The sequence below is a fragment of the Poecile atricapillus genome, chromosome 7 (genome assembly GCF_030490865.1).
Source record: "Poecile atricapillus isolate bPoeAtr1 chromosome 7, bPoeAtr1.hap1, whole genome shotgun sequence".
Classification (NCBI taxonomy): domain Eukaryota; kingdom Metazoa; phylum Chordata; class Aves; order Passeriformes; family Paridae; genus Poecile; species Poecile atricapillus.
Window position 1 is genome coordinate 11483510 of NC_081255.1, and position 62218 is coordinate 11545727.

Sequence of the window (62218 nt, forward strand, 5' to 3'; positions counted from 1 at the left end):
CTTCAATCTGATGATTATTCATAGATTCTTCAAAGGGAAAAGTATACCATGCAGAGTAAAACCCAGGGCATACACTTTTAAATCCTTGTGGTGTGCCATATGTCCCGAGCAATTAATATTAGTCTTCAGGGATAGACTTATGTTGAGTCTCAAAAAATGCTAAATCATAGAAAACAAGCAGATTATGTGGAAGTATAAAACCTAGAATGAAAGTTTAAAATAAGTCCCAAATAGAAAAGACTGTTTTGTTTTTGAATTTTACTTTTTCTCGTGTTGTTATGTTAACTGTGTTACCATGTTTGTTAAGTTGTGTGTTCAAAGTTTTTAAGAATTCTTTATGTTCATTGTTTCTGGTCCAGAAGAGGGATGATGAGTAGATGAGTTTGGTTGGGACCGCCTCACTGCCTTATGAGGATAATTTTAATCTTGGGCCATGGGAGACAGAGATTTGGATCATGTTAGTGTTGTTTGTTCTGTTCAGGTTCATGTTGATGATTGTGCTGTTTTTGAGGGGACAAGAGAGGGGGGGCTAGAGACCTTGTCCACTGCAGAGAGGCTCAATGGGGTTGCATGTATTTTTAAGTTTTTGAACAGTTCATTTATGGAGCCTAACCCTCCAATTGTTGGCTATTAATTCCCTGGGGGAGGAGATATGCTTGTGTTTTCAGACGTAGAGGACCCCAGTGGATCACAGCCAAAACGTAAAGCCCGACCTGTAACCACTCTGCAAACAACCACAGGAAGAATCCCCAAACTAACACAAGATCACAGTGGTTAAAAAACTATCTACAAACAACATATCTTAACTGTTTTACCTTTTATTGTGCAGCTTTGCTTTATAGATCATTTTCCAAGAGATAACATTTAAAGGACTCCTTCTTACAGTACTTGGAATATTCAAGATCCTGCTCCTTACTGAAGGAGGATAGTCCCACAACTGAAGCAGCACATTTGGGAGACGATTGCAAACATCACAGATTTCCTGCTGCTAGTGCCTGGACATAGCTGCAAGGACTTTGAGGGCATTTGTTGCATGAACCTTCCAGCCACAGTGGGTCAATACACAGGAGCATCCAAGTACTGAAGGAAGGGAGTAAAGAAGTTACAAGTTGAAGATGGAAATGACTGGTTGAGTGGACTTTTCAAAAACTGGGGTTTGCAGCTAGGTTGCTGTCATTGGTTAAAACAGTTTGGTTTGCTTGTTCTTACAGTTATTTTTGTTGTATTGTTAATGTTACCTTGCTTAATAACTTCTTTTTTAAGGGTTGTCAGGAAGTCTATTCAAGAAATTTTAATTGTTCAAAAGGAAGGGGGATATGTAGAGATGGAATTGGTTTGGCATCATCTTAAGACTGTGAGATGTTAGCAAGCCTGTTCATATAAGGTTATGCTTCCAGAATGTTCTTAGTTCTCATCCCTGATTGATTGTCGTTTGGCACATTATTTTTAATACTCATAATCTCAGTCTGTGATTGGAACCCTGCCTTCAGATCTACCTCAGATCTTCCTTATAAATCCTGTTGTACCCATGTTTTTTGCATCTTTTGTGGTTGACCCTATACTCTGTGTTCGCCTCCTGCTGTTTGTTATTTCACCATTAAAGCAGTTTTACTTTTTCAGTCACCCAACCGTGCCCATTCTGTTTATTTGCCACACCACCCCTGGCTGGCCTGGATCCGAGGTTGTGAAGCCAAAACTTGACACAAAATCTTAAGAGTATCAATATTTAGGTGTCATAGGAAGTCATACAAAGTAGATTTGTATAATTTGGATGGATCTTAATATTTTTAAATAGTTTTAAAAATAATAACTTCTCAGTAAATTTGTATACTTTTAGGTTTTAGTAGTTTTACAGATCCCTTAAAAACTTTTTTCTATACTTGCTGTTTTATATCGTTCCTCAAGTTCAGTCCTTTAGAGGCTCCTTAATTGTGAAGGGAGACATAAGTGCTCTTAAGATGTACAACTCCTTCCTTCATCTTTTCCCATGTGTATGCCAATATTGCATCCCTGTGCTGCACTGCTCATCCTCATCCCACAAGGGCCTTTCTCTTCCATCCCCCTCCAGCTCAGACTCAGCACTCATTTCCCAAAGCTGAATGGAGTGACCTGGAGAACATGAGGACACCCTAATTCACCTGTTAATAAGAGATAAAGAACATGTACATACCCTTCCTATAGGTTTTCCTCAAGTCCATACTTGCTTTCTTTCAACACACCTTGGATATGCCAGCTGTCCTCTCTTACACTGTACTTGAAATAAAGTTGTGCCAGATTCTGCTCCAAAATGGTTCTGTTTGCAGTAAAATCCAACATAATCCCCATGGTAAAAGTAAACTTGGTCTGCATAGAATGCTTGCAGGAGCACATTATTTTTCTCCATTTCAGTTTTTGACAAAATACATGGCTCTAAAAGAAAAGACTTGATCAGTGCTAATAAACTGATTATTTTTGGAACAGGATATTTTGATCAGGCTACACTAAATCTGTAAAGTATTTCCTATTGTCTTATTATACTGCAGGCATATCGTAGTTTAAGGAAATAAAAAATCCACCAGATGAGCTTAACTTGCTTCTATTAAAACTTCCATATGTCACTTAAGACACTGAAATTGAGATTTAAAAGTTCTAGCTGATAATACTATATTTATAAATTATAAGTATCTGATTTTAGAGAGAACTGGGGTTGTTCAGCCTGGCAAAAAGAAGTATCTAGGAAGACCTCATTGCACCCTTCCAGAACCGAAAAGGGGCTTGTAAGAAAAATGAAGACACACTTTTCAGTAGTGACTGGAGCAGTAGGAAAGGAGGTTTCAAACTAAGAGAGGGTAGATTCAGCCTAGACATAAGGAAGACATTACCACCAGTGAGAGTGGTAAAACACTGGAACTGTTTTCCCTTTTCCCAGAAAGGCAGTGGCTGCCCCATTCCTGGGAACATCCAAGGTCAGGCTGGACAGGGCTCTAGCAACCCTGCCCGTTGCAGGGGATTGGACTAGATGGCCCTTACAGGTCACTACCAGGCTGTTCCTTGAGGCTATGAATTATATAGAGAAATAAGTGCTTCTTTATCTTATTTATCACACCTACCTATACAAACTGGTGGTGAAGTCCAATGTCCTTCAGAGCAGTAGATTTTCTCAGAGCCTTGCAGAAAATGATAGTCAGAGCAAATATAGTGAACTGAAGATCCACTGTCATACTGGGGCAGTGCTGGGAGAGTAAGAGCTCCATTTGCAATAGAGGGTGGAGAGCTGCATTTTTCTGTAGCAGCTGCAATAACAGTAAAAACATTTGAATAAGAAGAAACTAACAAACTGACAACTTTATCTAAATAAAGGTTTTCTTTGAACAGCTCTCTTTCTACAGAGCTTTCAGTTTCCTGAGCTCAGAGAAGAGCTTCCCCCTCCTTTCTACAGCTTTGCCCAGAAAAGGAAGGTGCATCACTTTTCCAAACTTGGCTATATTCAACAATATATTTGCCTTGTGCATATGTATTGTTGAAGACTAAACACTGACTATTTCAACAGACTCCAGGCCCACACTAAAAGCAAAGCAAATAATTTCTAAATAGGTCTAAGATTGATTAATTAAAAATGCAATTAAAAAAAATATTGCTTTACCTTGAATAACACATTTTGGATATTTCAGTCTGCCATGGTCACACTGTGTCCTCCCAGGAGATGGAAAGGCAGTCTGGAGGAAACCATATCCCTGTTTACATTCAAACTCTATGAGATCTCCATGTAGGAAAAGTAATTCTTCCCGTCTCCATTTCAATGTTAAATTGTTGCTGTCCATATCAGTTACATTAAGAGTACATGGTTCTAGGGATTAAAAGTGTATTTTAATAAAAAGCCACCTTAACTGACTTCTTAGCTCACTTTTGTAGGAATGAAGAAAGAGAACCCCAAGTCAATAATTCTAAAATGCTTCTGAATTTTGCAAGACAAAGAACTACAGATGCATGAAAATATGGAAAGAAGCGGTCTGAAGTGACAACAAAAACCAAACACATGCAAAAGGAATGGATGCTTTCTGACAGGTTCTTAAAATCCAGTGCCAGCATCACACTGGGGAGTGTAGCTTTCCATTAGAAGAGTAACCTTGTTAACTTCTGAAACCACTGTTCAATGTCAATAAAGCCTAACAGAGGGTCACCTACAAAAATAAATTTCTACAAGTTCCATGAGAATCACTGGCTGATAAAGACCCTTAATTGATGCTTTGCTGAGGGAAAGGCAAAGAGAACTCAGTTACTGGCAGTCTGGTGGCAGCAGTGTAACACCAAATTTGCATGGAATTTTCCTGAAGCTAACATCAGCATGTGTTCTTTCTCGTCTGATTAGGTAAGTGTTGAAAAGAAATCTCAGAAAACATGCAAAGGATGATGGGTTTATTTGGATACTCACAGGAAATGAGATTTCATTATTTCACAAGATTTGTTAAATTTGAGTATTGAGATAAAAAAGCTGACCCGGGCATTTCAGTCTAGATGAGATAACTTCTGTTCATTTACAAATATGCAATTAAAACTGAACTGATGGTGTATTTTCATTTTCATGGTACATCACAAACTAAAAGGTGAGCCAATTTACCAAAGGATGTTAAAAAAATTGAATTATTTCATTAGAGGAAGGAAGGAAGGAAGGAAGGAAAGATAAACAAACAACACTTGTTTGTATTTGTGCTAGCAATGGTAATTTTCTAGTGGGAGTTCTATACATTGTTTTGAGCAGCATACATAAAAGCAGCACAGAAAAATTTAAAAGTCCAGGTCAGGATGAAACAGGATATATAAGGACACATAATAATAATAATAAAAAAAAAGCCTGAAAGTTTAAAAACAAAAGTCCTAGAAGTCATTGCTAATTCTTTGTTAATTGGATCTAAAAGCCATTTTGGAACAGCCACACCATTCCTTCTAATCACCTACTGAAAGACAGGAAGAAATTAACTAAATGGACAATATGGAAGAAAGAAATTGGAGAATCCTCACAGGGAACAGGGATAGCTAAGTACTAGAATAGCTCACGAAGGAAACAGAGGAATCTATTTAATTGGGTGGTTTTAAGAACAGGCCAGAGGATACCCAGCAGGAGAGGCCTGCTAAAAATTAAATTTTGGTTCATCCTCATATTTCTGGAATCTTTATCAACTCAAAAGAGAAAAGATGGTAATTAAAAGATTATTTAGATGTTCCTTCCATTTTCCCCTTTTTATATTACATATGACAAACCTTGTTTTTCCTTCCAAGACTCACCTAAGCAGGTTGGTGGTTCTGTCCAGTTTCCATGGTTACAGTAAACAGTACTGGGCCCATCCAAAACGTGGTAATGCTGACAACCATATTCTACCCAGGAACCGTTTTTGTAACTTGCCAATAATGGGCCCAGGACACCACCATTTTTAATCACAGGTGGAGAGGCACAGTCTTGCTGCGCTTCTGATATGGGATAGAGAGAGAGGCAATTAAATCTTGATTAGATTACAACATTGTTAACACTCATTGAAGTATCAGACCAATACTAGACTGAGTGAAAAAAATTGCAAACAAATAGAATATAAACCAATATAATTATTTTTCCAAGTTTCATTTTCAGAAACTCTACACTTGCCTTTCTGAATTGCAGACATGGATTTTATTTCCCTCTATGCTTTACATATATGCCTACTTTTGGCCCTTGCTGGTTTACATTCAATACATATTAGTTCTTTTTATGTGACTTAGACCATCTTATTTATTACTTGAAATGTTTCATCCATGTGTGGTTCAAAAAAGCCAAAAGAACCCACATTGGAAGTAATAAACAAAGGAGCAACAAAATACTAATGAATTTGTATGTCCAAAAAATACTAAAGGGTACAAAATGACTGAAAAAAGTAAGTGCTCTGTATAAAATAAAATTATAAATACAGAGCAGACTTATTGGTGTAATTTAGAAATAAGCAGCAATGACCTTTTATTTATTGGCTACATTGACATCTGTAGCCCATGCAAGTATTTGCAAGAATATGGAACTGTCCCATAGCAAAAGAATAAAAGTAGTCATAAAATGCCTATAACTGGATTGGAGAGTCCCTATTAAATAGAAGAGCAATGTTCACCTACTCATACCTTCATTGTGATGTGTTTGGCTTGTCCTTATTTTTGCATCTGCCTCGAGTGGTGGTGGTGCCCCAGATTCTTGTTTATCCACAGTTCCTGTAATCATAGCAGAGACCCAGAACCAGTTTTCACAGAAACAGCTCATTTTAAAATACTAAAACAGACAGATATGATGTACTGTAAAATTTAATAATCCCAGTTTTCCATGGGAGATGTCACAGGTGGCAGCTGAATTCACCTAGCTCATCCTTTTTAATCTGGGAATCATGGATTGCCTGCAAAATAAGCACAGCTTTGCCTCTCAAGCCTTTTAACAGAGGAAGTATAGCAGTTTTGCAGATACAGAAACTGAGACTCTCCAGAATATTAAGGCATGGGTTGAATAATCATTTCAGTTCAGTTGTCAGCCTTCACAGAAGTACTCACTAATACAGATAGAAGGTGATGTCCACTTTCCTCCTTCACACTGGATTTCTTCAAATTCTTTCCTTCCCAAGGTACACTGTACATGAACTTTGTCCCCATTATGATATATTCTTCTGTTTGTGCTTATATGGCCATGATGGAATGGTAGTAGAGGACATTTATTTTTTACATCTGAAAATAAAAAATTGCATATTGTTTTCTCTCTTACCAAAACCAAGTACACAGTTAAGCTCACCATACACAATACAAGCCTTTCACTCAAAAGGCTTTTTTGGCTAGGCCAGAGTAATTCTTCATAAAATTTTCTCAATTTTCTTAGTACAATAGGAGGCCTGAACAAACAAGTGACTTTTCATTCCACAAATATAAAATATAAGTACTGTGTCATTGTACTTCTATAAACAAATTTGTAATTTCTCCACAGAGACTTAATAAAATGTTCTTTATAGGACACCAGGAAATAGAGATTTCCCATACCCTCCATTCATATACTATTTAAAGCAGAATATGTATTAATTCTAATGCTACAGAAGAAGCGATAATCATAGCCCATTTCTTATCTCTAAATAAAGTTTGTGACTACTGTATCCTCAAAAGTAAATTTGGGCCTTGTTTTCATCCTCCAGAGCATCTCCACCTTCTCTGCACTCTCTCAAGAAAAGTGCCTGCTGTGTCATGAGAATAAACACAGGGTTGGAGTGTAAGCTGTAGTAAAGTTTTGTGCTGCTTTCTGCTTTGTTCTATATCTCAGCTGGTTCACCTTTCATTATTTTGGAACTTTCTTTACTGAGACTCTCCATTATCCCCCAGTGACTGAGGAAGTGCTGGTAATCGCTAAAGGTGTGTTTCTGTCCTCAGGACAATCTTTTAATTAATTCTGTTCAAAACAAGTACAGGTTGGGGTGGCTGTACAACTCCGAAAAGTACTACATGCTTTGGAGAACCTTGTTACAAATTCTATTTTAATGCCTCTCAAGAGGTACATCCCCATCCCACAAGGCAGGATTAAGAAGGCGTGATTAAACCTTCAGGTATATTCTGAACACAGTTTATTGAGCTTCAGGGTCTTAAAAATTCCCTGTAACTGTTGATTCCTGCTTCTCCAAGACACAGTTTGAGAGAAGCAACAGTAAGAGGCAGTATCTGCTCTGCTGTTAGAGTTCACTGAAATGTAATTCCAATTACCATTGCCTCCCTTTCTGCTACCTTGGCTCCTTTTCCTTTGACTAATACTTGATTTACATTTGGGCTACAAGCTGATACAAACTCTGATTTTTCTGTTTTTGCATTCATAAAATGTTAATTTCTTCAAAGAAGGTTAAAGCTTTCCTCCAAGAATTTTACGCAGTTAAACTATAAAAACAGGATACCTTCACACACTGGAGGGTCTGGATACCACCCAAAATTATAGCATTGAATTAAGTCAAATCCAGTGACAGAATAATGTTTGTCACAGAAAAAGTGAACCACATCTCCTTCTTCATAGATTTTCTTCACAGGATAGAAACCTCCATGAGCTACTTCACTCAAAGTGGAGCAAGTTATTCCTGGGAAGAAAACACAGCAGTGAAAGTCAATTGAGGAACGCTCCTTCCACCAGCTGATGAAAGAAGCCTCTTTGCCAATTTTTATGTATAGAGTAAATCAGTTTTCAGAGAGGATGACATACTGGTGCAGCTGGGGGTGAGGGCCCATCCATGTGCAAGGCACAGCGCTGCCTCAGAGGCGTTCCCTGCCGCAGTGCGGTATCCCTGCTCACACCAGTACCACAGTGTCCCGTTCAGCTGCACCTCCTGCATGGCTTGAGAGTAGCTGCCGTGATGTAGCCTGGGCACCTGGCATGATTCTCAACAGAAAAAAGCACAGGCATGATGTTAACTGCTCTTTTTGTTGTGAGTATTCCAAAGTTTCCTTTAGATACACCTTATAAGTGCCCATATCCCAGGCAAAATCTTGGCAAATAACAAAACTACATATACAGTTGCTGGCACAAGCTTTCCACTTGTCATTTGGAACAGAAAGTTTGTATAGCAATGGATTTATTTGAAACAGTGTGATTTTATCTCTACTTTTATTCATTTTACATGTGTCATGTTTACATACCTTTACAAATGCACAAAACCAGCAGCATGTGAAACCTGACAAGTTTTCCCCCAGAGGTACAGCTGAGAATCTGCTTTAGGAGCACTCAAATGACAGCCTGTCATAGGCAGTTCGGCCCTACAGGTGCAGCAAGGACAGTGCAATTATATACATCTCCAATAGATTAGAAAAGAGAAAAATGCAGAATACTACCAAGTTTTTTAGTACAGCTTGGCTGGAAGGACCATCCTTGTGGTTGACACTGCACTGCATCTTCAGTAGCACCACTTGGGGTGTGGTAGCCCGGATTACATTTGTATTGCAATTTCTCATGGATTTTGAAGTCTATTTCAGTACTGTAAAAAGAGCCATTTTCCAAAAGAGGCCTGGTGCATTTTCCTGAAGGAAGGACAGCTTGTTTAGAAAGTAAGAATGGAATATTTTGTTTTCCTGTAAGCAAAATAAAGGGTTTGTAGCTGCACTGATCTAATTTGATTTTCTCACCCTATAGAAGAAACTCTGCTCCAATCATCAAACAATACATCAGACCACCAGTAACCACATGGAATACAGCCAAGGAATCTAGAGCTAGGGAGACTCAAGAAGTTATACATCTAAAGGAAAACTAATAGTTTTCCCAGACTAAGAAAACTGGAAATCTTTATATTCATGTAAAAAAAATAAATGCCCTTAAAATATGTATTATTGTAAAAATATTCCATATATAAACCTATGCAGTCTCGACATAAATGACTGCATGCTGTACATTTTATCTCTTCTGTTATGCAGCTCCTTTTCCTCTATGTCCCAGGAAAACCAGCCAGGAATGTTCCTGCTGGAAGCAATGAGATGAATAAAGCTAACTCACTGTAGCATCGTGGCACTGGACACCATCCTTTTGCTGTACAAGTTATTCTTCCATCTTGAGTCCCGCCTTCAGTTGTGTAACCAACCATACAAGAATAGGAGAGCTTTTTTCCTTTACGCATAGGGAAATAGTAACTTTTGAAACTATAATAGTACTGGGCAAGGTTTCCATTTTCTATCTGTGGCAAATCACAAGGTATATCTGCAAAAAGATCAATATATTTCCCACTAAAAATTTCAGCCCAGATATGAATGTTTTTGCATCAATTAATCTAGTATCAGTGTGACTGATTCAGGCTTTCAAACAAGAATAAAATTCTGAATACTTACAAGCATGAAGGGCCTTTTAAGACCTGCTGAAATGAAGACATACTACAATTTCATCAGCTTTTACTCATAGGGTTCACAAGAATATCAGCTGTAGAATAAAACCTCCTAATGTGAACAAGGCAAAACTGATGCAGGACACCTTTATTTTACTGTTTTGCCCAGAAGCATGAGAACACTTTGCTGCACAAACACACCAATGCCTACTGTAAAATTCAGTGATAAGTATGAGGATTAGTAGTGCCTCAGCTCCTCAATTCAGGAAATGTTACCAGAAAAGTAGGACAAGCTTCTAGGAGGCAATATAGGAGTTAGGCTTGCTTAAGAAAGGGAATTTAAGAACAGTCAACAGAAAAGGAACAAGAAATGGAGACTGAAGAAAAAACAAGTGAAATAGCAATTAAAAAAACACCAAACAATCCCCAGTACTAGGAGAAAACCTTTTTAAAGAGTAGTGCTGAATATGACATTAGGTTACTTAAAGAAACCCCAAAATAACAAAACCAAAACAAAAAACCCAAAAACAACAACCGAAAGAAGAAATCAGTGCTGAAAAAAGGGATAGAAAAGGCAAGACTACTCCAGATAACTTCTGCAGGTTCCACTTAACTTCCACAGTTTTGCTTTGTAACAAAGAGAAAATATTTCAATCCCCAAGACACTTCAATATATAAAATGTTTTAATAGTAAAAAATTCAATTTATGTAAGTGCCTCTACACAGCTAAGACATTTTTAAAGGAATTTCTTCTGAAGTCTGAACATTTCAATATTAGTTTTGAGGCTTTGACAGGAATCAGTGACAGCTGAATTGTGACCACCAGCCATGTCACAAAAGAATGTATTTAAAATTAAAAAAGTGTTTACTCAGTAAAGAGATGAAAGACATCACATTTAAGCTACCAATACTGCATATTCTAGATTCAATGTACAATAGAATTCAGTGTATTTACCTTCTGCAAAGAGTTTGCCTGAACACACCATAACTAGGAAGATAAAATAGCTTTTAAATCTCATCTTCATTACTGTCTCCAGCTACAGTTTCCACTACCTGTGAAAACTCCCTAAGTATTACTTTTGTAAATAATTAACTGAATTTTCAAAGGTATTCAACAAATGCCTTAATGTCTGTGGTATTTTGTAACAAGTTAATTCACCAGTAAAACTATTTTCATTTATATTAGTTCTCCAAATACCTTAGCACTAGACTGGCAGGATTCTACTTCCATTTGACACACTTTGCCATCTGTAATTTATCATTTTACAGTGAAATCAGGCAATGAGCTTATGGAACAATTTAAACTTGCTGATCACTGTGCCCCTCACAACCTCCAGAGTCCCAAGTTTAAAGGGCGTTCTGTTATCAGATTATTTACCTTGGCTGAAATCAGAGGAAAAGATAACTCCCCCATCCTCCAGCCTAGACCCTGAGTAAACCAGGCAGTTGCATGATTTTGGAGTTTCTTTCAGGAACAACATAGCCACTATTATTATCTGAGTTGTGTTGAATATAGCAAGCCACTTCCAAATATTTTTTTAAACAAAACAAAAAAAACTTAACCTTATTTACAGTCACCTCACTAATAGCTGTCAGTTGATTTAGCATCATTAGAGATATAATGCCTAAATTTGGGAATAGGCGGGTGTAATTTTACAGTTTGCATTATCTTAGCCTTTCTCTAAGAAAATGCAGTTCTGAGAACACAGAAGAGAACAGAATGAACAGGGATGCTGTGATGAACACAATCTATTCAGCCAGAGGAGATGCATGCTTGTATGTATGGCTCACTTGATGATAGTAAGAAAAAACTTAGACATCATCTCCCTTAAACTGTCAGGTCAGATTTTCTGAATTCACCCTTACAACGTCCTGTTGTTCCACCACTATCTTGCATTGTTTACAAAACAGAGAAATTATATTTTCTTTTCTTGCTGCCACACGTGATCCTTTAAGACATTAGTAAAGTAGATTCAAGCTCCCCCAAACCAGCAAGTTTCAAAATCCACAGTCCAAGCATCCCTTTCAAAGTCTTTAGATCAGGCATTACTGAAATTACAAATGGAATTTTAATAGAATTCTACAATATCTAATCAGAGTGAAGAATCCCATGCTATTTGTAATATTCACAGTTGTGTGACAACAACATATTGCCAGTGAAATTTCCAGTAAAATCCAGTGAATAGATTTTATTGTACAATTGCTTTTGACAGTAGTACAAAATAGGGTTTCAAAACTGTATGCAATATGAAAAGTTACCAAAAAATGTTAACGCCAACCTAAAAAAACATTTTCAAGGGTAGTTTAACACTTATTTGCTTTTTTCAAAATCATTTATCCATTTACTACATACATACTGTACAAATACATCTTCCTATACATCATTTACATTTCAGAAGCAGGCAATGCCAAGTGTGTCCATCACCATCACAATTGCTTGCAGAGGATCCACGACTTCTTGCATGTTATCTCTTCTCAAGACCCAGTCTGGTTTAATCCTGTGAAAAGATTAGTAGCTTGGATTAAAAGATTTCAATGTCACAGCAGAAATAAAAGACTAATTTTTAAGCACTTACCTTGAAACTGTTTTTATTCTTAGAGGAGTAACTGGAACAGAGCAGCTCCCACCTAAGGCAGTGCTTGTTTTCTGCTTCATAAGTATTCTCTCTGCATCCATCCTGTGTTTCCGAGCTGTGAGTTTAAACAGGCTCTGGATGCAAGAAACAGTTCTTGGCATGCCTCGGATTTCCTGAGGAAAGGTGAAAACAGCACACAGTCAATACTGCAAGTTCAAAAGCAGCTTAAATCAAGAAAATATGAGTGTGTTCACCATCTTGTAAATGTGTTTTTTTTAAACCAATGTTTAGTCAAAATTAATATTACAGTCATAACGGGTATGGGAGAGAAAAAAAAATTACAAACACCACTAAAACATGCGAGAAAAGTATGTTAAATTAAATTATTAAACCCAAAACATTGAGGTCTTACCAAAGCTCTTTTTGAGTCCTTTGAGAGGATGGCCAGCAAACAACAGGTCTTTGTGAAAATGCTTCCTCCCTTCTCTGAAACTTTGTCTCCAGCTTTGCCTCTGTACATTTGCAGTAGGTCTAGTAAAGTATCTATAGAATTTTCAGCTTCATAAACAGCTTGAGTAGTTCTTTCATACTGTTAAACAATAAAGAGGAAAGAAAGTTTCGTGATAGACGGATCTTTAAAATATCCTTAGTTTACAGGGTACTACTTAGAGGTTAGAGGAAAAAGCAAAGCTCATATTCTCCCCTAGAATAAATTTGTAACTGAACTGGTATCCAAGCAATACAAATTGCTCCTGTATTTACACAATCATAACAGACTATAAAAAGGTGCCTTTTGTGCTTCCTCCCTTGTTTAGAAACCCATAGAATCCGATTTTACATTTAAAATAAATTAATTAGAATAATTTCAGAGAAATTTAAAAATACTCATGGTACCTTGCAATGCCTTAAAAGCCATGAAATAATTTTTTCACCAAAAACCTCCATATAACTGTTACAAGGTAAATAAATAACTGGTTTCAAAATAACAGTGCAAAATCAGAACCTATTTTTATTCAAAACTACTACTTTTGTTGTTCCAGATTTATTCAGAAATGTTGTGGATAAACAAGTACTGCTTGTGGAGTAGTAGCAGTAGTAGCCTACTGCTTATAAACCTGCAAAAGAAAATATTCAAGTTACCTTTGAAACATTGAGTAGAACCTGAACTGAGTATCTGATCACATCCATGCATGGAACACTACGGTTGCAGTTTCGAATCAGAACAAAAATACTGAAGATTGCTCTGCTCTGGGCCATATTCTCACAACACAGTGGGGACAGCCTGGTAGCCACTTCTAAAACAATTAAAGAAAACAAATAGAGAAAAGTCTGAAGTTCAAGCAAAATAATTGTAAGCCAGGATTTTCTCAATTTTTAAGTAAAAGTGAAAGTAAAACTGCAATTATTAAGTGTTTCTAAAGCAATAATTTTAATATTCCAGACTAAAAATTAAGTAGATGATCCATAAAATGATCCATAGAGAACATATACTGATAGTAAAAATGGTAATAAACTTATGTTAGGTATAGCACTACTAGAGCTGATGGGAAATTAGAGCAATCATACAGGATTTCCTATCTCTACATAACCATTCAAATATTGTTCTTAAATCAATAATCTAATTTTAGTCTGGAAAACCCTCCATTATACCCTCCAACACTCACATTTTATGGTCATGCAGAAAGCCTAAATATTATGAACTCTCCTCAGCTGAAAAAATCCAGTTTTTATAATTCTGAAAAAACAGTTATAATAAAACAAAATACTGACCAAGATGCTTCAGTGCTGCAAGAATGTAGGAGAGATGTTTGTATTTTAGAAGGTGGTCAATTGCAATTGCAGTTCTGTTGCCCAGTTTGTTTTCTTCTCTGCTCTTTTCTTTGGCCTTTTCTAAACTGCGTCTTAAAGCTCTGGTTTTTGCTGTGTCAGTCATTTTTCTCCAAGAATATCCCCTCCACAATGCCTACAGGAAAGGAATTCCACAAAGAGAAAAAGTTGTAAAGAAGAGACAAGACAACAGAACTTTCATCACCATTCCAAATCAGTTTTACACAAGTCTGACAAAGTACTGAATGACCTTTGGTATTCAATTTTAAGTCATTAACACTCAGTGTTTATCTTTCAAATACTGGACTTTCAAGACAAAAGGCAAAAAAATTCCATGCATATTCAGTCCACACACACTCTCCCAGCCTAAGTCATCTCAACCATTATCTGCTTAGTTTTCCTTCATGGTCTGTTTGCCTTCAGCTTTTATGGCTAAACCAAAGCTGACTTGGCTTGCAATTTCACTGATAAAGTCATCAACCAAAGCAAAGATCTTTTCTCTCCCCAAAAACCCATGAGAAAAAAAAACCAGATAATAAAAATAAACCCAAACCTGTTATTTTCTTACATAAGGTGTTTACCTGAAATTTAATTATTCCCACTGCAAATTTCCTCCTGCGCCTGCAGGCAAGGAATCTCCTCACATTTCTCTGGATTACGGTTGCTGCCTCATTCCTGTGATTCAGCCAGCTTCGAACCACACGTTGTAACTGAAGGAGTCTTTGATAATTTCTTAAAAATCTCTTCCGTTGCATTTTTGCTCGGAACCATCTCTGTTTAAAATGAAAGCACCTTTCTGTTTATTTAAAACTTTTCCCCTTGATTCCCTTTTCCCACCCTAAATGAGCACTGATAAAAACTGAGTGTTTTAACACAAGCTGACAGATACAGGCACTATAAACATCACCAGTCACAAATAATCTCTATGACTTTGATTGGCCTTGGATAGCTGAAATGCAAGACCGCAGAATGAAATCTTAACTAGGAGCCACTATGGAAGCATTCTGAGGAGAGAAGGGCAGAGAAGGAAGGGCGGAGAAGGAAGGGCGGAGAAGGAAGGGCGGAGAAGGAAGGGCGGAGAAGGAAGGGCGGAGAAGGAAGGGCGGAGAAGGACGGGCGGAGAAGGACGGGCGGAGAAGGGGATAGATAGAGTGGTTTTCAGTTAGATGGGACCTACAATGATGATCTAGACCAACTGTATGACCACTTCAGGGCTGACCAAAAGATATAATATTTATATCTTATAATAGATATAAATGCACACAGCATTACTATGTCATAAGAGTTCTCTTTCTCTTGGCTAGCTTTTAAGGAGAACCACCACTCATTTTTCTCACTTCCCAGCTCTGTTTCTTCCCTTCTATAAACAAAGAAGGGAGATGGTACTGTGTACCAAATCAGAGAAAAAAAGCCCTTTTCCATCCATTCTCTCTTTCCCTAAAGGGAAAAATCTAACTTATGGGGAGAAATAACAGATTTTATACATGGAGAAGTAGTAGGGCAAAGTTTGCCATGATATCCCTGACCAAAGAACAGCTATTTCAAAGCTCCCATTTTAGCCTTTCCATTTATCCAGTGCTGGCCTCCCATACTGGAACTAAGCTAATGGTCAGTTTGGAGACCTGGAAATTATTTTTATAATTTAGCAGTACTGTAAAGAAGACCTGATTTTGATCTTGTTTTTAGATAAGTAAAACCTAGTTTTATTAAAATGCTGCAACCTAAGCAGGCTCTAATACCACTGGCAGATCAGAAGCATCCAGCCAAATAAATCAGTATCCCAAGGGACTGTTTATGTAAGGAGATATTCGACATTTCACAAACCTTACAGGTTGGTGTCTGATCTTTTCTACCTCCAGCAGGATATAAAGAAATAAGCTAAGACAGCACTTAGATTTATTTAGCAAGCTTAAGGGTCTGAAAAAAACAAATTGTCCTATCCATCCTAAACTTTAAAATACTTTATAGCCTCCAGAGCTTGCTTTGCCGTGCATAAGCAGTGTTATTTAGTAAATCATAGTCTCCATTATTTAGCCTTATTTTCACATGTGAAGGAACTACACTGTCTTAGTGCTACAGCTTAGCTCATTGAAAACAAGTTACTGTTATACAAATCATTCAGCCTTAATCAGAACAACCTGTATTATAAGAACAGATGAGATGTGTGTCTGTCCAAGTTTTAAGGTGAGGTGAATCCTGTAGGCCCTTTGAATTTTAATTGCAGAGATATGATGATATGCAGCTGCTGTAAAATAAAGAAGTCTCTTCTTTTGTTTCTGATCTGAAATCTGTAGAGAGAAAACAAAACAGGGAACATCATTAATTTTCATACTCTGAGGTAGCTGGATGTCCACACAAAGAACATAGTCCACAGCAACATACTATTAGATACTGAAAATCACCTCAGAACTACAGTAAGCTACCTCTCTGCAGCACCAGGTCTCTAATCTAAATGGTAACACAGAGAAGTGATTGTAAGTAACATCACCAATACATAGCAGAGAACAATTTCATTGCAAGCCTATGTGTGAAGAGTTATTAGTTATAGGTAAGCCACAAAGATCTCAGAAGCTAAAACAATACCCAACAGTGAAAACCTACTTTAGTTCTAAAGGATTGTAAGGAAAGGCTCAAACTGTGTTTGATCTATTTTGACCCGCCCAATACTCAAAGCAACCAACAAGAATTTGATTTTAACACCGAGAAATCAAGGTTTCCTCTCCTTGCCAGTCAGAATTAATGGAAAAACAGCTCTAGAGGTACATTACATCCAAAGCAGTTTTAATTTGAATTATACCAACCTTTCTCCTGACTAAATAACCCCGAATAAATGCTTGCAGTTTAATGACAGCTCTTCTAGTCTTCCTGTATTTCAGAAATTGAAGCCTGCCTTCCTGCCAAGCCCGCAGATGCTTTTGGATAATTACAGCAGCAGCTTTTTGTTGAACAAATTTCCTTCTTGCCTTGAAACCTCTATATGCATTTTGGATCAGACATGCAGCCTGATGCTTCTGGAAAAGATATTAAAGAATGCATTGATAATTAAACTTCTGTTCATTCGTGTCAGGATCAATATACATTTATTTTTATTTCTACAGGTTTTTTTTCCATCATAAGAACAAAAATAGAATGAGCAATACAAGTAAACTCATATAATAGCAGTTTATATAAAATTAACTTTTACCATTTGGAAGGTCTTTTCACTTACCTAAATGGGGTCAAAATATGGGCTTAAATTTGCAAGCAATAAAGCCAGCAGAAAATTTGGCATTTTATTTTGGTATCAGTATATAGAGGGGTAATTCAACAATGAGAACTGTTCAAAATCAATAATCAATCCTGTTGCTTAAAGCAAAATGATATTTCTTATTTTGAGGATTGAACAGTCTTTGCTCTGGTTCCACCTTTTCTATGTTTCTGCAGACATTTATGACAAAATCACACAAATATATTGAAAACGTTTGAAGTAACCATGACACATGAGAGTACAAGTGAAAACATACCTCTCTTAGAAGTCTCCTGGCCCTGTACTGCCTGTATGCCAACTGAATCCTAACTGCAGCACTCCTGGTTGCCAGAAACTGCTGCTGAAGCATTTGTGCAGTGCGGGTCGCTCTCCAGACCCTTTGGATGGTAAGGGCGCAGGACCTCATTTTCAAAAACCTAACACGGAAATGCATTTTTAAGTAAAAGAACAGTGATGGTTTATGAAATCATTAAGACAGATATTGGAAAAGCAGAGCTGTTCTCAACCAGATCTTGGAACACAAATTTGGGAATAGCCAGCAACACTGGCAGAAAGATTGATTTTAAACAGAAGATACTTTCTGGTTTCCCATAGGAGGTATTTCCCTAACTTCCTGCCAAAGGAGGCTGGGGAGGGACACAGCAGTTTGAAAGGTATTGGACAGATTGACATACAACAGGTTCATAAAAGGATAATAAAAGGAATAGGCAGGTATGTTTAAAAAGCCGGGATGCTGAGGAAGGATCTTGTATCACTGAACAGCATCCCCTACTGCTACTGGCATGGGACAGTTCAGAATGAGATGAGCTACCAGGCTGATCTCATAGCAAAATAAACATAAATCAGTTTAACTGTTGCATTGTGGATTAAGATGAAATAGTTTTTCAACCTACAACCGTATGCTGGAATTTTAACAATATCCTGAACATTTTTCTTGCAAAAAAGAGAAGAGAAAAAAAGATCAAGGCCTACTCTTTCTAGAGTAATAGAAAACATACATTTATATGCTATAAATATAACATATATTTAAACAATAAATAAACATAATTTAAACTTGTGAAGGAGCTTCCACTCTAGGAAAACAATTAAATGTAATGAAAATCCTGTGCAAAAGAATAACCCCACCTGCACCCATAGGGTTATGCTCACACATGTTACAAGGATGCTGCAGGAGCAGAGCCTGAGAACGTGCAGAGTTCTAAAGAGTGCAGTGCAGCACTAAATAATTACATAATAAAAGCTTTGAGAAGTGGAATGATGTATCTCAGATTCGGTATTACCGAGTCCGCAGCTGTTTGGCTCTGAAGTGACTCTGGATAACAAGGGTAGCTCTGAGCACAGACGTGTATTCCTTTCGTGCCTTGTGACCTCGGAACCATGCTTGGATGACTTGTGCTGCTCTCATTTTGCTAACCCACTGCCTGGCTTTATAACCTCTGTATGCTGCCTATTAGACAAATACAAATAAAAATAAATCAGAACTGTTAATGGAATGAACAAAATTAAAAAGAAAAATATCATATCAACAGGAACAATTCTTAGGATTCCTATCTCTAAAATACTACAAATATAAATTTCTCATAACTAGAGGTTTTCAAAAGCAAGTGAAACATATTCAGGGAAATACCACAGATGCCACTCTTTAATATTAGTCTGCAAAAATAACTATATTGTGCAGAAACAAATACAAGAGAGAAAAAAACCCAAACACTCAATTAAAAACACTTTTATGATTACCTGAATTGTAATGGCAGCTTTTTTCATTTGATGGAATCTGTGCTGATCAATATTTCGCATCCGATGGGCTCTGTAGTGCTGCTGTATTAACACAGCAGAAAACTTGCACAGAAGATATTTCTGTCTCTGAATAAATCCACGGAAAGAGGCCTTCAAAGAAAAAGACAAACTTGGAATATTTCACCACTTGCATCATATCAGCTGGGAATGTTTGCATATTTCTATGTACAGCTGTACTCACTGGCTTATTATAAAAACAGCAATAGAAATAAACATATTTCCTATGTCAAAATTTATTATTTTTTCTACCTTTTAAGGAAAGTAACCATCCTTATATTGTTCAGGATGTACAAGTTAAACACTCAGAAAATAACGAAGCAGCTACCAATCTCCCCAAAATATGGAGGTGAGGAAAGCACATCTGCTTTCAATCAGTTAAGTATAGCATGTGGTCTCCAACAAGAGAGTAAAACCAACCTAAGAAATTCTTACAGAATCCTTGAATGGTTTGGGTTGGAAGGGACTTTTAAAGATGGTCTAATTCCAACCCATCCAACATGGGCAGGGATACCCATTAGATCAGGCTTCTCAGTGAATCACAAATTTTTATGAGAGATGATTTATTTCCCTTTCTTCCTTGATTTGGGGGAATTTCCCTCCTTAAATTCCTCTTTAAGATGTTAGTTAGGCACTTCAATTAGTCTAGGGCCAATTAGTAAACCTAGGAGGACTAACATGATTGATTTACTCACACTTTTCTAAACATGAGTCCTTAAAAATGTAGCAATCATTTTTTTGGCCATTTATGTTCACTTTATACCCAGTATACCCACTTTATACCAGTGCCCTCTCATACAATACATCAAGACAGCTTTCATTCATTTTCCCATCAAAGAAAACATTCATCAAGCCACTAATATTCAGACGTGAAATTCAGTTGTCTTAAAGAACCTTATTTCTGTGTTCTGTGGTAGTGAGTTTTATACATCTGCCCTGTAATACACTTCAGAAACTGATTCTCCTTTAGCTTTAAACTGTGGTTTGCAAGAACAGTAAATCTTTAAAACACCAACAATATGAAAAACAAAACACTCAAATCCCCGTACTATTAATTCAGAAGTACCTGAATTTTAATTGTGCTTTCTTTCATTTTATGAAACCTCTTCCTTTCAATGTATCCTCTGACTGTGGCCTGCACAAGGATAATGTTCCTCCGGGTTTGTAAGTAAGTCATTCTCTGGTGCTTCACAGTCAGGTGGGATCGGTAGTGCCACTGCAGGACAACTGCTGCTTTTTTATAGTTCATATACTGTGATTTACATTTATGCATTAAGTAATAGGATTGCAATGTAACAGCTGCTGCTCTGAGTTGGATGTATTTTCTACGCTGCAGAGCCATCTGAAGAAAAGACTGAATCTTTCTTGCAGCTCGTAGTTGCCTTGCTGTTTTTCTTGCTTTCATAGCTCGGAAGGCAGACTGAATAATGACTATTGCTCGTCTTTGAGCCAAGTATTCTGCCCTCTGTGAACGAGCCCTGAGACACCGTCTGTACCACCTCTGAACAGCAACTGCTGAGCTCCGGATCAGTGTATAGCGAGTCCGTGCTCTTCGGCATCGGTACATGGACTGGATCATTACTGCTGCTGATTTCTGTGCAAGAAAGTATCTCCTCTCCACACACATTCGTAAGAATGATTGAATGCGCCGTGCAGCAGCATTGGCTTTATATAACTCCCTGGCTTTCCTAGCACGAAAAGCAGCTTGAAGGCAAATGACGGCCTTTCTTATATCCGCATAATTTCTCATGGCAGCTTCTCTTGCCATTTTGGCTCTGAACCTCTGCTGTGTAACTGTGGCAGCCCAGCACAGCTGTTTGTAACACCTACGCTGTACATACATGCGATAGCTGGACTGTATTACAACTGCTGAAACATGCAGGAGTTTCAGTTCCTGCCGTGCCTTCATTCCTCTGTATGCTGCTTGAATAACAAGAACAGAACTCTTCATTGTCAGATACTTCTTGCGTTGGTTCTTTCCTTTCAAATAGGATCGAGAATAGTTCTGTATAACCATAGCTGCAATTCTCATATTGTGATAGGCCCTTCTATCCCTGAGCATTCTGTAAGCTGCCTGTATTGTACTGGCAGCTGAATGCATGTGCTTGAGACTCCTCCTCACCCTGACACCTCTGTACACAGCCTGGATGCGAACAGCTGCTCTGCGGAGACACTGATATTCCAGAGCATGCTGCTTTGCCAGAGCCAAAGCTCGGTACCGTCTCTGAAAGACAAGAGTAGCTGCTTTAAGAGAGAGATATCTCTGACGTTCTCTGAAGGCTTTAAAGTTTTTCTGAACCACAGTTGCAGCACGGTGCATTTCTTGCCGTTGTTTTCTTGCTTGCATGTGTCGAAAAGCCCTCTGGATACAAGCTGCTGCTTTCTTTAATGAAGTGTAATGCTCTACAGCAATTTTTCTGAGCCTGTGGGCTCTGTACCTCCTCTGTATTAGCTGGACTGCCCACTGAACTCTTCTGTAATGACAGTACTGCCTGTACATTCGGTAGTTTCTCTGTATTGTAAGTGCTGCCTCATGTTGTCTCTTCAGGAAGCATCTTGTTTTCATTCCTCTGTAGACAGCTTGAAGAACTAAAACAGAATTGTACAGTTTTAAGTACTTTTCCCTCTCACGCTTCCCTTCTCTGTAAGCTCGATAACGTTGCTGTATGATTACTGAAGCAAGCCTGAGTGCTTGATAAGAAGTGTAAATTTTACGCATTCTTAACATTGCTTGAATAACTGTAGCAGCTTGATGCATTTGCTGCATTTTTTTCCTAACCACAAATCCTCTATAAGCAGACTGTATGATAACAGCGCCATTAAGGAGAGAGATATATTTTTGACGCTGAATATTTGCTAGTTTTGTTGCTCTGTATTTTCTCTGAATTACAACAGCAGCTGACTTAATGGAAAGAAAACGTTTTCTTTCAAGGAAAGTTCTAAACCTTCTTTGAATAATCATAGCTGATTCATTCATGGTTCTGATGAGTCTTCTTGTTTTCATACCACGGAACGCAGCCTGGAGGCGCAGTACAACATTTTTCATAATCATGTAGTTGTGAACTTGTGCGTCTCTCTCCTTACAAGCACGGAACCACTGCTGAATCTGCCTTGTTGCAAGCAAGAACTTTCTAAAATCCCTCTGTTGTCTGTACATCCGATAATAGGACTGGATTATTGCTGCTGACTGGTGCATAGTTTTTAAGTCTTGTCGGACTTTCATGCCTCTGCAAGCAGCCTGGAGGATAATAACAGACTTTTTTAGTTCCAAGTACTTTTTGCGTTGTACTTTACCTAAACAAAATGCTCTGTATTGCCTTTGAATTCGTATTGCTGCCACTCTCATTGACTGATATTTTATGCTCATGCAATACATCTTAAACATGGCTTGGATGCAAACAGCTGCTCGGTGCATACGCTGAACCTGTTGCCTCACTCTTACACCTCTGTAAATCGCCTGCACTTGGACTGTGACTCTTTTTAAAGACAAATACCTCTGCCTTTGACATTTAGCATGAACAACTGCACGATAACGCCTTTGAACAGCTATAGCTGCAGATCTAAGTCTTTTGTATTCCTTCTTGACCAGGTAAGATTTGAAGGCAGCTTGTATAGTTGTAGCAGCTTTGTTCAGTTTGTTCAGTTGTCTCCTCACAGTCATCCCACGGTAAGCAGACTGCAAGACTAACACAGCTGCCTTGGTTTTTAGATAAACTGCCCGTTCAGATTTTTTCATACAGTAGGCTCTGTAGTATTTCTGAATCATCAAAGTGGCTTGTCTTAGTTTCTTGTATTTTACTTGATTTATGTGCATTCTGTAATAGGATTGAATAATCATTGCAAGATGATGTTTCTTCTGATACCTTCTTCTCACAGCTTTTCCCCTCCATAGTGCCTGAAGACACACTGCAGCATTTTGCAGCTGAACATATTCTTGCCGCTGTCTCTGGCCTAGAACTTTGGCTCTGTAATGCCTTTGGATGGTTAGCACAGCGTGCTTCACAAGTCTGAACTTCTTCACAGCCCTGAATTTTCTGAAGGTAGACTGTATCCTAGTAGCAGCAACATGCTGCCTTTGAATCTGCTTTCGCACCTTCCAGCCACGAAAAGCTGCTTGTAAAGAAAGCACTGCTGCTCTTGTCATTAAGAAGTTCAGTCTTTGCCTCTTACCACCCTTACAATTTCTGTACCACCTCTGAATCACAATGGAGGCCTGAACCATTGCCTTGTCTTTCACTCGTGCAGCATGAGCTCTAAAAGCAGTCTGGATTTTAATAGCAGCTCTGCATTCAAGTTTGAGCTTTTTGCGTGTTTTGTAACCCCTGTAGGCTGCCTGTAAGCACACAGCAGCTTTTCTAACTTGCAAGAACTCCTGCCTGTGACACCGGGTCTTTTTGCAGGCACGATAACGTTGTTGAATGACAATGGCAGCACTATAGATGTTCAAGTACTCTTGCCGGCCCCTTTTCATTCTGTAGCAGGCCTGAAGTAATACTGCAGCCTCCCTCCACCTTTGTATTTGTTTCCTGACAAGATAGCCTCGAACTAGAGCCTGAATTCTTATGCAACCTTTCTTCAATTTCCTATAATCTTCTTTAAATTGAAGAGCCTGTCTCTGAGAGCGGTATCTTCGCTGGACGTAAACTGTTGCTTCTCTCAGTGCACAGTAATGCTTACGGACTCGCCTCATCTTTGCAAAAGCTTGAATCTTCACTGTGGCATCTCTCAAGTTTTTAAATCTCTTCCGGGCAACATAAGCACGGAAACTGGACTGAACTTTGATCACGGATCTCAGGATATGAGCCTGTCTCCTGGCTTGCATCCCTCTGTAGGCAGACTGGAGAACAATGGCAGCCAGGCGTACCTTTTGGAAAGCAGCAGTTGCCTTTTTAGCAGCCAGGTGTGTCTTATACTGGGTTTGAATTACAGAAGCAGCATTTTTAATCTTTTTGTATCTTTTTACTTGTTGGTATTTTCTCAGGTGTGATTGCAATGTAGTAACAGATTTTTTTAACTGCAGGAATTTTTGTCTCTCTTGTTTCATTCTCCATAGTGATTGAATAACACTCACTGCTTTTGCTTGTCTGTACAGCTCTCGTGCTTTCATGCCTCTAAAAGCAGCTTGGATAACTATCACCGCTGCACGCTTTTGCAAATAAGACTCTCTCTCAACTTTGCCCAGTTTATAAGCTCTGTAATACTGCTGAATTGTCACTATCTTTGCCCTGTGCTCCTGGTAAACACGTCTGGCCAGCTGACCCCTGTACCAAGCCTGAATCTTGATAATAATGTGCTTAACATGTAGATATTTCTTCAGGTCTCTGCGCATCCTGTACCAAGACTGTATGACAACGGCGGCCCTCCTTCTCTTAGCCAATTTTGAAGATTGCCATTTTTTGAAATAACTCTGAATCACCAAAGCTGCTTTAATTTTCTGTTGAATTTTGTATTTTCTCCATCTTCTGAATGCAGACTGAATAGTAATTGCTGAAGACTTTAGGATTCTGTATCTTTGCTGATGTATTTTTGCCAACTTGGTTGCTCGCAGATGTCTCTGAATTTTAACAGTAGCCCAAACAAGCTGTTTATATGCAGCAACAGACTTCACCATCCTTATCCTTGCTTGTACAAAAATAACAGAGTGTCTTAGCTGTAAGTATCTTTTCCTTGCAGAGTATCTCCTCCAATAAGCCTGCAGGTAGAAAAAAAAAAAATAGTATTTTCTTCATACTATGTTGAGTTAAGCATGAATGAGGCCTGTCATCTTCAGACTGTAAGATGTCTTATTCCTATACTTATCAGAACCACAAAGTATTCTGAGTCGGAAGGGACCCAAAAAGATCAAGTCCTACACTTGACTGAATGGCCCATACCCATGACTTTGGTATTATTGACACCATGCTCTGACCAACTGAGCTCATCTCTGGGTCTTAATCCCTAGGAAGTCAAATCCAGAAATCTGTTTAGAAAAAAAAAAAAAAAAAAAAAAAGCTAAATGTTTTTAAGCATTTTAAATTCTGGGAAAATTTGCCCTGGCAACAGCAGATTCCCTTTCACACTACCTGATAAAGCAGCAATTCTTTAATATCCATTCTAAAAAGTCTTAGGAGTGCAATATTTATCTTTGGGTAATGGTGGTGAAAGTATCTTGAGAAACTGAATTAACTGCCCAAACTACCATTGCCATGTCTGCCACTCTCAATGTGCCCACTGCAGGTAACGTAATGCTAGAAGAGTAATTTTAATTTTTTTTCAAAGCTTAAGTAATGTTCAGCAGCTGCAAAGAAGAAAACCAACACAATCCCATCAGTCCTTATATTAACTGTTTAAAGGCTCCATGTTTTAATGATGGTATTCCAAAACATTCACCAAGAAGGAATAATTGTTAATTTAATAGCATACTACCCTCTTTCCCTGGTAAGAAAAACTTACTAAACCTCTCAAAAGCAGAGGGGGGGAAAAATAATAAAAAAGGAATACATTTCTCAAAAGCATTAACTGCTGCAAGCAGCACAAATGGTCCTTAACAAGGCTTTTTCTTAGAGGTTTCAAGGGGTTTCCTTGCTGTATAATCTTGCTTTAGATTGTATTACCTGAATGACTGTGGCAGATTTATTTCTGGCTTCCTCCAGTTTTGCCTTTTCCAGATTGAAGAGAGTCCTCCTGGTCAAGTATCCTCTCCAGTGCTTCTGGATGAAAATGGCTGCATTCTCTTTTCTCAGGATATGTCGGCGAGCCAAGAAATTCATTGCAGATTTTTGAATTATCCGAGCAGCTCTGTCTCTTTCCTACAAAGAATAAATTTCCACTGAACATTAGCTATGGAATTTTCACTCAAATTTTTGATTTGAATAACCACCTACAGCAATTGTAAAATTAATTAATAAAAATAATGCCTGCAATGTTTAAAGGATTTTAAGTCTTTCTCCCTCACCAGCATCTTTACTATTAGTTATTTCAAAAGAGTTATAAAGAGAATGTTTTGTCATCATCGTTAAGGTTGTATAGATTTTATACAGTAAATAAACTGGAGATGAAAAAGCCTAAATAGAACCTCTGTCCTTTTTCTACACCAGAGATTCTCAGAATATTTCACTTGAACACTGTTCCATATGTAACATCAATATGTAATCCAGCAAGACACAGTGGTGGCATTTATAAGCCTTAAGGCGCCATAGCTTTAAAACCTTCACTAAATCTGGCATAACTACCAGAAAATCAAGATACAGAAATTCAATTCAAAAGACTGGTAAAGCTTAGTTTCTTAACAAAAATAGTAAATACATGCGGAAGTTTAACTACTCATCTCGTCTTAGAGTCATTGATAGGAACTAACTACTCCTTTAGATTTAATGAAGCAGTGCAACTATTTTATATTTGAAATATTGTGAGAAGAGTTTAAGGGGTGAAACATAAAAAAAGAACAGTAGCCTCTAAATACCTGTAATTACTTCAGAAATCTAAAAGAAAAGTGGAGTTTAGTAGATTACACCACCAAGAAGGCCGCATATTTTGATGATAGAAATGGCGCTCAGTTTAAATGCCAATATTAGTCCAACAAATCTGTATTTTCCATTGAATTTATATTCCTTTTTTTTCTTAATGTAGAAGCTATGAATATTGCACAAGCAAAGAGTACCTGAGAGAGTTTCAGTTGCCTTTTCAGCCTGTAGTTCCTCCAAGCAGCCTGAATTAATCGTGCAGCTCGAGTTTCTTGGCGAAGATCAAGAAGCCGTGAACACAGAAATGACAAGTAGGTGATAACAACCTACAGAAACACAGAACACAGCAGGGTAAGGGCTGTACAAAAGAGCAGGACATATTCACATGAGGGCAGAACATGTTGATATCAAATCTAAAGGCGTTTTACCTTCTCATCAGGAATTGTATTTGACATGTCTGTGTGATGAATCATTGCTGGTATCCCACCTAGGTCAGAAACTGCAGCATTGATCAGCTGGAAGTTTTGCTTTTCATTGTCCAAGAGTTCCTTGTATAGGACTGAGGGAGTTACAGCTTTGTAAAGACAAAATATTAGTCAAGTGAAATTGTGCAAAGAAATAGATTTTAACATAAACTTCTGTACATCAAATAACTCACTTTGATCAGACATTTCTTCTACAACATTTAGAGAAGTGTCAGACTCAGATGAGGACGAAGAGTTTAGTCCCACTGTAACAGTTCTTGAACATTCTACAGTTTGAGTTGTTCGTTGGCACACAGCTTCCAAAGGCATGTAGCAGGGGTGATAGTGATGAATCAAATGACATAATACTCTGCCATCTGAGAAACACACTGTGAAGTTTTCTACCTGTTAAATAAAATAAAACATATTCCTTAAATTCTAGTCAATTTGTATAAACTAGATATAGAATTTCTTCTCTTGTACCTTTAAATGTGACCAAGTGCAAAATGCTTTTTAACAACAAAAAAAATTAGGGAGCTAGTACTTCCTTTGAACATTTACTGTACAGTGACATACAGCTGTGAAAGCCCAGAAACAAAAGAGGTGTTGAGTCATAACACAGTCAATCTACAAGGGAAACATTTATGAAAACAATCTTTCTACAGCAGGATCCCAAATAAATCTCTATAGATACCTTTGCACTAGGTTTTCAACACAGAAATAAGTTCTGAATTCACATCAGTCCTAAGAGCTTGGTTTTACCCTTCAGAAAGACTAGCAGCCACTACTGTATTCTGACCACCGTCAAGTATCTGACCAGGGCTTCCTTTCTTGGAATGAGCAAACATATCCCTTCTAAACCAACATCTCTGAGGAGATGAACTGACCTTATCCCAACAACTAGCATAATTTTCATGGAAATTCTATGCACAAATACAAATGAAAGCTTAGTAAAAATCCACAAACAATTCCCATTCCAGCAAAAAATGCTCTGTTTTTAAAAAGCATTTTTATGCACAAGACTAAAATGGAAGAGAAAATTTTTTTCACAGATTTGTTTAAAAAGAGAGGTGCAGTTAAACTCACAGAGCAATGATTATTTCAAATCAGATGTATGTAACAAAGTCCAAAACAATATTTACAAATAATTACCGCTGGCTTCTACTACATATTCAATGGTTTGAAGAGCTCTGTTCTGTAAAGAATTACAACGGCATATGGCGTACTTGTGGAAGTGTACACAAAACTATTTACCTTGATATTGTAAAATCTACAAACAGCATTAACCCATTCCATCAGCAGCATCACATTTTCACTGTAAGTCTGAGATGAGAAGTTACTACTCTCTTCCTGTACTCTAAAGTAATTTGGAAAAGTCTTGACAGAACCCAATAGTGCTTTTCTCTTGTGTGTGCTCCTCAAAAACTCAATTTCTTCTTTTAAATGTTCCACATTCAGAAAAACATCGACCTGTTAGGAAGAAAAACAAAAAATGGACATGTCAACAGTCTGACATGTCCTGCATTACTGCTGCTGAATGCAGAGCTTTAGACATGGCATTTTAAAGAGAATCTCCACTCACTTCTTAGCAGTACCTGCAATACAACCAGTAGTAGACAATCTGGACTTGCCAGCAGAGATGGCAGATAAAAATCCCTAAATCTACCCTTCCCACTGTTCTGTGTAAAGGACTTACTGCATTAGTTAATAGCTGGGAGAGATAGGGAAGTTCCCTGTGTAATTTCAATTTGCTGTGCAATGAGGATACAACAATTACAGTCCTGCTTGCAGTTACACTGAGCTCATGTACCAAACCTCCTCTTTTGAGGGATTCCAAAAGGACTTGAGCTGGTTGGAGAAGAAGCAGCTTATCCACAGGGCTTGGATAAAGCCACTACTCACTCAAGTTATTTCTCCAATCAAAAGCAATGCAACTGTGACACATGCATCAGAAGATCTAACTGAAGGAAGATAACTACATAATAGTGTAACAGTATTTAAGAAAGAAAATAATTACCCTTGATTTTTATTATATTGTCCTATCTTAGCGATAGTTCTGTGGCTGAAGTCTTTAATATTCTTGCTTTATATATATTTAATTGCACTTACATTCCTGACTACTTAGTGGTGAAATTCCACCTCAACTTTTATCTTATTCTGCCTTTCATACATTATGTTCCTTCCAACTGGATTTGTCAGTTGGACACTTATTTTTAAAATACCCTCTGACTCAAGTTAACTATTAAAACAGCCTTAAGAAAACTATTTTTACTTCCTCTACCAACTTTTGAAATGTCATTGCAGTAAGAAATCTTCATTCTTATTTCAAGAATGTTTCACTGACAGTTTCAGATAAAAGGAAGAAAAAGTAGAAGGACTATAGCTTCAGACTACTCTATAACTGTCTTATCAGTGTAACCTCAAAATGTCCTTTTCAGTTACTAAGATTCTACCTGCAGTTTGAGATCAACATTATTTTACTTTTAAGTATCAATTCTGCTACTATTCAGCATAAACTCAGAAGTTTGTTTTTTTGCAAAAACTTGAATGAATGTGTAAGAAAAAGCACAGTTAAAACACTATCCAAGCTGTATTGTTGGAAACAATTAGCAATTTAGTAAAGTTTACATGGAACTTTGAATCTACAAAGCAAATAATTTCAGTCTAAAATTTGATTAGTAGAGGCTTTCACAAACATCAAATATTCCTGCAAGAGTTGTGTTTTCATTACTACGCCTTTGAAACTAGCAAAATCCAAACAAAATAAGCAATTGGATAGTACCTGGAAGGCAAAGACGATTTTCCACAGCAGTGCTAACGTTCGTTCCCTGTGTCTATCCACAATGTCCCTGGAGTCAATTGAAGCACCTATCAAATAAAACAAGGGATTAAAATGTGCAGTAGTTATCTGATGCACTTAGAATAAACTTGATTTCTTGGCCTTACCAGTTTCATCTTTCAAATGCACTCCTCGCTCTTTCAGGACATTGAGAACAATATCAACATTATGTATCTTCTGTAGCCGACTTACTGCAGGAACTCTCAGTTGTTTTGAAAGATTCCAGTTTTTGGTAAGAAGCTCCACTGCTCTCCTAACAAAGATAATTGCATGATTAATGTGTCTGAGGAGTTCACTTAAAGTATTATATAAAAGAAAATAAATATTTCAATAGAATTCTGTGTCAACGCACACAAGACGGATGCCACATTGTAAGTCCACAGCCAGGTTTGTAACAGCAAAATCAAATTCATCAAGTGGAGTTTGAATATGACTGACAGGTAGTCCTAAGAAACACAGATGGCGGGAAAGGTCACCTTCACCACTCAGGAAGTCCCGGGAAAATGCAAGCAAAAGGTCTTTGCTAGCCTAAAATTAAAAAAAAAAACAAAAATAACCTTAACACTACGATATTTGTCAATTGGAATACAATTTTCCCCCCTTGTACTTCCCCAATTACATTTCATATTTCCTTCTCTAGTTCTTAAAATTACTTATTTTTTAGAATTATTTTTAGCAAGTCACACACAGCTTTAACTTTTGTCAGATTAAAAACAATAAAAAAATTTTACACTGAGTCTTAGGATAATACTGGAAGGAGATATCAAATCACACCTCTCACCTTGAACTCTGCATCCTTACAAAAGAGGCAGGGGTCATGGTCAATCATTCTGGACTGTTTGGCACAATCCAGAAAGCAAACCAACAGCAGCAATTTTTTCAGTGTGAACTTTGACAAAGCTTCTTCATGACCTAAAATGATATAAGTCAGTAAGTGATAGTTTAAAAATTAAGTGCTACAAATAAACTATTTTAGAAGTAGTTGTTACCTTCCCGATAAAGGTGGGGCACGACAGGATGTCTGTATTCAGCTGCAATGTCAGGGTTCCACAGCAAGCGATTAAGGATAAATATTGCTAAACCCGTAACATCACTATTACTCTCCAAAGCTATCAGTTCTCCATAAATTGTCTAATATGAAAGAAGGGGGGAAAAAGCAGAATTAAGTATTAAAAGCTACCTTAAATGCTTTGTGATTTTTTTTGAACCATATACATTATTGAATTTCTAAAATAACAAAAGGCAATTGATCTCTAAATATCAAACAGTTTTCAAGTGAGTCCCTGAAAGGTATAGACAAAGGAAATTTCAGAAGATCTAATTTCATTTCAAAACATGTATGATCATCTATGTCTGAGAAATCAATCAGGAACTTCTTTTAGACAATGATATTCTTCTCCAGTTTAGTAAAGTGAAACGGCTAGTGAAACACTTTTGTGTTATTTGTCATGGAATTAACTTCCACTATACTTGATTAAATATTTCCTTCTCAATAAGGTAATCACTGTTTTAAAGCAAGTATGTTGTAACAATTTAAAATACATTCATTATGCTATAACTAAATTGAACCTACCTGAATTAGTATGACAGAAAGTAAAAAGAAACCCAAAACAACCTCTACTAAAAAAATGCTATATGTCATTTAAACTTAGATTATAGAATATACACAGCCCACTTACCTCCAGACCTATACGCAGCCATAATGGGTTGTAAGATAAAAGCCAATTAAGGACTTTCTGCCTTTCTCCTGCAAGAGAGCATCTTTTAATATTACATCCAGCAAACATTTCATATTAATGCAAAAATTTCTATTAACCAATTTTAGATTAAACAAACTCAGTGTATGAATAACCCTGTTTCTACTTACAAGAGGAGAGAATTCCAGGTTTCAGTCCTCTTACCTATGTCTTTCCAGAGGTGCCTGTCCCTGCGGACCAGCAGGCGCCTGCTTTCGATCTCCACCTCAAGTTTCTGGATGGCTTTGACCATGGTTTCGGAGGTGAACAGGCGGCAGGCCTCGCGCCGCAGCCTATTCAGCTTACGGCGAGCTGTGTATGCTTTTAGAGATGCCTCATCTTTTGTGGGTGCCTTAGGAAGGCTCATTTTGTGATGGTTCTCTTCCCCCAAGATAAGAGCAGTTGCATTTACTGTTTAAACATGCAGAAAAAGCATGCATTTACATCTCAAACAATTTTTTTACATTTATATCTCATTATTCCTCATTTATTTTTTCCCTTCTTTTAAGCTGACATTTTGTTATTTTTATTCTGACTGATGATTTATCCTTCAGGAAACTTGTCAGCTGTTGCACTATACATATGTTGTCAAGTACAAGAATAGCAGTCAACTATTAAAAATAAGAACACTTATTTAATAAGTGAGCAGTGCTAGGAATTCAGTTTCAAGATTAATGGTTCCATCCTCAGATTTTTCAAATGAAGCTAAAGATAGAGCAAAAAGTAGGTTATCCTTTTAGTAAAGTGCCAGCTATATTTTCCAGCAGGTGGGGATTCCCCACTCGCCACCCACTGTGGAGTGCCACAACCACATATTCCAGTGCATCCTTGTTGCAGAGCACCCTCCTCATGCAGAGATGTGCTGTGCTTGCCAGGAGCTACTGATCCATCCACACTTACCAGAAGGTGGAAAACATGACAACATGACCCTAAAAATGTTTAGTATTAAATGAGTACTACTACTCATTAGTGTTAATAAAGTATATTATATAAAGCCTAAGAAAATGAGAAGACAAAATTATTGTACTCTTACCTTGTGAGGTATTTGTTTTTACATTGAAGTCATCTGGGGTAAGTACAAAATTTAACCACCAGGTGAAACCTCGTTGCTGCTTCTCCTTCCACCGTTCATCATAAAACATGTTTTTAGCAGCAAAGGGCATTGGGTGCCTAGGGATGACTTAAAAAAAAAAAAAACCCAAAAAAAAAAACCTTGTCTTTGCAGTTCTTGTAATGTTTGATAACCAATATACATTTCACTGTGGAAAGGACTGATGTTTTAATTTAGCTCCATTTAGCACCGTAACTAAAATAGCAGATTGTTAAAATCTTCAGTGACTGGCAGGGACTAGTAAATAAATTTCAGCCACAAAACATGTCTTGAGTTGTTATAGCACTAGAACTAAGACAAGATACCTAGGCCATTTGCAATGGGGCAAGCCCAAACTGAACTGGAAGAACCAGGAAGAACCATTTCATAGATGCATAGATGCATTTTTTTAATCAGATCAACTCAGTACTCTTAACTGCAAAATTTTTATTTTGTTGGGAAGAAACTTTCTCTTCTGAGGTATTCTGTTGTTGCCTTAAAATGTTATCAGATATGGAAGATAACTGATATGGCATTTAACTAATAGCCATCAGTAAGTTGGGAGCAGAACTGTAATTTTAAACTTACAGGCCAATTTGAAAAAAAAGTAACATTTACTTATAGCTGATCATATGTTGCAACCAATTTTCTTATAAGTAGACAAAACAGATCACAAAAGATTGCATATAGTTTTCTGCTAGATTGAATTGATTCATTTCAGGTACTATCTTATACTTCATCAGCTCTAACCAGTTAGGTCTTACCTGACACCAGCAATACACTAGTTGTGACATATTGTTCAGTATTTTACCAAACACCAAGAATCTGCCTACCTGTTTTCACTGGTTTCACAAATGTCAGCTGTGACTGGGCCAATCCAGGCACATATTTAGTAATTCTCTTGGTAGCTTTAGATGCCTTCTGAAGTGAAGAACCTATAAGCATCAACACACAAATATCAACAGCAAATACATCAGTGAAAGTTAATGTATTAAAGTTCATACCACTTTAAAGTACAGAACTAGAGTAATTCCCCATGAACCATTCCAAAGATATCAATGATTTAAAAAGGGGAGGAAGATGTGTGGATGCAGGGAACTACAGACTAGTGAGCTCTACTTTTGTGCCTGGGAATATCATGGAACAGGTCCTCATGAAAAGGATGTTAAAGCACATATAAGACAAGGAGGCAAATCAAGACAGTGAGCATGGCTTTATCAAGGGCAAATTGTCCCTGACCTGTCTGGTGGCATTCTGTAGCAGAGTGGCTGACACAGTCAACAAGGGGAACTGACCGATGTTATCTACCTTGAGTTCTGTAAAGCCTTCCACACAGACCCACATGGCACTTCCATCTCCACATTGGAGAGATATGGATTTGGACGGTGTACCATTGGGAGGATAAGGAATTGCAGCCAAAGACTTGTGGTCCATGGCTGTGTGCCCAGGTGAAGGCTGGTGATGAGGGGTGTCCCTCAGGGATCTGTCTTGAGACTGGTGCTCTTTAATAGTTTATCAATGACAGTGACAGAGATTGAGCACACCCTTGGCATGTCTGCAGGTGACACAAAGCTGAGCTGTGCAGGTGACACAACAGACTGGGAGAAGAACTCAGAGAGGGCAGCCCTGCAGAGGAGGACTTTGGGATTCTGGTGTATGAAAAGCTGGACACGAGCCAACAGTGTGCACTCAGAGCCAAGGCGAATTGAATCCTGAGCTGTGTCAAGAGGGGGGCCAGAGGTCAAGGGAGGGGATTGTTCCCCTCTACTCTGCCCTTGTCCAGCCCCTCTAGGTTTATCCTAATGGATTAACAGAAATAACCTGGTAGATAACACTTTTTCCTGCTGCATATCAATACTTTCAATTTCAAAGTACGTTGTTTTCATGCAGACCATCTTAAAAAGCCTGACATTGAAGTGCATTACTGAAAGCCCCAAATCAAATCCAGGTCACAGAACAGATCATTTTACTGAAGAAAGCAGCATGTGCTATTTTGATCTGAAAGCCACAAGGAATTTTCCTGGTAGTTAAATTTTGCAAATTAAATTCATCTTTAAATCCCAGATCCTCATTCCTTTGACATTCCAGAGCATATTTGCGGTTGGAACAGTTAGAAAACCCAAAATAAATGGAAATGCAAGCTGTCAGCATTTTCTGATTTTCAAGCAACGAAGTATCAGCAAACAATAAGGCAGAGAGAACTACACAAGGCTAACAACAAGTTAATCACAGACAGTAAAAAGCAGGTAGAATGAAAAAGACTTAGGAACTTTTTCACTGGAAGGGTAGTTATCACAGGCTGCCCAGGAAAGTGGTGGAATCACCATCCCTAAAAGTGTTGAAAATGCGCATGGAGTGGCACCTGGGGTTATGGTTTAGTGGTGAACATGGAGGTGCCAAGTTAGTGGTTGGACTCAATGTTCCAAGAGGTCTTTTCCAGCCTTCGCAATTCTACTTCTGAAAATATGTGACAACAGCACTGAAGGCAAACATTCACAACGGTAAATGTACATGTGATAAATCTTTTGCAGTAAGTTTCCAGAAAATTTGATTTACATACCAAGGTCTCTGCTCAAGAGCTGTTAGATACTTTACCTATTATTGTCATTAACAAATTTACATAGGAATAAAGCAAATTTGAAGCCAATTACATAACCAAAACTCTAACCTAGTTTTCAGTTTTTTAAAACAGATACCTAACAAATTACAAAAGCCCACATTTCAGAGATATAAAATATTGCTGACTGTTGCTAGACAGTCCAGTTGCTATACACATTTCTTAATCAAAGGCATCTTTCAGAAAATGATAAATGAAGGAAACACGGCTCACCAGCTTTCTTTCTCTGCCCTACTGTCTCTCCACTCATGGGTTTGAAGGCTGATGGTCGTCTGGCCCTGTGTGTTTTATTGTCCATGCTAGAGGTAAGAGCTCTTTTTCTTTCCACCTCTTCCACATGCACTGGAGCTGTAACTCTACTGTTTCCTACGTATGTTTCACTTTTCCTCTTTCGACACAAAGTTGATCCAGTAGATGAGTTTACGTTGTCATTGTGACACTTCTGTTCAGATGAAATGGGAGCTATAACTGGAAGGTATTTAGATGTTTCTGCTTCCATATGTCCATGCACCACATTAACACATCCAAGTATTGCTTTATTAAGGCATTTTTTAGATTTTGGTTGGTGGGTTTCTGTTCTTGTTTCTTCAGTAGCACCAGGCTTACTTTTTATGACAGTGACAGAAAGGATTGGGCGCTTTTTTGTTTGCTTTCTCTGAGGGGGACTGTTAGCCTGAAGTTCCTCTGCAGAGCGAAAACTGCAGTGATCTTCCTTGGGTTTATCACAATCAAATGCCTGTGATTTTACATTATGCAGCTCAAAGACTTCATTTAAGCTATGTTCTATGTGAACATGTGTTTCTGTCTCTACACCTCCATCTTTATTCCATTTTGAGGGTAGAAATCTCTTAACAACACAGGTCTCTGTGGTGGACGATACTAATGCTTCCTCAGGCTTAGGAGTCTTTGATGGCTTATCTGAAAAATTGTCCTTCACAAATTGATCAGGTGACAGAATTGGAAAAGGCTGTTCTATTACATTTATATCCACTTGATAATTGCCACTTACAAAAGCATCTGGACTCAAAATTCTCCTTGTACTTAAAACAGGTGCAGAGGCTGAGTGTTCCTGAGTGGAAACTGGTGAGAGTGTAAAATTAAGAACTCCGCCATCATTTGAAATTGGCAATTGCGCTAATCCAGCATAACTGGAGGCACTTTCAGGTTGCAACTGATTGTGCTCAGTAACGCATTTATTGATGTTACAGATATCAATCTTGGACAACTCCTCATTTCCAGAGGCATCAATATCCCCATACGTAGTAGATCTTCTCAGGGCAAGTGGTGTGTGAACAGTACCGCCACGTTCCTCCAGCATTGGTGCAATAGGAGATGGAGGCAGCTGATTTTCTGTGTCAGCAAGAAGGTCATTTCCTTGGGATATACTATTCTGCACCGTGTTCTGATTCTCACATGACTGAAGGGGACTTCTAAGTCTATCCACCTTCTGAGAAACTCGAAATGTTTTATTAACATTTTTAATTTCTGAAGTACTCTTCTTAACGTCTATTGCAGATGTTCCTGAAGAGTTCTTCTTTTTTAATGTATCCCAAAGACTCTTCTGTAAAAGAACCAAAAATACGAGTTAGTGTCCTAGCTTTCTAAATTCTTCTACATGTAAAAGTAAACATTACTAGCATACCCATTCAAAGTTTTAAAAAATTATAACAAGAACCCCTGATCAAAAATTCACAATACCTTATTTTCAGGCTTGAAAACTGTTTATTTGGTCATGTTTCAGTTTTACTTTTTAAGCTGTAGTTTATCAGTACCTACTTTCCAACCCAATTAAAAAAAGTTGAGGACAACGGGCATTTCCACAGCATCATTTATTATTTTACAGTCATCCTTTGCTGAATTTTCTAGTAATAAAAACAGTATTTGCATCAGAGATGCCAAAGATACAGAATTAAGATACAACAAACACACACTCACCTTTTTCTTTGGGGGCTGCTCAGCAGCACCCAGGAGCACGGCTTGATGTTTTACGACGCCATTAACAACAAAAGTCACCAGTTCTCTGATTTTTCCTTCTTCTAATGGTGTCCACGTGACAGAAACAAATATTCTTTGTCCTGACTAATGGAGGAAAAAAAACATTTAATATCTAGCATTTAGGTACACTTAGGTAACATTGAAGATCCAGTAATCAACCAAACAATGAGCAGTATATAGAAGTAATATTTATTATGACAACATGAAATGATAAAAAATTGTTAAATGTTTAAATTCAGTTTTCCTTCTTTGACATGTAAATTTAAGCAACCCCTATCAAAAATGTTGACTTACTAAAAGGTTGCATAACTCTGAATCAAACTACCGTGGAAAACAAAAAAGAATACATATAAATATAACACATAGGAGAAGGTTTAAGTAAAGTTGAGTAGAAGAAATTACATAATTTTTGTACATATTAATGTGCAAATTAGAGTAATTTTGAGAAAATTATGGTGGGACAAATAATCAGAGGCTGATTAACTTAGGACCTTAGGTGATCCTAAATACAAGTGTCAACTTTTAAAGTCAAATCTGACATACAAGTGTCTTGAAAAAAAGTAAGACACTGCAAATTATCAAGGAAGTAAAGAAGCTTTCTATTCATTCATTTCTATTCTATTCCATTCATATGTTCCCAGAGGAACACATTATTCAAGCACTTTGCAGTGAGACTTTACTCTGGTTTTATAAGCCCATTGTTGCAAGACATGTCCAGAGTGTTTCTTCCTCTCTCACAAACATTCTGGACAGTTGGATAATTCTGGATAATTGTAGATGTATGTTCGTCTAAACTGTTCTTTTAAAAACTGGCATTGACTAGAATACCCACAGTTTGCATTTCCTTAGGTATCATAAACGTTTAATACTATTTTAAGCATGACTTGCTCTCTGTTGTGTCAACTAATCAACGTGCAGAACAGTGAACTGGCATCCTCTTCCCTCAGCCTTTTTCCTTAACATATGCCCTGAAACTTTTTGACAGGCCTCTATCTTTTAAACAACATTCCTAAGGAACAACAATAATTTAATTTTATTTTTTTATCCTCACTGTAAACACCTCTCTGTTGAACCAGGTTGTATGTGGCGCTTTCGCAGCGCTGACAGCCCCTAGCCCAATGGGCCCAACCCCGTCATCCCCAGCTGCTGCCGCCCTTCGAGGCGAACCGCGAGACACAACCAACACGCACCGCCCTCACCGGGGCCACAGCTCTGGGAACCCGCCGCACATCCCGGTGACTGGTGGCTACCTCCGGGCAGGCCCACGCCGCTCCTCCCTCGTCCCCCGGCTCTGCGGCCGCCACAGTTCCCAGCCGTCCCCTGGTGTGTCCCCCTGCCGTACCTCCACAAAGAAGCGGCGGTGCTCGATGCTGAAGCCCCTGGCAGCGCCCGGAAAGCGATCGATGACCACCTCGGCATCATCCTCGTTGGGGTTGTCGATGCCCAACAGACGCGTGCGGGAGGCGCCCACACGCAGGCAGCCGAAGCTGAGGAAGGGCGGCCGAGAAAAGTAGCTCAGGACCAGCACAGCGGAGTCTTCATCCGCGTCCTCCTCGCCACCCCGCGGGACCCAGCGCCGCCGGGAAGGCTTGTTGGCGGGGCCGCGGTCCCCCCGCGCCGCTGCGGTGACGGAGCCCGCGGCCATGGTCGGGCAGGCGCGGAGCAGCAGCCCTGTACAGGCAACACTGCCAACCGCCGCTCGCGCGTTCAAACCCAGGGCTCCGCCAATCCCCGCGCGGGCCGCGCCCATTAGCCCCGCCCCCCGCCCCTCAGCCAATCCCAGCGCGGCTCGCGCCCGTTCCAACCCGCCCTCTCCACCGTCCGCCAATCAGCGCTCGACGCTTCATTTAAACAGCCCGAGCTCGCAGGGCCGCGAGCACTAGCCGTGAGGTTCTGTGGGTTCGAAATCGATAAACAAAACAACAGCGCGGAGCAACTGCCCTGACGAACAGCTCTCCTCCCCACACTGAAAAAGAAACTAACGAACTAAGCAAAACCAGGATTTTTTTTTTTTTAAATAAATTTAATTTACAAAATATTTTAAAGTCAAAAGTAGAATGAGACACACACAAATCTGAAGAAAACACCGGCCTCATCTGCTTCTTTAATGAGCTTTGAAAGTGAAAGACACAGAATACTGTGTTTTCATGGTGTTTAAAAACAAAAGGGGGCAGAAATCAAAGCTTAGTGCAAGCACCCCTGCAACAAATCCTGTGAAGCACACAATGTTAAGACAAAAGAACCTTACTTTTCCATAGCAAACAAAATTACACATAGGACTGGGTACTTCCACATTTACAGTATACTTCCTAACTTTTCCTTACAGTGAAGGATTTCCCCTAAAAAGACAACCTTAAAGACTTCCATTTAAAATACCAACCTGTACAGATCACATTTAAAACACATTATTTCAATATACCAGTGACAAAATATTGAGTTCTTTTCACTTTTTTCTTTCATATAAAAGACCAACATTTAGCATGATCAAAATGGTAATGGAGGATTAAAAAAAAACTGTCATTTTTACCTCTAATCCATCAAAACCTTTTAAACCAAAACATTTCTAATGAACCATGAAAAAGACTCTTTTGGCCTTAAGCAAGGTGACCACCCTGCATTACATTCTGCCAGTGACACTCTTTGATGCACATGATGAAGTAACCAAATGGTTGGGAATTTGTGTTGTAGAGCAAGATCCCACAGGACAACAGTCACAAGGACCTGCAGATAAATGCACTCTGCTTCCCTTTAGCCTCAGGCATATGGGGAACACACAGTCTGGATCAGGCATGCTTGTATGCTCCACACAGAAAAATTTCACATCTTTTTTACTGTTATCAGGGGAAAAAAAATCCTACTCATCTACATCAGAATTAATTAATAATTCTACATTCATGAACTCCTGCACATTAGTTATTTTAAAAACTTGAGGGTCATTTATTCCTTAATAGTTCATAACATGTTTCATATTTGATCAAGCACACTGCGAGGTGACTCCTTTGAAGCGTTCTTCAGTTCTGGAGGCTCCTTCACATTTGTTATAGGCAAAGAAGCTCAGCTCTTTGATGACACCAAGTACACCTTTTGTCATTGTGGACTGGCACAGCCCTTCTTTAGAAACAACTACTGGAATTATAATCCAGACTATAGTAGAGCTGTATTTTTAAGGAAACCTCTGCCTTACAGAAAAATATCTTCACCATTACAATTACTGATATTCAGCATGATAAGAGCCCATGAGGGATACACCTCTGTAAGAAAAGTGTCAGTGCTCAAAGAGGAAATTCCAATATAAATAAATAAACTGAACATAAAACCCACTAAAATAATTAAAGGCAGTAACCCAGTCTACAACCAGAAATTTGTATAGCAAAAAAATATAGAATTTAATGTTTGAACAGAAGAAGTAAGTTGTCAGGACAACATAGCAGTAAGGAATACCAGCATGGACTCCACTCTTCTTCCCAACGGTCAGCATGCAGAAAAGACTTTTTGCAATGTGCCACTAAACACTCCTTAGAGATCTTTTTAAGAGATACCTGCTTCTTCCTTCTTTGGCAATAAACACTCAACTGATCTAGGGTCTGCCAGATAAAACATTTATTGTAAATGCTCCCTCCACATCAACAGCACACACACACATATTAAAATGGGGAGAGCAGACACTAAGGAGTTCCAAAGCATGAGCTGTGAGGTGCAGACCTCTGCCCTTCGACCCCAGTCTTCCTAACAGGGACAATCTTCTATCAAGCAGAAACCAGATACTTTCACCTACCAGATGAAAAAATTTCCAGTCTATGAAAATTTACTTTGCCCACATATGAATTTTAAGTAGATGTAAAAGTAGATGTATACAAATTATAGCTCATGATATTAAATAAAAACTATGTATCTAGCACATAAGCTCTCTTATTGTCTTTCACTGTCAACTGGCAATGATCCAGCCTGACCAGCAGGTACAAACACTAACTAGTAGGGTTATCTGCAAACAAATGAACACCAAAGAACTAGTCGGTAATTTTCTCCAGGAATGACTAGTAATTCTGGTCACCCAAACAGCAAAGAGCAAGCTCATTTTTCTGAAAAATTAGTCCTTTTTAAGTCCACTTCTTGTTGGGCACGCACAAACATGGAGCCCTTTGAAAGTTATTGACCTTTATGTTTTCCAACTAAACAACTCAACTAGAGAAAAAAAAAGCCATTCTTCAGAATAGATATAAAAGGCACAATTATGAAAGAATTTTTTTAAAGGACATTATCAAGTAAATATGCTCCAAATTCCATTTCAGTGTTTTCTTAGAGTGCCTTTCAAACAGACTGGACTTTAAAAGAAATAATTATTTACCAACCACTTTGAAGCTACTGTTTTGTCAAAATTATACAATACTTATTTCTACTGTAGAACAGAAAAGACAAGATATAACAAAGAATTAGGCTTTTAGTCTGAGCACTGCACTGACACCACTGATGCTGAGTTACTTTCAACAGTACAATTACAAATAGAAATTACAGTGGAAATCATGTTTCATGTGCACATGAATAGTATGAATATGATACACACATGTAGACTTGAAAACTACACATAAACCAGCCATTTTCAAGCCATGGAGTGTAAAGGTGACAGAAATAGTTTTATTTTGAAAGGAGATGAAAGATGGAATTAGAAAGCAGGAAGGGTAGTACTTGATAGTGTCCTTTCAGAAGGTGGCATTCAATGGCCTTGTTATTGCTGTGTATTCGCTAGTCTTCAGCTTCTTCCCAGATCTATTTACAGCATGTCAGTCTGAACATTCCCAGAGCACAGCTCTAAATTTTACTTTAGAGATACAAACAGAACAGTTAAACATATGTTGTCCAGTTTTAGAAACTGAACTTTTAAAGTTTAGGACTTCTATTGTGCTTCTTTGGCTAAGTCCTATTTAAATATTGGTAACATTTAAAGTTCTATAGCTCTGCCACTATTTAACAGCTAACAGAAATCTTTGGTGTGCTTAGGTTAAGAATCCACTAGGGTACAAGCTTCAAAATATAAACATTCAGGCAGTTCTGGCCCCTCTCCTGCAAACTGCTTAACACTGAAGCAGATGATTAATAGAATCTAACACCAAAGTATCTGAATACAGTCTCAAATTATCTGTGTCTCTTTTAGAGTTTGTAGAAATGTGATAAAAGAGTCATCACAGCTCCCTTGTGCTCAGGTCATTGAATAAATTTAACAGTTAAAACAATACACATAAATCCAGCTTCCTATTTTAAAGATTCTTTGAGACAATAATTTAAGAATAGGGAAAACTGGGGGAAAATTTCAATCATAATTCTCATTTTAGTAAAATGGGAATATTATTATGCAATTTTTGTGAGGAATTATGAAGATTATAAAATTACTTCAGATACTTTCTTTGGCATCATATTCACCAAACAAACACAGAATAATTGTTTTTAAAGTAGACTTAAAAGAGAAAGCTTGATGAGGTTAAACTATACTAGATTTCATGGTGACACCAGACTTGTAATTCCAAACAGGTTTTTTTGAAAAAACTCTTATGTCTAGTAAAGAAAGAGCTAAAAATTAAAATTAGACATGAAATAGTCTCAAGAGTTTAACTTTGGTTTATAAACACAGTAGTACAAGAAAGTGAGAAACAAAATAATTAGCAACTCACGAGAGATTTATAATTACTGATTTTTTTTTTAATAGAAATTAAGAACTGTTCTGGAACAGTCTTTAAATTTCTCTGCTATCACAGATAATCTGAAAATGGGCACATTAATGTGGGACCCTGATATCATTTATGCTCTAGCAAGGGTCAGCCATGTTAATCCTTTGTGACTGTTCATGGATTAAAATGACCTTGCAAATACTCCCATTTCTTTTGAAGTTAGAGTGTGGGGTACACTTTAGAAGACAAAGATTGAAAAAGCAAGATAAAATGCATCTTAAATTTACATATAATACTAAGTGTAGAAAATTAGACAATACCATTGTCTAGCTCTTCCCATATTCAATATTAGAGATGAAAGAAGAACTAAGAGGCCAAATTTAGGCAGCCTAATTGTACTCAGGGGGATCATCGAACACCTTGTTTAGTGTCTTCATAAAGTATCATAAACCACTTTTCAGAAGAACCTAGTGCCTGTGTTCACTGGCTAGGCTTGAGTCCAGCCACCTATAAAACCCTCCGAAAATGCCTCAGGTTCGAGGAAATTATATATTAATTTCTGCATGAAGCATAATTCAAAATTTGTGTTTCATAGCCCTGCCTGCCCTTTTCATGAATTTTAAATAGTCCTTATTCTTTTAGAATGCTTTCTATTCCACTTAAAACATTAGCTCAAAGTGAGATGCAGAAAGGCAATCAATTTTTTAAATTAATAGCCAGATATGTAATTACATTTTCAGCCGCTATCCTTAAAAGATATTTCAGAGCATTATTTTTAAAAGACCATCTATAAGATTTTTAAAAACTCTTAAAGAAACACTCTTTCATATGCATCAAAATGTGCCTAAATGTTTAAATATCATGTAAACAAACTTTTTTCCCAAAATTATGCAGAAGACTTAATGAGTCCAAATAAAATATAAAATATAAATCTTAGTTGCCATATCAGCCTTTTGGTGGCCAATGGCTTAGTAAATTCGGTGGAATGTTATGGTCTGATCATGAATGTTCATTGTTTGAAACATTCTGTACAGTCGGAGTTGTATCTAGCCCCAGTAAAGTTCCAAGATATGACTGGTCTCTAGGATCCAGCATTTGCTCAGGCCTTACAGGATGAACAATATTTGCAGGCTGTGGAGTCAAGGTGTATTTCTCGAGGAAGGAGAGCTCTGTTGCTCGCTGATAATCTGGCTGCTCTGGCTGCGGGGGAAGGATGCCATGGGACTGAGAGCTGTGCTGCACCAGCTCTGCCTGGGGGTCTGGCATGGGAACAGGGACCAGAGTCACAGGCACACACACTTCTGGGGATACATTCTGCAGCAAAGTTTTGGCTTCTGATTCGTATGCTTTGGATTGTTCGACATACTGTTTAGCCTCAGTTTGGTAAACTTTGTCATCAGAGGTGTACTGCACTGGTAAGGAGACTAGCTTTTCTTCTGGAGAAGATGCCAATGCCTCTTCTGCAGCCTTAGATCCATGAACGTGATCAATATGATACTTCAGCTTGTCTTTTCGTTTAAATGTTGCATTGCAGTGTTGGCAGTTAAAAGGTCGAGCATCTGAATGAATAACCATGTGTTTGGTTAATGTCTTCTTAATTCTGAAAGACTGGTTACAGATCTGACATTTGTAGGGCTTCTCACCTGTAAAGGCAGAGAAGTAACCATTAGTTACCATTAGTTATTCTGAGTTAGCATCAAATCACACATAAATATGTGAATACCTTCCATGGATTATGACAACAAGACCTACATCAATTTTACTGATAACAAAAGAAGTTTAGCATCTATTCTGGAATCAAAAGAGTCATCAGGAATTTGTTTAGAAGTTATATTGGCATACTCTTCTCCTTACATACAATTCTCTCAATACTCTGGACATATGTTAGAATACAACCAAAATTAAAAAGCTGTCTTTTAACTGTTACGATACTGAGATTAAATGAGGTCAGTTTGTACACCTGTAAGTTTCAAAAGACAATGATTTTCCTAAACACAAGGCAGAAAAAGCAAAGTCAAACAGGAAGGACATAATCCTTTCAAGAGGGAGTTCACTCCTTGTTTAGATTACCACTTGAAATGCAGTAATCTCTGGAGCACAGAAACATTTAGAAGGTCTGGGCAAATTTGGCAAGAACACACATACCAGTGAACTAAAGGAGGAGGTGCAAAAAGTGTCCCACAAATCTGAGCTGAGATTATCAGTATTCCAGCTAAACAATCATAATACAATATTCAGGAATAGCCAATATATGGGAATTAATAAAATTTTGCTGTTTTCACCTATACATCCTGAATGCTCCACAACCATCATGAATAAAATAATTGAATCAATAGTGATGCATAAAAATACATTCCTACGTGTTTTGCGGTTTAGTTGGGGTTTATTTTCTTTTTACCTGAATGTGTCCTAAAATGCATTTCCAAACTTGATTTCCCTTTAAAAACTTTCTTACAGACTTCACACTGGTGAAAAGTTGCTTTATATCTTTAAAGAAAAAAAAGATATTTCATGTTATTTTTTTTTTTGTAACCAACTAACAGTAAAGTTATGTCCACAGGCCTTTCTGGAATCTTTAACTGCAAAATAGCTAAATACAAAACTTTCCAAATTTCCTCACTTTTGTTCCTATTTCCTATTACATATTCCTATTTTACATATTACATATTCCTATTTCCTATTCCTATTACAGGAATATTTCCTATTCCTTATTATTTCCTTATGTTCCTATTTCCTATCTACACACAAATAAGGTAAATTAGATTCTTTTCAATATTCACTTTTAGTCTCTGTCGGGATGGCACTTAAGTATTCAAGGAAGAAAAACCACTAAAACTTCTTACTTAACCCCCAAAATCTCCTTAAGTAACATTTTTTTGCCAAAACCCACAAGAAACTTTTACTTTTACAGAATCAGGCCATAAATAAGATTTTAGGAATGGTAGAATTTCTAGGTAGGCTACTGCCTACCAAGGGAAAAAAACAGAATAAGCACTGTACTGTACTTTACTTTTAAGTCAGACATCTTTAATGGCTCCTACACAACACTAATGAGTATTAACAGCTAAAACATATAATTTGAAAAACAACCAGAGCAGTTTTTCAAACAAATTTCAAATCTCTGAGAGGTTTATTTTTAGAGCTCAAGCGTTTTAAAACCCTACTGCATTTTCAAGTTAGAGACACAATTCAGGTTCCAAAGTTTTACCTCCTTTCAGAGCCATTAATCTGCTGCCACTGTCTAAAATACCTTAAATGTGCGATAATTCTCCCAGTGCTTACATGATGACTAATAATTCAGTTTTAATTAGTCTGCAATGAGAATATTACAGGAAACCATCAATTAAGAACAACACTGAGATAGACAATTGACAGATTAAAATCTGATCCTTTTAAATGCTTTTATTTACTTAACTGTGTTACAAAGGAAATATGTATCTTAAATTGTGGAGGCAATTTTCTGACCTCCCCTTCAAACTCTAATAATATCTCTATGAAGACTGAGGTACAGGCATGACAAAGACACAGATTAGCAGAATTCTGCTCACACATGCAAGTCCCAACAAAATCAGTTACACTACAGAAGTATTTATGCAGTTGTAAAAACCTCACACTTACTTCTGCCAAACCTTTTCTCCTAGATGAACGCTTTTATAATGAACAGTAAGGTGATCTCGACGGCCAAAACATTTTCCACATTCCTCACACTGATGTGCTTTTTCACCTACAAGGGCAAAAATTCAATAAATCTTGGTTAAATCTTTTTGGAACTTATTAAATGTCTATGACCTATAACCATGTTTCCAAAGTTCAGTCAATCAAGCTCTTCCACACCTCATTTGGAGAAGGATTCTCTCTTATTAAAGAAGAAAATTTAGGAAGCATGGTGGCTCTCTCAGAGTAAGGAATTGTTATATAGGACCAGTCCACATCCTTCCTACAAAGAACTTTGTGCTCCAAGTCAAGAGACACTTCCCCAAATGCTCACTGCATGGGAGGTACAAATGAATGTCTGGGAATGTACTTTCTTCATTATGACCTGAAATGTGGTATCTTCAACAATTCAGCTGTTTTAAAGAGAAGCTTATTGAAACATACCAATTATTTTCAGCTACTAATTTATATAATTTAAAATTACACCTCAGTATTTATCATTTTAATCATCCTGATAGACATAGTTACCTTTTTCTTTTATGATGTTGTTTAAAAGTATCTTGATGCTTTTTAATCATCTTGAGATCTTCCACAAAGTGGCAGAATATTTCTTCTCATGTAAATAGGGGTGTGGACAGTCAAATAATGTAACTTTCTAGAGGGTGAAAAGCAAATAGAGCAGAAAAGAGGATTTTTTTTTTTTTCATAATTTGATCTTTCAAAGATTTCTTTATTTCATAGCAGACATGTTTTCAAACACCAGGAAAGAAGCTGTCTTTCACATTAAGACTCAGGAAGTTTAGACTCTGATCACTTCCATAGTTCCACGCTGCCTAGAAAGTATTTTGCCTCCTATAAGGTCACATTTCTTCTGGATCCTGCTGTGAAAAAGCCTCTCGTAAATCTTTGCTTTTCCTACACATTTGATAACCTTTCTGCTCTTAGAGCAACCGATTTTTTTTCTTCCTCCTGATCATCCCCATCTGTTCATAGGGCTGATTCCTTCAGCCTTCCTTTCCTCTTTCCCATAAGGAAGACTTCAGAAACACCTCTCTGATGTTCTTACATTGAAGTGATCAGTGTACAAACTTTGATAGAGACTCTGACAGCTTCTTCTGTGTTGTGGCAATGTTCCACACAATTGCTATTAAAAAAAAGAAATCTGAAATCATTAAAAAATCCTCCTTTTTCACTTTTGCTTTTTGTATTTATGATTCTTAAAGCAATTAATTGTTACATGTTTTTGACTGTCCCTCAACTTTCTATGGTATCAGAGAGGGAACGTTTGGCTTTTAAACCTTTAGAAACAGTTAAGATTAACTCTACTTTAGTAGACCTTTAAGAGTGGCAGGAACTTTTATCAGGCCTAAGACACTGCATGTACTGAAAAAAAAAAATCCATAATTAACTTCTTATGTGGTTTTATTTCAAAATGGTAATTGTGAAGCCAATTTCCAAAGAAAATACCTACCTGAATGTATTTTTTTGTGTTTTGTCAGATGGTCATGCCGAATAAACGTTTTCCCACATTCTTCACATTCATATCTCTTGTCATCATGATGCACTCTTAGATGAAGTCTGCATATTTAGTCATAAACATGACCATAAAATGCAATTTTGTTAACATAATCTATACTGCTAATTCAATGCAAAATAGCAAAAAATGCAGTCTAATGCTTCACCTAAGTATCAGGAAGTAACTTTCAGCTGAGGCGCACCTGAATTGTTCTTAGAAAGCAAGAGAACTGAGCTGAACTCTCTTATGTGAAATTAATTTAGTGGGATATTTTAGTCCTCTGCTTATTTTCTCTTTGAATAACAAAAACACACAAGTTTTACATGTGCAAAAAACTAAACTTTGAGAAAAGATTTTGAGGGATTTTGTTTAAGCCACTAATGTATTAAAAATTAAATTAATTCTCACAGATTAGTAATATATTTTTAATACTGAAAGATCTTTAGAACATTTCCTAATGCTCTCAGAGGTAGAGTACATCAAACACATACTAAGAATTATGTCAATAACATGAGTGTTTATATCACCAAATAAGCAAAACACTTTAGCTTGTTTAATAAAAATCTATACCTGTAAGAGCTTCCATGACGAAAACTCTGCCCACAAATACTGCAAAGATGAGGCTTCTCTCCACTGTGAATTCTCAGATGTTCTTTCAAAGTTGTTCTGTTTAACAAAGCCAGAAAAATTTAATTTTAAGCAATGTCCCTGCCACTTTAAAGTGACACATACTACCATTTTCTCAATTTCTTTTACTGTGATGGATCACAATATATCCAAATGACTGTATAAACTCAGATACACACAATGACACATGCATTCAAAGACAGTCTTGCAACCTATTTTCTGAACCAACTGGGTCTAGAAACAGTTATCAAGAAAGAAATAAAACACTGTCCCAAAGTAAATTTGGAAACATACATTAAAGACAACATCTTTTCCAAAAAATTGCAAGATGTTTTTGCACAACAGAGAAACTTAAGTTTCTTTACAGTAAGAAACTTAAGTGAATGAGAGGCAAGACTTTCTTAATATATATGAACTTCATAATTCATTACCTAGAGCTGTCACCCTTAATTTTAGAGGTGATCAGAAAATCCCATGCTATCTGTGGCTCTGACACTACCTTTTAACACACTAATGCTCTGAAATGCTCTCATTTGTGTTAAGAACTCCAAGCATATTCCACAGCAATCCAAGTATGCTGCTGAAGTTCAAGTAGTCAACCAAGTCCTTACCTTTCCCTCACGGATTTCCCACAGATGAAACACGTCCATTTTCTCTTTCCCCCATGAGTACATTCTATGTGGCGTTTCAGATTCCCCGTGTCATTAAATTGGCGGCCACAAATATCGCAAGGAAAAGGCCCTACAGGGAGACAGACACACAGAGGAAGACTGACCGTCAGCTAAACTAAACAAGCCCAGACTGGTTACCTTTGAAAACTCTCATCAATTTACAAAGCAGAAGTTTTGTCTAACAAATATTCATCTTTAGTACAGTCAGCATATTTTAGTTAGATTTTGTGAGCTTTCTGCTAAGTTACTTCTAAGATCTTACATTTTGGCAAATTTCATGACTGTAAAGCAAAAATTTAGAATTCATAGTCAAAACCAATTAAGCACACTTAGACCACCTGAAAGAAAAAATTCTTATCACCCATCTAGCTCCTACCCAGCAGAAATAATCAGTAGTATAAAAAAGTCTGCAGAATACTTCAGGAGGTAAGGAAAAGGTCTTTTGAAAACTTCAGGAAGAATCTGACTCCGTAGCTAAAATCAATTCTGTGCTAAAAAGTTGCAAACCAAACTAACCTTAATTCCTCTTCCTCCCCAAAATTCTGACTTTTTTTGGGTACAAGATAATGCCTCAAAAAGACAGCTGAACACAAAAGTAAAAACCTAACCAACAAAAATAACCCTCAAACAACTCTCCCCCAAAAGTGGAAGAGAGAATTGTAAAAGGAGGTGGGGTGGAAACCAGACTCCAGGACATAAAATGGTGGGGGAATGTTTTACTTTAAATCTAATGTTTACATGCCAGAAGGAGGTTTCTATACCGAGATGGAATTTTTCTTGATGTTTCAGTCTTGCAAACCGGGATTTAAAATGCTCTTCACAGTAGGTACATTTGAAGGGTTTATCCTGAGAGTGAAGGATCATATGCTCTTCTAAGTGAGGTCTTCGAGTAAAAGATTTTTTACAAATCTGAAATGATAACAAATTTTGTCAAAGATACATCAGTTATAACCAGATTCTTTTCCTATTCATAAACTTGTAACAGTTTATTTCATCTGCTCTCTACGCCAATGTAAGATTAAACAGGTATTCTTCAGAAAGCTACTCTATTCCAGTATGTAAAGCAGTGCAGTCAACATCAAAACTAACCTGTGCTCTACATAAACCATAGTGGACTGTACTGTATAGATTAGGATGCAGATCCATGGCAGCCTAAATCAACTACTGGCAACTCCTGCATGCTCCTCCCCAGTCCGTCTTTCTGACTCCAGCACTTCCCAGACTCTCTTCCTAGAGTGTTTCAACACAGTAACTCAGCAGAAAATAACCCAATGGAAAAAACCAAATAGATTTGGCTTGGTTTTGGATGCTGAAACAGTTTAGTTGGACCGTAATAAAAGTCACTGTAGTATAAGCTACTGTAGAACCAGAGTCATACCTGTTCCTTTATTTCCTCTGCGAAATTCTCTGACAGCAGATATTAAAAAAAACTGCCAGTATCAATGAAGAAATGTAACTTAAATACATTTTAGAACTACAGGACCATCACAAGCCTAAAAATATGTGTGCTTTTTAGTATTGCTGTCAGATTAACCAAAACCTAAATGTTCAAGAATTATTAGTAGTGACTTAAGTAAGCACACAGTACAATTATGGAATTGAATCCACAGCTCAAATTTAGGCATTTAAACCTAAATTACAATTTATCATCAGGGTCCTATACTTCAACATAAATCAACAGAGTACTCACATATTTCCCTGTGAGACTCCTGCTGCTGTTTATGACAGCTCAGCTGAGCGCTACAACTCCCGGACATTAACTCCTGCAATCAGCTTCTCAGAGCACACATGGAAATCAAAACCAGCAGTTTTATTTGTTTAAAAAATCATTAATGTTAAATATAGATGTAAGAAAATCCCATAGTTGTACAACGTATAATAGCCCTCTTGCTTTTCCTTACTATCAACATCTATTGTTTGTGTAAATTTGCTCATCTTCCTCAAGGATTAAAATATGGTCAGCAAATCCTGCTGTTCACAAACAGATTACAGCATAAACCAATAACCTTAGTGAACCCAGTAGCTTAACATCTGTGGCACCTTTACCCTCAGAAGACACCACACAAACTGAAAACAAAGTTACAGCACAGCACCCAAGGGTCCCTTTCAATGTCCAGCTGCTGTAAAAGTTGGAATTCTACCTGCTTTTAATTCAAGTCCATTTTCAATGCACATGAGCTGTAAAGGAGCAGCAGCTCACTTCTTTAAAAATTTCTACTCACAATTTTCAATTTAAAAAATGAACCCATATACCAAGAAGTGGAGTTTATCAAATCACTCATCTGGTAACACACTTTCACCAGAATGAATGTCAACAATGTTGCACAATTGATTCCAACCACTGAAGTGTTTCTTATCTAGTAACAAACAGAAACTGTAACGCATTCACACAATACAACTTCACCTCGAAGATAACACCCTTTGGTGAAGCATGTAATAACCTTGAACCATGATCCCCCACCAGCTGCACAATGAACAATACAAATTCCTACAGCTGATATCTCCCAACATCCTACTATATGTTTACAAGTGAAAGTTCCAAAACAAAGCAAGGTTTGAAATTATGTTACAGCCCCTAATTTTACAGACATACAGCAGTAGACAGCAGCTTGCATAAATGAAACAGCTGCCCTAAAAAATAAAAAGGAAACCAATTTCCTTAAAAAAAAGCAACAACAACAAAATCCCACATCTGAAATCTTAAAACATTATTTGGTAGCACACATATAGAGAACGGAAATTCTACAAACTCCTTTTAAGAGGAGATGTAGTTTCACACATATACCTTTCCCAGGGAAAATCAGTTCTGTGATTATACAACTAGAGATAAATTTAGCACAAATTTACAACTCTGTTGACTTGCACATGCAGTTAAATGAGAAAGTATTTCATATTTAACATATACTTTCCTCACAATTGAGAGATACCTCCTATAACAGTATACTTTATGGTCAATGCTTGATGTGTGTAATTAACAGGAGAGCAAACACTGTTTTTAAAGCATTCACTAGTCTATTAATCTGTAAACTGGTGTATTTGAAGAAATACTTTAACTATTTTAGAATTCAAATTGGAATTATTTATCCGACCAGAGGCTGTACATATAGAAAAAGTTCAGTCCTTAAATCAGCAGCTAGAGGAAATGTATCCCTTAGAAAGCTTTCTGAGATTTCACAGCAAAAGCCAGATTTTCATTAAAGTTCACAGAAGGTAAACTCTGTATGAAAAAACAAAAGTACTGAAGGATTACTTACATCACATTTCCAACCTTCACTCTTTGTCTTCTTGATAGAAAGAAATTCTTGTACATTCTCTGGATGAAATCTAGGAGAAAGAAACTGAAAGTAGTCATGGCTTTCCAAGATGAAAATAATCCAAATACTAAATATCTATTTCTAAGCTTGATATGTCATAGAAATTGATCACCACACTGGCAGAACAGAATACTGATGCTAAAACAATTCTAATGACACAATCATCTGGAAAGAAGTGTTGACTATGGACTCCTGTAGAACTTCATAAAACATTTTATAAGACAGAAGGCAACTTCAACTTATGGATGTTTACAAAGAAAAAAAGAAAAAAAGCAGTATGTAAATAAAAATACCTTAAAATTAGACCTGTCATAAATTATTTATCTAAAAGAATCTACACAGCAATGGTTTGGACATCTACTATTATCAACAGCAAAGCACTGATATATAGAACTAAAGAAGGTATTTCACTCTGCTTTCAAATTAAAAGCAGTACAGGTAATTTTTAAGTGTGATGTATTCTGACTGTGCTAGCTCATCTGAAAGATTCTAAAATTTATAATAAAAACTTTTGGCAGAACCATAGCAACACTACTGCTATTTCTTACAGCAGATTAAGTAATACTGATAACCCCTATGCCCTTTGAAAAGGCAGTTATTTGAAATAGTTATAAAAATAATGCAGAATATGCTGTGTTTATATATATGCTTATCTTCATTTTTAAAATTAAAAAATGCTTCTTCAGAAATACCAGATACATTATGTCATACTTGCCTCTTCACGTGCTTCGCTAAGGTCTTTTTGCTTGCATGCAGCTTATTGCAGTAGGGACATTTGTGTTCCTTCTTATGGAAGTCAGTGTCACTGGAGTGTTTCTTTCTGTGCACTGTCAGGTTGGACTTGGTTGAGTAGCGCTGGTGACAAATATCACATTCAAAAGGCTTCTCACCTGTGTGGACGCGTGTGTGGCTCTCATATTTGCCTGGACAACAAAGTCAAATCTGTTAGCATGATCTGTAAAAGCTATTATCTGCAATAGTCATGTTTGGGGTTTGTTCTATAATCTCTCTCACATCTAGTCAAGCTCTAAATACCCTCCACATGCATCTGAAGGTTCTTACTGGCTTACACCACTGAAAACTGCCCAGTGCTCACCTATGTGTTTGATCCAAGGTCCCTTCCAAACACTTCCATCTTCCTATAAGTCTGTGCGAGGGTTACAACTCACTCTTGTTCAACCTCACAGCAGTCTCTTGTTAAATACTGCACATTACAGAGCATGAGTACCTCTGCAGAATGGGGAACAGCCTCACAACAAACCTTAATCTTAAGGTACTTTCAAATACCAGAACACTGAATGAAACATACAAACCCTTGTATATTATCTGTATTTGGGACCCAACATACTACCAGAAACAAAAATGCTACTCTCTCATTTCTTTCACATGGCTTGTATTCCCTCTTCTGTTTGCCAATTTTTTTGAGGACAAAATTCTGTCCTGTGGATAAATCTACCTCAAGTCAATAGCAGCCTCTCTGCTTTGTCCCAGATTTTATTTTTTTTTCTGTAGAACATACATGTATGCTGCTGTATAGTACTGTAAATTTATGAACTTCTGCAGCTCATAAATTTAACATATAAGTCAACTGTCCATTGTAATACAAGCTTATAAAGAAATACTTTATGTATTGCTTGTTTTAATGTGTGCTTGTCATGGATTTTTTGAGCACTGAACTAGAATTGTAAGTTATGAAAGTGTAAAGAGAAAAGGGCTTCCAATGTGTGCTGAACCAAAATGTACCATTCCAACCCTAAATACTCACAGACCATTTATTTCTGCACAGTAGCTGTGCTTTTACATACTGTGCTAACAATCAGAATCTAGAGCAGTGGAAAGGAAATAAATGTAGTATTTGCAGATTTTTAAAATAATGTGCTCAGATAATTTATTGAAACTATTTAGCACCACAGACATAACAACTTAATACACTTCAAGAAAATAGCAGCCCACTGGATCAGTGAGATGATCCAGAAATTCTTATATTCACTCTCCAGGACAGAAAACAAGCTTGGTTTATTTCCCACACAAACAGCACTACCATGAACAAGATCAGCCTAACTCGCTCTTACCTATTCGATCAAACTTTTTGTCACACTTGGGACACTGCAGTAGTTTTTTGCTACTGCTCTGAATGATGACTGGAGCTAAGCCTTCAGGAATATTCCCCATTGAGTCAACTGCCTCAGAACCGTCTTCAGCATCATTCTGTTCCTTTTCACTTTGTTCTTCAGATTCTGAATCTTCACCTGACATTTCCTCTTCCTGACCATCTTCATCCGCATTGCACTCACTTTCACTGTCTTCAAATTCACTTTTCTCAGACGTCTCCTTGTCAGAACTGACTTTTTCCAAATTGCTGTCAGAGGCATCACTGCTTTCATTGTCACTAATATCAAATTTAGCTGGACATTTACGGCTTCTCGTGGAGCGCCTAGTGGAAAAGCTGGCCTTCTCAACCATTTTTAACCCATGCTTTCGTTCCAGGGAAAGGGGTCGGTGGGCTTTAGCCAAATGATTTTCTAATGACTTCTTGTAGCAGAAACTTCGACCACAAAAAGTGCACTGATGACTACTTAAAAGTTTACCTGTCAGTTCACTGAGTGTTTCTACTGGTGTAGGTGTATCAGTTACCACATCAGTCTGTACATTGGAAACACTTTCATTATTTAGTAACTTCACTGCATCTATGATATCTAAAAACTTTGCTGCTTCCAGCACTAATGGAATTTCATTTTTATACACAAAAAACTCAGAAGTGTAAAGAAACTCAAGCAAATGTTGGAAGACAGAATGAGTTACATGATCTAATGTGACAACATCGGTGCTTGGATTTTTGCTCAAACAGGCATGAAAATAACTACTCCCAACAGCCACAACAACTTTGTGAGCACTAAATTCTTTTCCTTCTACAATTATGAGTAAATCACAAAATGATGGATGTTTCTGTCTATCATCATTTAAGTATTTAAGTAGATTTTTGTTATATTGCAATGAGCTTAGGAGCTTTCTTTGTTCTGGTGATGGTGGAAGTTCTTGGGAAGATTCGAGCTGATCTGCAGGAACTACTTCTGCAGACTTGGAGACAATTTCTTGTGCACAGTCCACTACAAGAATCTGTTCTGAAGTATCTTTCTCATGGCCAAGATGAACCTTTTCATTTAGAGTTGCAGCGTGCCGTCTCCTTTTCTTCATTGCAAAAGTGCAACTTCAGGATCAGGAGCTTCATAGGTGACTAGCAAAGAATTCCCGTTAAGACTTGGTTCTGCTCCGGACCTTAAGAAAATATGCAACAGTAATTTCATACTCTGCAAAAGAATTATAATAAAAATTACTCTTAGCACTTAAACATTTCATCAATTTTAAATAATGCTTTCTGTATTTCACTGTTAGTTTTATGTATCTGCATAACTAAGGCTTTTATTAAATCGCTAAAAGCTGTTTGCTTCGCAGACCACGGCATAACCTGCTGCGAGCCAATGAGCAGACGCTGCCTATTATTAGCTCTAAGGCGGCGGCCGGGCTGGCTACGCTCGGCTCCCGGCGGCATTTAGCCTGCGCCCCACTCCGGGACGGCCGTGTACTGTTGTTATTATTACACTGAAGCTCGTTCTCTTTCCGTTTCACCCCAACAGGGCAAAGCAACTCCAGCTGCTCTTCGGGACTGGTCGGGCCGGATCCGCCCGGCGCCCGCCGGGGCCGTCTGGCCCGGCCCTGCCGCGCCTGTCCCCACCGAGCGGCCGCGCTGCCCCCGCCCAGCCCGGGGACCCTGGGACGTTGCCTTTGTCCCCTGCCGAGGGCAGGGTGGGGCCCAAGCGGGATCAGCAGCACCGAGCGGGGGGGCACCGAGGACGCCGCGGTCCCGCGCTGCTTAAAATGGCCGCGCCCGCCCCCCTGTTCCGTCCCGTCCCGTCCCGCTCCCCCGCGCTTCCCCGGCGCGGCCCCGTCCGTCCGTCCGTCGCACCTGCGCGGTACCGGCTGCTCCCCGGGGCCGCTCGGCCGCCCAACGCTGGTGGCCCCGGTCCGGCCCCGCGCCCGCCGCTTCCGGGCCCGCCGCCCGCGTCAGCGGGGTCACGGCGGCGCTTCCGAGCGGGGCGGGGCGCGGCGGCTGCGCGGGCGGGAGCGGGGTCATGAGGGGGCCGCGCCCTGACAGGGCCTACTGCCGAAATGGGGCCCGCAGGGTAAAAATAGCGGGCAGGCGCTAGGAGAGCTTGCTCAAACAGCGCCGACGATTCGGGATAGCCGAGCTGCCACCGGCTCTACGCCAGGATACCCCACTGAGGCTGTCTGCTGCTTTGAAGCAGTGCACATAGGGACTTGTGAAATGCTCGGGTTTAGTGCTTCCCGTAGTTATTTTCAAAAATACGAGTTTTAATTTGTTTGGGTGGTTTTTTTTGTTTTTTTTTCTCTTGAGTATTTTTAAGCACTTGACATAAAATTCCCACTTTCCGAACTTCCCGTGTGGGAAAAGGAGCAGCCCCAGAGGTGCCCCTCGGCTCGCTGGACGCGCTTGGGGTGCAGCTGCTCAGCATACCGAGAGCACTGCCTTTTGTGCCTTCCAGCTCCATCTCTCCTCTCTCCCCCGAGACAACCAATTGCCAGTGACCATGTGACACCGAAAATGAGCTTGTTTTCCTGACAGCCTTAAAGAAGGATTAACGCAGGATTAAACTTTATTCCACGACATGCATTCTGTATTTATGATCTGTAAATAGATACTGAACAAAGTGTGACTCGAAGGTCTTGCATTTTTAAATAAAAATACTAATTGTTCTTAAAGCATTAGTTATCTCCTGAGTGTTGCTGTATTTCCTGTACTCACAGTCCTGCAGTTTCCTTGAAGTCTACAAATATTTAACTTCGGCTTTGAGTTTTTTGTTTTGGTTTTTTTTTTTTCATTTTTAATACTATATTACAGTTAAATTAATTCAATAGCAAACTGTTTCAAGTAATATTCTAAGTGGTATCAGTTTTTTTATTCAGTTATCCTATAGTGAAACTAAAGCACAAACCTTAAAAAAATTTGGATTTTAGAAAAGTCGGAGTTTTTTAATTAAGACCTGGCATTACTGAAATTTCTAACTAAAACAAACAGAGGGACCATGCTAAAACCAAGGGCAAATGGAGAGGCCTTATCAAAGCTAGATGTAGACACTGACTCAGTTGAGCTTAAGAAAGAAAATAGAAAACTTGATAAAGACAATAGTAAATCAAAAAGGCTCACTAAAACAATAAACTAAGAGTCCAGACAGATGCCCATCTGGCCCATTTGTCATCTTACTCTGAAAGGTAGGAAAGGTCAAGATGCATTCTGTTCTCCCTTTCAGGACCCCTACTCATAAAAAGACCACCGACCTATTTCAAAGAACAAACCACGCATGCTTTTTTCCTCATTAGCATGAGAAGCAGAGCGTGGGTGGTAACTGAGCTATGAATATGTATTTGTATTCAATACTTTTGTAAATAAAAGCCTGTAATCACCGGTACCGGGGCCTCGTGCATATTAGGGATGACCCAGCACCACTCCAGCGCTGAATAAACATACCCCTTCTAATTAAAACAATTAGAGAGTCTTTTTCTGTCTCAGTTGGATATTGATACTAGATCGTATCCATATTTTGGTAAATCAAAGCAACAGTGTCAATAAAACTAGAGCAATCAAGATTACTTTGGTTTTCTTGCACCGAAAATAAAAATCTACTTACCTCTCAGCCATCTGCTCTTTTAGGATGTTCCTTGTGCATGCCCACCTTTTATTTCTGCAGAATAGTTAAACTGTACATAAACTGTAAAAATAAGCTTCTCTATTGGGTTTCTCTATTTTGATTTTGCATGGAAAAAGAAAGTTCTGGAGCAAGGCATTTTAAATTTTAAAGTGAGCCTTACATTTCACTCTAATCCAAATAGCAAGCACATAAAGACATCATTAGTAGGTAATTGGCTTCTTGGGTCTTACTGTTTCCATAGCAAATCCCTCATTTGGAAAGTATAAAACTAAGTGCTTCATCAGTTTTCATGAGTGAAATACATAAGGAAAATGCATCCTTGAGAAGAACTATTTTGCCAGCAAACATAAACAAGCTAGGGAAGTGATCCCTGGGGCAGGCCTGAGACTTGCATAATTTATTTTGTGTTGTTGGGGGGCTTGGGGAAGGGTTTGGGTTTTTTCCCCTAGGTAACTACCTGCTTTTCATTATTTGCTGCTGCTATTATTTACTCTGTGTTGAGTACAATATGGTTTCTTGGCAGTCTACAAAGCACCTACAGCTTATTGCCAAACTGTACAAGTTCATCGGGCATTTTGACTTAGCACAAGCCTAGGTAACACTTTTCTTTTGCTGTCCATGAAGGATTTAGTTCAAAGAAAAGTCGTAGAGTGCTAAGTGATCCATTACCATGCCTGGCATTGCCACAGTAATTATGCTCTGGAAACAAAATGTCCTTGAAATCTCAAGTCATTAGGGTTCTTTCAGCATTAAGTCTTCTGCAGTTTGTACAAAGTACAAGTGGTACAGACAAAATTTAACTATATTAATCCCTTTTGTTCCAATGCTTATTCATGCTACATTTTTTTTGCCCATTAATAGACTATCTCACATAGATTAAAAAGCTGACTTTTGCACTAATTAAAGACAGCATCAATCAAAGAATAAGCACTTGCTCGCCTACTGTACAGAATTTGCAAATGCAGCTTCTTATTTTGTCCAGGAAAACAGTATATTTATCAAATAAATAGTTTTTAATTGTTGGAAATTAAGTAGCTTTCTGCAACAAGGTTTGGTGTTGAAGGAGGCGGTTTCATCTTAAAGTACTTGTTCTTCAGCTCAAAATCTCCCCTTCTGAGATACAGCGAAACTAGAAGTGACAGATACTTGAATCAAACACTGCTTAAACAATAAGCAGAGAGGGAATCAACTCTTAAGTTAAGCAGTTAGCTGCCAACTAAACAGAAATAAAATGACATAAAAATAGCATGCAATATTTCATACCTGTCTGAATTATTACAGTTTATTGCCAATATATTCCTTAAGAACTGATCACTGTAAGCACCCAGTTATAAATCTAGTAGCACATACATTCACATCCTTCTTCAAACAGCTGCCTTTACTTTGGCCACAACATTTCTGCTAAGGTAAATCTCTCTCTAGGAATTTTATAGTTAATTTGCCATGGGTTCATGGTGCATGACACTGCTGAAACATGACCCGTGCTATCATTCTTCCTTTTTGTATCCCAGGTGTGTCAGTGATGGGTGGGACCTAGGGAAGGACCCACAAAGCCTCTTCCTCTAGTCTGAGATTTTTCTGTATTTTATTGCCAATCACCACGTATACACAAATGTTTTAAATTAGGCTGTGAAGTGAAAGGGTTATAAGATTGCCTAGAGACTCCAACAAGTTTTCTAGACAACAGTGCTAAATAAAGTCCATTGCTGGAACCATTGCCAAGAAATCTTTTCACATAAGCCATGAAAAGACCACCCCAGTCTCTCAATCCAGCAGTCTCTGGGGCACTAATCAGCTGGAGGCTGGTTGTACTATTATGGATGTTTTACATGTGAGTCACATTCTCCCCTTGTCTCCTCTCTAAAGTGCAGCAAGTGAAACGTGGAGAGAAGGAGGTCAGATCCACTCTGACTGTATCAGCCTGCCTCGTTCCATCCGGGAAGTTTAGTGCAGGGAAGGGTGGACACCACCTCTGCTTGGGTTTTGTTCTCTGGAGTGTTCTGTAAGCAGACATGAGTTCAATAACAATGATCTTTGCCACTGCCATCTTTTTCCAGGAGATTCACACAGTGTGGAGGTTGCAGAGAGTTGTATGGCTACAGACTCCACAGAACAGATTTCCTCATGAAATGCTAAGCCAGTGCAGCCCTGAGGTGAAATCAGCAGGGACCTGGAACAAGACACTCCCTGCTGCCACAATAAAGCAGAAATGCTATGTCTGTTAATTCTGAACTCAGTACTAGGCCAGCTCTACAGGTAGATTCACAGGTGCACTGCATTGCCTTCACACTTTGAAAGATGTGGTGACTGAAGAAATCCTGGGTAGAGGGAAATTGCCTGTGTGTTTTCCTGCCATCCCTGCCTGCTCCACCTGATTCCCTAGTGCCTGGCAGCTCAGGGGAAAGGAAGGTGAGAGGAAAGCTGAACCAGAGAGAATAACACTGAAGGAAATACCAGTCTGCCCTCTACTGATGTAAGTCTTAAGCTGTGCTACAAAATTACTGTAAATTGAAGCTGTACCCATGCCTGAAGGTGTGTAAAGGAGAAACAAGGACCTAACATGTTTCTTTTCTGTAGTTTTGGGAGATGTTTTCAACAGAGCACTCTAAACCTTTTGCAATAACGTGCCACTAGCATCAGAGGTATTTTCCTTTAAACAAAACAAGAACTGGGGAGAAGTGAAATATCTTTTATTAATTCAGCTGGTGTATGTCACCACTGGAACTAAAAACAATGCCCCAGCTCTATGAATGTGACCTTCAGAAGACTTCATGTGCCCAAAATCATCTTTATTTTTCCAGCCATATCAGCTGGTTAGTAAAAGGTATTGCCTTTCCCAATAAATCTTGCCTTATTTATTGCCTTAGATCATTGTAACTGCAACAACATATCAAGTAAAACAAGCACAACCAGACTTTCCTGTGTAGTGTTCCGGGGTTGCAGGATCATTTCCAGGCATGCTACAGTTACCTGTGACCCACATGGGACTCCAATGAGACGGGCTTCTGCTCAGGAAACCATTTATTTTGCACAGGAACAAACTCAGCTTAGATCCAGAGACAGAGACCCCTGAACAGAAGCAGTGGGTTTTATGGGACAGAACCAGGGTGGAGTTTAAGGTCAGGGACTAATAGGGACAGAGCAAGGGAGAAAACCCATGGGCTCAAACTCAATCAGAACACCCTGGGCTACCACCCCATGAGGGGTCCAGGGTGGGGCAATTCTTCCTGGGCTCACAAGGCCCATCCCCTGAGGCAGAGGGATGGAATTTACACTTTCCAGGCTTTAAAGCCATGCCTCTCACTTTAACAGTGCTTATCTGTTGCCTCCTTGGGCAGGGGCACCTCACATTCCTGTACAGAAATAATCTTGGTTCTCAAATATATGTTATTTATGTGGAAATGTATAGCATAAACAGCATGAAGAAGTTTCTCTGTGTTTTACATTGCTGCATTTCCATTGCACTGCCTGGTGAGAGACCTGTTAAGATACCAGAGAACCCTGAATGCTGAGGCCCTGGTACGAGACAACAAGAATTTCAGTCATGGAAGGTAGCAGGGAGCTGATGTCACTGTCTCTTTTTTCAGTCAACCAGAAACCAATTATCCCTGGCTGAC

At 38.2% G+C, this 62218-nt stretch overlaps 3 protein-coding genes across 4 annotated transcripts; all 3 read right to left on the bottom strand.

The window, feature by feature from the left end:
- Positions 1-802: 802 nt before the first annotated feature.
- On the bottom strand, positions 803-10902 carry LOC131581245 (coagulation factor XIII B chain-like). The gene is made up of 12 exons (XM_058843310.1): positions 10762-10902; positions 9485-9685; positions 8830-9015; positions 8204-8380; positions 7905-8081; positions 6535-6705; positions 6118-6204; positions 5263-5445; positions 3623-3826; positions 3090-3272; positions 2171-2409; positions 803-1080 (listed from the first exon to the last, which is right to left on the bottom strand). The coding sequence occupies exons 1-11, from the start codon at positions 10829-10831 to the stop codon at positions 2189-2191; spliced, it is 1860 nt and encodes a 619-aa protein (XP_058699293.1). The 5' UTR covers positions 10832-10902; the 3' UTR covers positions 803-1080; positions 2171-2188.
- Positions 10903-12037: 1135 nt separating this feature from the next.
- ASPM (assembly factor for spindle microtubules) lies at positions 12038-39078 on the bottom strand. Its single transcript, XM_058842830.1, has 29 exons — positions 38776-39078; positions 37374-37517; positions 35652-36999; positions 33655-33756; positions 32765-32911; positions 31897-32142; positions 31675-31742; positions 30985-31126; positions 30777-30907; positions 30348-30523; positions 30103-30248; positions 29939-30024; positions 28411-28626; positions 27351-27561; positions 27121-27266; positions 26890-27018; positions 25844-26038; positions 20317-24942; positions 19194-19343; positions 18737-18903; positions 17713-17872; positions 17011-17220; positions 16348-16497; positions 14791-14982; positions 14153-14345; positions 13523-13677; positions 12795-12971; positions 12383-12555; positions 12038-12304 (listed from the first exon to the last, which is right to left on the bottom strand). The coding sequence occupies exons 1-29, from the start codon at positions 39076-39078 to the stop codon at positions 12199-12201; spliced, it is 10395 nt and encodes a 3464-aa protein (XP_058698813.1). The 3' UTR covers positions 12038-12198.
- Positions 39079-42045: 2967 nt separating this feature from the next.
- ZBTB41 (zinc finger and BTB domain containing 41) lies at positions 42046-56975 on the bottom strand. Of its 2 annotated transcripts, none has more exons than XM_058842562.1 (11): positions 56840-56975; positions 54948-56183; positions 53591-53798; positions 52816-52885; positions 50323-50470; positions 49502-49631; positions 48834-48929; positions 48219-48325; positions 46712-46817; positions 45492-45580; positions 42046-44736 (listed from the first exon to the last, which is right to left on the bottom strand). In XM_058842562.1, exons 2-11 carry the CDS (start codon positions 56068-56070, stop codon positions 44093-44095), a joined length of 2721 nt encoding a protein of 906 aa, XP_058698545.1. In that variant the 5' UTR covers positions 56071-56183; positions 56840-56975; the 3' UTR covers positions 42046-44092. The 2 variants fall into 2 exon arrangements, with proteins under 2 accessions (XP_058698545.1, XP_058698546.1); XM_058842563.1 differs by having other exon boundaries at positions 54948-56151; positions 56840-56951.
- Between the last annotated feature and the right edge of the window lie 5243 nt (positions 56976-62218).

Excerpts from the sequence above, each read along its gene's own strand:
- LOC131581245 (XM_058843310.1), bottom strand. The coding sequence starts at position 10,831 with ATGAAGATGAGATTTAAAAGCTATTTTATCTTCCTAGTTATGGTGTGT. Across the intron at positions 5,446-6,117 it reads CCAAACACATCACAATGAAG|AAGCGCAGCAAGACTGTGCC; the intron begins GTATGAGTAGGT and ends ATCCCATATCAG. Across the intron at positions 3,273-3,622 it reads TCCAAAATGTGTTATTCAAG|CTGCTACAGAAAAATGCAGC; the intron begins GTAAAGCAATAT and ends CTGTTATTGCAG.
- ASPM (XM_058842830.1), bottom strand. The coding sequence starts at position 39,078 with ATGGCCGCGGGCTCCGTCACCGCAGCGGCGCGGGGGGACCGCGGCCCC. Across the intron at positions 31,743-31,896 it reads GCACCTCTGGAAAGACATAG|GAGAAAGGCAGAAAGTCCTT; the intron begins GTAAGAGGACTG and ends GCTCTCTTGCAG. Across the intron at positions 17,873-18,736 it reads GCCAAACAGCTGCGGACTCG|GTTTTTGAAAATGAGGTCCT; the intron begins GTAATACCGAAT and ends TTTCCGTGTTAG.
- ZBTB41 (XM_058842562.1), bottom strand. The coding sequence starts at position 56,070 with ATGAAGAAAAGGAGACGGCACGCTGCAACTCTAAATGAAAAGGTTCAT. Across the intron at positions 52,886-53,590 it reads TTAGCGAAGCACGTGAAGAG|ATTTCATCCAGAGAATGTAC; the intron begins GCAAGTATGACA and ends TCTTTCTCCTAG. Across the intron at positions 50,471-52,815 it reads GTGAAGGTTGGAAATGTGAT|ATTTGTAAAAAATCTTTTAC; the intron begins GTAAGTAATCCT and ends TTATCATTTCAG.